The sequence below is a fragment of the Eptatretus burgeri genome, chromosome 11, assembly GCF_056783735.1.
Source record: "Eptatretus burgeri isolate ZD-2024b chromosome 11, Ebu_testis_v1, whole genome shotgun sequence".
Taxonomy (NCBI): Eukaryota; Metazoa; Chordata; class Myxini; order Myxiniformes; family Myxinidae; genus Eptatretus; species Eptatretus burgeri.
In genome coordinates this window covers 71,625,196-71,697,284 of record NC_140971.1, presented here as the reverse complement: position 1 = coordinate 71,697,284, position 72,089 = coordinate 71,625,196, and the positions used below count along the sequence as shown (strand labels likewise).

Sequence of the window (72,089 nt, the reverse complement as noted above, 5' to 3'; positions counted from 1 at the left end):
CTTCCTGAAGTTTTTAAGCTTTTGTCTCACACTTTGCGAGCAGTACAGTAGTGCACTCCCTCTATTGCGACCAAGGAAGTAATTAAGTCGACCTATGACTCTTCCTAGGATGAATTATAGCTGCTTATTTACTGCTCCAACTGACTATCACTTTGACGATCATGGAGCGGCTTGTGTGCCCCAATGACCCAATGAGCTATAATGGAGAGGTCTTACCAACCCAGGCAGGTCTGATGGTAGGGGACAGATGAAGTGTAGTCAAAATCTTGAGGAGTAATCCTCAATTCATGATAATGAAAAATAATATCTTTCAACCATACTGCATCGGTCATGGCGCAGGTGAAAAAGAGCCGTGTCCCCCAGATAGTGACCAGGCTGGGATCAAAAAGTTAGATACTGATCAACCGCCACAACAACAACACCAACAACAGCAGCAGCAGCAGCAGCATCTTCTAAAATGCAAACATCCAAGTTTAGTAGCAACATTCAACGCACGAACACTTATCTCAGCGGAAGAGATCAATGAAACTGTTGCACACAAGGAAAAGTATAAATTATATTTTTTTTAATTGTCCGATTATGATCGACATGATGATGATTAATCGTGGGACTAAATGTTAAGTTCAAAGCTCAAATATATCGCCTTTGTTCAAAGAAAAAGTAATTTGCTGGAACTTCTTTTAACCACCAAGTTCCAACTCGTCTCAAGTGTAGAACAATACCATCATATTGTGTCTTATCCACAACCCACAGGAAATGGATATGCAAAGAAACAGTCATTCTGTAGATTATTTCTTCTCTACTCACTCACAACAAACACAAGGACTGAGCAGTTAACGAGCTCATTAATTCCTTGATTGGCAGCCAAGTCTCGGTAATGAGTTGATGTTAATTACCTCCGGCAGGAGTGTCACTCAAAGAATAATTGTCTTCTTGGATATCAATCTGAATTTAGATGTGACTTGACAGTGCCATGGACAGTAAGACAGAGAAGGAGTTACTGGGAAGGTCCTTATTTGCTCCCATCATGTAGCTGCAACCAACCGTTTGTACATTATTTTGCAGAACAATGGCATGTTTAAAAGCGTACAAGTACGAGAAAAAATACACTGTTTTGTGCTCCTTTGTGGAAGTGGGAAATGCGGTGGGTAAGTGGGGTGAGGAGTGGGGGAGTGGTGAAACATATTGCACTGATTTATGGTTGAAGCAATGCTCACTCACAGCCTGCTGGGTCAAGTCTGACGGTGACCCTTTCATCTCACCCTGAGTTTAATTGCCTTCCCACAGTGCCAGGAAAAGGATTTACAGGAGGGGGCGTGATACCAAGTATTAACCCTTGCTTCGCCTTCACTCTGACTTGGGGTGGGGTAGGAAGAGTCAAGGGTCTTAAACTCTGAAATTCCTTCAAATTACCATGAAACGAGCACCAGCTGACAAGAATCTCAGCACAGCGAGAGGTTTCTTTTAGCTTTACACAAGGCAGTGTTGAATATCATCTCATGACCGCCAAGGTAACTCATTCAACTGGAATGGAAACTCTCGAGCTATTCTGTCTTCTTGATAATAATATTTTTTTCGATTATCGAGCTATGCAATTGACTCAATGAAACGCATTACTGCTATAAATGCGAGTTTATTTAGAGACCAGTCGTTCATCATGGAAAGATACATCCACACTCCCCTTTAGATTGTCTATTATGAGTTTGACCCTTGGCCCAGCTTTCAACTGGTGAATTAGTGCTTTGGAGATGGGGCACTGTCACAGACAACACAAAACGCACCATCTTTCAGATGTACACTAAGCATGGGTACTCGTCAGCAAGTATTTTTTCTGATGGGCATTAAAGATCCCAAAGTATATAATTCTACAAAAAAAATGGTTGAGTTTATCACCAGCACCTTGAGCCAAAACTCCAAATTCCTGCCTTAATAAGTTCCAGTAGAATGTTAGGCCTGGCCACTCAGTTCAGGAAATACTTGAACCAATAATGTATTCTCTATCTGTCAACACCCCCACAATGTGCGATAAGGAGTAAGAAGAGGTTCATTGTGGAAAGAAGGATTTTAGTAATAATCCAATTGGCATGCTTTTAGGAGGATGAGTACATAAGCTCTGAAGTTAAAAAAAAATTTGAGCAGATGCAAGCTTATAGTTCCGTGTTATTTCAACGGCCCATAACCCTGGGCACTGAGTGCTGCTTGCCAAAGCTCTACACAAGATGGTCAACAAAAAATAGGCAACAAAGAACATTTATGACATCATTTCAAAAAAAGGCAATCTTGTCTGACAGGATGGTACATAAGTATGCCCTGTCAGAATTCAATTAAAGACCTGGATTGTAAACGAACTATATTTTACTTCCACCACCGAAGGAGGATGGCGGTTATGTTTTCACTCCGGCTTGTCTGTCTGTCTGTCTGTCTGTCTGTCTGTCTGTCTGTGAACAGGATATCTAAAAAAGTTGTGGATGGATTTGGACGAAACTTGCTGGATGAGTTGAGTCGATGACAAGAATAAGCTGATTAGATTTTGATTGAGATCCAGATGCAGATCTGGCCTATCAGTGGGATACAAAACGTAAACTGTTCAGCTTGGCGGAGGTACTCGCTCTACCGAGTGTAGTTCTAGTTTAATGTTCTGTGATACAAGTAGCATGTCCTTTTTCCATCATAGTGCTTGAAAGCCTGAAGGCATCGAATCAATGATATCCTGGACGACAGCCCGATGCAGATTTTGCCAAATGTGCAGTAGATTTGTTGCAACTCTTAGGGATTTACTTGGCAGATTTCAGCTTTTCCACAACTCTCTTTCCATATATATTCACAAATGTTTTCACTGACATTCATGTCAGGACTTTTAGGCCATAACCTAGAATCTGACCAAAGGCTAGAAAATGACTTTCATTGCACCCACCTGGCCTCCAAGTGAAAGTGGACATTTCCTGGGGGCTTAAGATTTGCTGATTACGAATCTGCAGTTTCACGCTCAATACTCCATTTCAAAGGGGGTCAAAACTACCTTGAACTTCTGATAAGGCTCAAAGGGTTCACAGCAGTCGGAGCTATTTTACATGCCATCGACCCGGAATGTCCACATAGTGTGGTATCGTTGGGTGGGATTGGCAGTTTCCCGTGCACCACTGGGGATCTTACTCTAATAGGGTTCGGGGGAGGGGCATGGCTCTCGGGGTCACACCACTCAGAAGGTAAACCTGTGCGTCACGCATCCTTAACCTACAAATGTGTGGTATCGTTGGCAAGTGGAAACGATTTTCTGTTCAGTGGTACCAATGGTGGGACCATTGCGATTTGGGGATGCAGTGTAGACCGATTGGGAAATTCTGTGATGGTACTTGGACCAAGAGCAAAGTGAAAGAGACTTGATTTATACATGTGCAATACAAAATGTATTGGGATATGTCATGATAACTACATAGCCTCAAATCCAGTGAGAAAAACACTGATCAAAGCACTGTGCAACCAGGATGTGGTATGTAGAATGAAAGAAGGACCTGTCACCCAAGGAAGGGATTTTAGAGCATGGAATGATGAGAGCAGGAAGGGTAGCCAATTAAGGTGATGTATTGGAGCAGTCACAGATGAGCATTTAGAGGATCGCGTTACAAGGAGGGTAGCAGTGCTTCGTACTTTCTGTAAAGTGAGGATAAACGATTTGGGGAGACCCTGGAGGAGGGCATTACAAAAGTCAAGTCATGTGGTCAGTCAGAGCTTGGACGTACTGTGCAGTCGAGGGGCATCATTGGTGAAAATTTTTCGAATTATGCCCATTGCAGATGTGATCATTTTCTGATGTAACAAAGGAGGATATATGTTCTTGAAAGGTGAATTCAGAATCAAAGATCACGCCAAGATTACAGGCAGGATTAGTTAGAGAGACATTCACATCTATAATGCGTACATCAGGTACCATTATGAAAGTTGATTTCACAATTGCTCCAGGTGAGTGTCGCTCTCCTCGTTGTGTACCGCGTTATATATATACAGTGCATGTTAAAACACCCGGTATACTCACACAGCTCAGTGTATAAGGCATTGCTCACATGACATGAGCATCGCTTTGACGAGCAATGGCTTTTTTTACATTTGAAATGGACCAAATTCAGGAGTTTGTCAGGTGCTGACTCCCTGGTCATCCACCTCATGCTAAGGGTGTTGCATTCCACCGTTCACCCACAATTATCTGGACTCGCACCCTGAACGTACTGATCGAGTTCCCGTTGATGGATGGCAGCCTGATAATTTGCCCACAGGGAATGCTGACTTGTAGGTGGCAAAGAGTGGTCATCGTTTGAGCCGAGACAGAACAACCGATAGCGGACTTCATTGACAAACACACACTTCTGACCGTGTAGCTCCACAACAAAGTCCTCAAGCAATAATCACAAATGCCGGGGGTGGGGGGGGATTAAAATGTCCACCGAGTTGCTTTAAAGTGCCACAGTGGTTTGGGCAAGCAAGGACTAAATCTACAGGCTTTTTATTCCCTTTGCCCTGGAAGCATTTCATAGAGTCACATCCAGTGAATGCATGGAAACCAAAAAGGGATTTACAAAGATTTTCCCCAAGACATTGAAGCATCCTTTCAAATTTATTGTCCTGGCAGTACCCTTGAAACCAGGATGGAAATGCACCTCACCTGGAATTTAGTCCAACTGAAACAGCAATATCAGAGCAAAGTTCGTATCTGGAATCCGTACCTCAATGATTGCACTCAGCATATCAACGGCTGCATGCTTCAGATGAAGGGCCAACCTTGTGTTGGCCTCTTCATGGTCACAGCAAAATTCTCTGATATCAAAAAAAATGATATCCACACCCTGTTTGGATAGTTTGTGGCACTGCTCCTTGTATACAACACACAGCGAGTGATCACAAAGTTTGGTGATATCTTCACTCCAAACTGTAAACAGAAATTTGCTCAATACCTCCTTGTTCATGCCATCCCTCAAAATTCTTTTGCCACTGCTGAGGGATTTTCTGGTTTCTGCCAAATATCTCCATGCGTTGTTAAGAAGAGCCAGAGTGTCTACTCTGCGGTTATCATATCATCCAGTGAGACTCAGAATCTGTGATAAAATAGTGTCCGCAAGCCCACCCAACGTCTGGAAGGCGAGACATGGCATGAATGACAGCTTATACCTTCAATCAGGATGGCTGTGTACTTAACCGATTCAACGAGATGGCCATCGCACTTCGACTCGAGATGTCACAGAAAGGCACTTTTATCCGTCTTACCAAAACTGCCGTCCGCAGATACTCATGGGTAAGACACAGGCCCCAAGGAATATGTCAATACATTTTTAGGTCAACTTTCCTCTGCTGCCTGACGGCCAGTAGTCAGGTAAACAGCTGTCAGCACGAACTCACGAACGGACCTTACCACCTTCATAACTGTGTGATCGTCGAAAGTTTTCGATTTTAGCTGTTTCATCGAAACAGTGGACATAAAGATAAGTGTGTTGAATATTGAACATTTTTAGATGCTCGTGGAGGATCACTATGTCTTACTCACGTTGTTGTTCTTCATCTCCTTCTTGTGGACTTTTTTGTTTCACAGCCTACAGTTTTCATCGAAACTTCCTGAAACTTGACATATATATGTAAAAATACCCTGCACAGACAGTAACTATCTCCGATTTTGAAAATTCCTCCGAGAAAAAAAGTTATGACGTCAAAATATCTCCGCTACTGGAAATCGCCTAAAAATTTATCTCCGAAACTAGGCAAGCTTTTTGAATTCTGTTTACGGGAATCGAACAGGGCATGAGCAGAGATGAATTACCGCACATATCATACATCACTATGACGTCATATCAATTTTTATGACGTCATTCCTATTTTTTGACATTTTTTGTTTCACAACCCAGAGTTTTCATCGGATCTTCGTGAAACTTGCCATGTATATGCAGAAAGCCCACGCGCAGGCAGTAACCATCTCCGATTTTGGAAATTTTTCCTAGAAAAAAAGTTGACATCATAATATCGCTGCTAATGGAAATCACCGATACCATTATCTCCAAAACTAGGCAAGCTGTTTGAATTTTGTTTGTGGGAATCAAGCCAGGCATTAGCACAGATAATTTATCGCAAACCTGATACATCAAAATGACGTCATATTCGTTTTTTTGACGTCATCATTAAGAGGACGAGGATCTTAGCTCATTTGAGCCTGTTTGAATTGTCCTTAAAACCTGTAACGTACAGGAAACTTGCAAAATGTATTTCTTGTGAAATGTAAAATATCTTGAGTGTAAATCTGAGCTTTACATTATGAAGAAGAATAAACACTGGATCTCAGAAATTAAATGTTTCAAAAGAATTATTCAAAAGGTCATTTTTAGAGTAAAGTAAATTAATATTCATTATTACGACGAGAAACACTAGCTCGCTTTGGGAGCAGCCTGGGAGGGGGGATTGTCGGGGAGGTGGGGCAAATATATTTTGTGGTGTCGCTAATAATCTGCCTTGTCTGCAGCTGGAGTCAGTAAACCACTTGCACTGTGGCACATGTACAGGCGAAAATCGTAAGCCATCTCCCCTCCTCACTCCCCCACTTGCAGGGGAGAGGGTGGTTGTGCTCATGACCCGATGTCGAGTGCTACCAACACGTATGCTGAATTTGGTGGAGATTGGCACAGCTTTGGTTTTGTTTTGTCTTTCTACGATTTTCACACACACACACACACACACACACACACACACACACACACACACACACACACACACACACACACACACACACACACCATTAATATAGTGGGATCCCATGGTGTATTTCATAAGAGAGTGGGCAATTATGTGCCAGTACGTTGACCAAATTTCGAGCTACTACCTTTATCTGGCTGGAGAAGGAGCTCGGTGTTGTTTCAGCGGCATAGCAGCACACCCACAAAAAGATCCAACCAGCAGCTAATTGCTGCATTTGCATGAATTAATGAGCCAAATATACCACTTTGATGGTGTCGCTTTCTTTTGCATAAATATGGTATTGTTTTCAACTTATGAGAGAGTAAGATACTACAGTTTAAATGTATCAATCCAATGGAGGTGTGTGGGGGAAAAGGGGTAGCTGGTGTAAAGATAATGCCATTCTCTTTTCATTTAACACAATAAAGGCAGTGTTTCACTGGAAAGCAGGAAGAAAAAAAACAGCCAAAGTGTTACTCGGGATTGCAAATATGTATTCCTGGTGGATGAATGTAAATGAAACACCAGTCAAGCATGAAAAGTGATGAATTGCCAGCAATGCAGCACATCAACATCATCCAGACAACAGAAACCATATTATGTTTTGTTTTTCTCATCAGCACATATAGCAATGGCTTGTAAAGTATATGCAACGCAACAAAATGCTTTTCTCTTTCGACACAAAGGCATAAAATGAGCAGACATTCGATCAGTTCCAATTGCGTACGTATGAAGCATTTTTACACTTTCCTGAGCACATGAGCGTTCATACAATATGGGAAACTGCGGGACAAATGTTCCCATCTAGTGACATTGCACTTAACAGTCGCCTTGGACGGTCAGGACGGACTGTTTTATTATATTGTTTTGTGAGTAATTTGGTTCACATCAACAACTGCCTTTATCAAAACTCATAATGGACACATGTGCATCGGACATGTTCTGCATTCGTGGGAATGAGGGGATATCATCACAGTGGAAAAAGGGAAAAAAAAACTTTACAAAAAAACAAAATGTCGGTATTGGCACAACCAGGATATCCAATGGTCAAAAATGTTGCCCTCAACAAATGTTGTAAGAAAACAATGTTGCAGAACTTTCATCACCTAACGGTCGATTTAGATATATCACACTGCTCCTTAGAGAACCAGATAATCCCCATGTTCCTTTTTGTATGGGAAATAAAATAATAATTTAATAGCAGCCATACCTTTCAGCGGTTTTATAAAGGTGCCTTGAAGCTTTTAATTATTATATTTTATTGATGTCATCAACGTATGCTGATGCCAAGAATGATGCCATGATCGCTGAAACAGCCGTAACTTCAAACCGGTGTATACAGTACAAACTTCAACATCTATACTATAAAAGGAGCTGTGTGTGTCCGTGTGTCATGTGTCTGTGTGTGCAAGTTCCACCCATTGGTTAGACAGTGTGCCTGACTCCACAATTTCTTCAACACCACCACCATATTTCTAAACTTGTATCAGTCTGAGGTTGCATGAGCCTATTTTGTAAGGCTCGTGCTTTCTGACTCTCTCACAGCTTTATTTTAATTAACTCAAATTCGATGTCTATTTTCATTTTTCATCGTGGTTTAGATGGTTTAAGACTCGGTTGCAAAAAAACTGGAAGAAAATCGTATGGATATTGATATTTTGAATGGAAAAAAGTCGTTTCTGTTTGGGTGCGATATTGGGAGGAGACAGGAGAGAGGAGGGGGAGGGAGAGGGGGAGAGAATGGGATGGGGGGGAGAGAGAGGTGAGTGGGGGACAGAGTGTGGGGGGTACAGAATGAGGAGGAAGGAGGGAGGACAGAGTGAGGAGGAGTGAGTGTGGAATGAGTAAGGGGAGGGAGGGAGGCCAGAGTGAGGGGTGGGAGAGGAGAGAGGGGTGGAAGGCGGAGAGGAGAGAGTGGGGGTGCTTGGGGTGAGAAAAGGGGAGGAAGCGAGAGTGGGTGTCAGGAAAGAGGGTGAGTGGAGAGAGGAGAGAGTTGAGGTCCTGAAGTCACATTTTACATTGCATGGAATTTCCATGGGTCCCTGCTCCTGTCCCATTTTCTAAACTCTAAAGGATATAGCCTACTTTTCCTTATCTATTCTTCATTGCAATCTGCGACATCTACAATAACAAATGTCAATGTGTGTCAATCAGTGTGTTTCCTCCATAACTCCAAAGCCATGAAACCTGGTGGCCCTGAACTTTGCAGGCATACTAAGGGAACTACAAGGGAGTGCATGAATGAAAACTGGGTATTTGGGTAAATTTAAACACCCCTTTTGAAGATGATTAATGGCTTACCTTCATGATAGGCTGGTCAGCCCAACTTCACTGTGCAAGAGTCTTTGCTGCCATTTTGATTCAGCCGACTAAAAATGCCTTCCCTTGGAAGCACAATCTACTCTCAAGGCTAATTAAAGTATATAATCGAAATTTGATCTGATCTGTAAATAATCGGATATAATTGGATTTGAGGATCCGATCTGGTGCACTAAATAAGTGTCGAAATCTGGAGTGAAATCTAAAAAAATATTAAGAAATGAGCGATTCTTATAACTAAGCGTATCCTGTATCTTACAAGCTTTAAGCAAGGCTGTGCACCCTTCTTCTCCATATTTACATAAGAAAATGTGAAATTGCCAAAGCATTAAACTTCACTTTCTCAACTGTTCTGTTTTCTACTTTTTATCCCCCCCCCCCCCCCGCGTGGCGGAAGGGGGATATTGTTATCACCCGGGTCGGCTGTCCATCCGTCCGGCCGGCTGGCTGGCATGGCGTCAACATTTATAGCTGTGAGTGCGATAACTCATAAACTGTTCGCCATATCGATTTGAAATTTGGGTCACACATGTACCACCCGAAAAGGAAGAACCCTATTGATTTTGGGCGGAGTCGGATCCAAGATGGCCGACTGGGGCAGCCATCTTGAAAAAAATGTTTTTTCACCATATCGATTTGAAATTTGGGTCACACGTGTACCACCTGAAAAGGAAGAACCCTATTGATTTTTGGCGTGGCCGGATCCAAGATGGCCGACTGGGGCGGCCATCTTGAAAAAATGTTTTTTGTAATAAATGGAAAACCTCTTATTTGATTTCAATTATTTTTCAATGGCGGGGGATTCCCCATCTCTGATGGTATATTTTCCAAAGTGTAACTTCATTGATTGCAATGGAAATAATTAAGCAGGCCAAGGCTTCCACGGCATGAGCAGTGGGTTTGGCGAGTGTGGCTCGGTTCTCTGTTGATATCCCCAGAGTTCGGAAGGCAAAATAAATTAGAGGATTAGAATGAGTAAAGCAATGTGACAAGTGAACTATGAGTTCAAGAGAGAATTGAAAAATGTTTTCAGTGGTTACAAAGCAATAAATCCCCATACCACAGGAGGAATGCCGAGAGGTACGTACACTCGCTCTAAGCTGTCCAGCCTGGGTTGAAATTGTTTCACGTTTTTGTGCGATTTGCATAATTTCGGATGTTATATAATTTCATTAGGAGCTTATAGCGATATATATATATATATATATATATATATATATATATATATATATATATATATATATATATATATATATATACATATATATGAGCCTGGTGTTGGCACAGTGGTTAGGGCAGCGGCTTGGGATCCAAAAGGTCCTGAGTTCAAGTCCCGTTGGGCCACTGAATTAATACACCAGGGGGTTGACTCAGCCTGTCATCCTTCCGAGGTCGGCGAAATGAGAACCAGTGTACTGGGCCGGTGTATACCCCGGTTAAAATAGGTGTACCATATCCCTGTGTCGTAAGAGGCGACCAGGGTTGCGTCAGGAAGGGCATCCGGCGTAAAACATGTGCCAAATCACTATGCGGATCATACGGATGATCCGCTGTGGCGACCCCTAAAGGGAGCAGCCGGAAGAAGAAGAAGATATATATATATATATATATATATATATATATATATATATATATATATATATATATATATATATATATATATATAATTCCAGGTGTGTGTGTGTGTGTGTGTGTGTGTGTGTGTGTGTGTGTGTGTGTGTGTGTGTGTGTGTGTGTGTGTGTGTGTGTGTGTGTGTGTGTGTGTGTGTGTGTGTGTGTGTGTGTGAGTGATCGCTGTTTCTCGACAACCACTGGTCTGATCTAATTTAAACTTGCCAGGTATATTACTGGGGCCCTATGGATCTGCCTTTTCAAGGTTTGATATTAATTGGACAACTGCTTTCAAAGTTTTGGCCATTTATTTGCCAACCAATGACAGGACACGTTGCTGGGTGGACGTGGCCGATGGGGAAGAGAACCTCAGCCGCGTTCCCCATTACGGGTTACAACGTACGGGCTTCCGGATAGTGATGACTTAGTGGATTCTAATATGGAATAGGCAAAGCCTAGAAGTGAACGTAGAATTCTTCTTACATTCGCTTCTTAAATATATCAAATTAAACGGTCTTTTTCTATGAAAAAATAAATATTACCTTAACATTACCTTCATAACAACAACTACACCGCCTAGAACAGGATCTCATCTGCAAAAATAAATATTACCTCAACATTACCTTCACAACAACAACTACACCGCTGAGAACAGGATCTCATCTGAAAAAAAAAATCCTCAACATTACCTTCACAATGACAACTACACTGCCTAGAACAGGATCTCATCTAAAAAAATAAATATTACCTCAACATTATACCTCCACATTACCTTAACAACAACTACACCACCTAGAACAGGATCTCATCTGAAAAAAAATTCCTCAACATTACCTTCACAACGACAACTACACCGCCTAGAACAGGATCTCATCTAAAAAATAAATACTAGAAGCAAGCGTAGTATTCTTCTTACATTCGCTTCTGACTTTACCTATAACTTGTTCACAACTGTATACGCAATTTCTGGTTACTTTGGCCTGGATTCGGGATCAGCGATCAAATAATGTAAATCACGATTCAAAATTATTTTTTCATGATGCGGGAGATATCTTTATTCAAATCAGTGGAGGAAATATAGACCATGTCTGATATTATTTGGGTATTTCATGTCTCCGTCAATGCCTTTATCTCCCGGCATGCATCATTCCCCATGACAAAAACCGGAAACAAAAAAAAAAACCAGAAACAAAACAAAAACGGAAGCAAAAGGGTCATAGCCAACGACACTGATTCACAATTGGCAGGGTATTGTGTTGTTTTTGTTGTTTCCATTCTCTCATGTGCACACGTTAAGTAATATTCACAAGATAGAAATAAAACCCAATCGTGTTTATGCACCACACAGCGTTTAAAAACAACCGGAAGGAAAAGGTCATAGCAAACGACACGGATTCCAAATAGCCAGGGATAATGTGTTGTTGTTGTTGTTGTTGTTGTTGTTGTTGTTGTTGTTGTTGTTGTTGTTGTTTCCTATTCTCTCACGTGCACGCGTTAAGTATGAAGCTCACTGCGTTCGCTAATAATTTCTCGATTTCTTATGCGCATTTATAGATAAACACAATGCCCCAATCCAGTCGTCGTTTACGAGAGCGAAGGAACAGACTGTGTAGTTGTTTGAAAGTTTGTTTTTTTTGCACGGACTCTTTTTTTTTTTTTCTCTCTTCTCTTCTCTTTGTGTTTTTCCTTGTGATGACATTGCGAAAAGGCAAAATACGTTGGCGCTAATTGAATAATTGGCCATTAAAACTAAATTGCGAATAATTGTGACTGCGATATGCGAACTTCCGGATAGTGAGGCCTTAACTTCGCGTAGGCCGGTGCGCGGCCGGCCGACGATGACGTCACGTGCCGTGCCGGTTACGATGTGGATAGATCGGTGCCTTAGTTCCCGTGGCGTAGGAGTGGCAATGGTCAATGGCAGCGAATGACATGTCAAGCAAAGACAGGGAGGTAAACTTGATTTTAATTTGGATTTTAATTAACTCTGTGTGTGTAAGTATCACAGCAGTTGTTAGTTCAATGCAAGCGATAATATAATTCGTGGAATGCATGTGAACATTCTGTACGGACACACACTACTTCCGGATGGTGATGACTTAATGTATTCTAATAATTTCTCGATTTCTTGTACGCATTTATAGATAAACACAATGCCACAATCCAGTCGTCGTTTACGAGAGCGAAGGAACGGCCTGTGTGGTTGTTTCTGGTTCACGGTTTGAATTTTTTTTTTTTTGGTTTGCACGTACGGCCACGCACGTACGGCACGCGAGAACGAAGGAAAGGCCTGTGTGGTTGTTGTTTCTGGCTTGAAAGTTTTTTATTTTTTTGCACGTATGGGCACGCACATACGGGCACGTACTAGTATCTATAATTCCAGCAATGTGTGTGTGTGTGTGTGTGCGTGTGTACCTGTGTGTGCGTGTGTGTGTGTGTGTGTGTGTGTGTGTGTGTGTGTGTGTGTGTGTGTGTGTGTGTGTGTGTGTGTGTGTGTGTGTGTGTGTGTGTGTGTGTGTGTGTGTGTGTGTGTGTGAGACCACTGTTTCTCGACAACCACTGGTCCGATCTAATTGAAACTTGCCAGGTATATTGCTGGGGCCCTGAGTATGTGCCTTTTCAAGGTTTGATATTAATCGGACAAGTGGTTCCCAAGTTATGGCCATTTATTAACCAACCAATGACAAGACACGTTGTTGCGTAGGTGTGGCTGATGGGGAAGACAACCTCAGCTGCGTTCCCCATTACAGGTTACAATGTACTGACTTCCGGATAGTGATGACTTCCTGTATTCTAATAATTTCTCGATTTCTTATGCGCATTTATAGATGAACACAATGCCCCAATCCAGTCGTCTTTTACGAGAGCGAAGGAACGGCCTGTGATTTTGTTTGAAAGTTTGTATTTTTTATTTCGTTGTTTTTATTTATTTATTCATTTTTGCACGTACATTTTTTTATCTTTTTTTTTTCTCTCTTCTCTTCTCTTTTTGTTTTTCCTTGCGGTGACATTGCGAAAAGGTAAAATATCCTCTTCTTCTTCTTTCGGCTGCTGCCGTTCGGGGTCGCCACAGCAGATCATCCGTATGATCCGCATAGTGATTTGGCACATGTTTTACGCCAGATGCCCTTCCTGACGCAACCCTGGTCGCCTCTTACAACACAGGGATATGGTACACCTATTTTAACCGGGGTATACACCGGCCCAGTATACTGGTACTCATTTCGCCGACCTCGGAAGGATGACAGGCTGAGTCAACCCCCTGGTGTATTAATTCAGTGGCCCAACGGGGCTTGAACTCAGGACCTTTTGGATCCCAAGCCGCTGCCCTAACCACTGCGCCAACACCAGGCTCACGAAAAGGTAAAATATGTTGGCGCTAATTGAATAATTGGCCATTAAAACTAAATTGTGAATAATCGTAACTGTGATATGCGAACTTCCGGGCCACGCACATACAGGCACGCGAGAGCGAAGGAACCGCCTGTGTGGCTGTTGTTTCTGGCTCGCAGTTTGAATTTTTTTTGTTTGTTTTTTTTGCACGTACGGCCACGCACGTACGGGCACGTACTAGTATATATAATTGGCCTGTCTGTTTGTCTGTCTGTCATGTTATAACTTGAGAACGGATTAACGGATGTAAATAAATCCAACTACGGTGGATTCAGGCAACTCCCTGATTGTGAAATTGCTCAAGGTTTGTGACGAAAAAAAATATTTTTTTTTATGGGTACATGGGCACACATGGCGAAACTGCAAACACCAACGTGCGCCGCTGGTTCTCCCCGCACTCCCAGGAATCCTTCTTCTTCTTGCCCTCTTGATTAGCCATCACAGCAAAGTGACGGGTCTTATATTCCAGTCTTCTATATGAAAGCGAAGGAGACGTTTGATGTATGCTTGTGACACTAATCCTCTGAGCTCCCAAGGTTAATTGCCACAAAACTTTATAGAATCACGTTTTTTATGATGATATACCTTACTTGCAATTTAAAACAGTCATTTTCTCACAGTTCATAACTTATAAACACATGAGCCCCCACCTGTAGTGGGGGAGGGGTGGGACTTTGGAGGGAGGGGGTGGAGTGGGAGTCTGAAGGGGGTGGGAGGAAAAAGGAGGGAAGGGGTAGGTGGGTGTCCAGAGGGAGGGTTGGGTGGGTGGAGGCAGGGGATAGGGTGGGATGAAGGAGGAGGTGGGGAAGGAGTTTGGAGGGAGGGGAAGGGGGGGTAGGGAAGGGGTGGGGTGGGAGTCTGGAGGAAGGGGTGGGAGGAGGACCCGGTGTTGCCCTACAATGCTGGGTACCTTTGCTCGTTTTAAATAAATCACAGATCTACACTTTAAACAGCAGGAGATATACTTTGTAAAATACAAGTGCAGCAAACATTCATATTGTCTTAATTGTGCCACACTACACATTCCTCACTGTGTGTGTACTACAGTAATGTGTTCAGAACTGCTTTTCACTTTGATATATTGACCACACACCAAAAGGAAGATTAAAAGCTTATTTCGCTTTAGTAAAGGGCTAAAGAAATACTTAATATTGATGTTGATTGCCTATAAAACCTCCTATAAGGTAAAATGTGTTTGTTGCATGCTACATGTGCCCATTTGCAACAAAGTGATGTACATGTAGTTTGTAAAATAGTGAACATTCACAGGCACACTAAGTCATGGTAAACTTAAAAAGAGACCACTTTCTATGTGTACTACATTTCTGGAGGTCTAATCCAAAAGTCATATTTGATACTTTTGTGTTTGAATTGCTTTCTGCTTTGATTCATCGACCACATATCAGAAGTGAGATTAACAGCGTTTCTTTTGGCCTCAAAACAGCACTGAAATAAATAAATATTGTTGCCTGTAAATGTAATAACGCTAATAAAGTAGAATGTGTGTTCGATCAATGGTCTTATTGCATACATGTACAATCATCAATATTTGTTCTGATCAATATGTAATGGCTATAATATACAATACATGTGCTTCATTATATGATGACTATCAAGGGAGAAGGAATAAGTGGTGGTGCTATTTTTTCAAATATAAGAAATGTATGTGTACGTTTACTCACAGCCAAAATTTAACTGGCCGTGTGTGTGTGTGTGTGTGTGTGTGTGTGTGTGTGTGTGTGTGTGTGTGTGTGTGTGTGTGTGTGTGTGTGTGTGTGTGTGTGTGTGTGTGTGTCACTATCGGAAGTGATGCAATCACACCCTAAGGGTAATGTACAAATCACTGTCATTCTCAAAGCAAGTACAAGTTCAAAAATAAATAAGTTAATTTTTTTTTGTTTGTTTTTTTCTTTTGGTGTGACAAAGATATTACAAAAATATGTACGCAGGTCTCAAATGTAATTATTTATCAAATGCTAAACCATCCACGATTCAAAGATAATCCATTAATGATGAATGAGATGATTCCCACCTACCCCCTGCCCCCCTTTCCTTTTGCTGGTCAACAAGAAACATTGAGACATGCTTTGTCAAACTTTTCTGTTTGCTTCATATTCCAGCTCTGCCAAGATGTGCACACAGACATACAGACAAACATGCAGATAAACTAACAGACAGATGCACATACAATCAGATAGACACACTTGCAGACAGAACTAGAACAGCCCTCTGTAGAGGACATACCTCCACCAAGCTGAACAGTTTGCGTTTTGTATCCTACTGATAGGACAAATCTACATCCTCCACTATTCTAGGTCAGACCTGCACCCAACTCCTCCACTAAGTTTTTTTGTCATAGTATGTCCACAACTTTTTGAAATATCATGCTATATATAATTTTATCCCCAATCGCTCAATGGTGAAGAATTACTTTTAAAAGTTACAAAATTCTCGTATTCGGATCTGGATCCAGATTTTCATCAGAATCAAATCAATTCGTCCTTGTCACACACCCAACCTGTAACCTGTCCACCAAGTTTTGGCCGAATCCGTTCATAACTTTTTGAGATATCCTGCTCACAGACAGACAGGCATGAAAACATAACCTCCGTCCACCTTCGGTGGTGGAGGTAATAACAGACACACACACACACACACACACACACACACACACACACACACACACACACACACACACACACACACACACACACACCTACAGACAGACACGTAAACAAAGAAACATTCCACTCAACAGCACTTTGACCTCTGGACTGTATTCACATCCTCCGGACTTTAACCTCATGACTCTTCCAAACCATTGATGATAAAATAAGCAGTTAAAATGCAGAATACGAGACTTCATCACGGTCAGCGTGAGTCTGTCAGCAGACAATTCAATTGATAAGTTTTATCAGTTGAGAGTCAATGAAAGTTATGCCAAAAGCCATGGGGGAGCAAAGTGAAGCTAACGTTTCAGGCATTCGTCCTTCATCTTTCTCAGCTTTACCTTGCTTCCCACAGTGGCAATCGACAGACCTTCGTCATGTCTGCTCTTGGTAAACCCTATTGTCGACCTGCACATTTTGTGCATTGTGATAATTAATTTCACAATCGCTTGAGGATGTACAAGGATACACAAGGAAGCGGCGACATAGAATCAGAAAGCACAACTTACATCGCTCGTTTGTCACCCAATGTGCTAAAAGCGTTTGACAACCATCGTTACATTTGTCATGACCATAATCATAAATATGAATGAATGAAAAAAAAGGTATGTACCTAACCGTGCAATTATAATTTGTTGGAATTTTGAATTTAATCCACACATGTGGAATCTCTCAGCCTATATGTATTGCTGTGGTCTATCAAAAAATTGCCAGCTACATGTATCATTCACTGTGGTGGCATCCATATTTTCCCCCCAAAAAACCCCATGATAAGTACCCAAAATCGATTCAAATTGAAAAGTCACATGTTGGGAAAGTACAGACTGGATTAATGTCGTGGCTGTATCTTGCTTTTTCACTGGACAAGCATCATGTCGAAAGTGTTTGCCCTTGCTGTGCCATTTAGGAGTCAACGTTAAACTCCTCAAGCAGTGCTGCAGTTTGATTCAATGGAGTCTTCCCTCAGGTAATGGTGTTTCTCTGAGCTCTGTTCGGCCCAATTCTTCTTCTTCACTATAAATACCTTGTACTTCCTCCTAGTATGTAAGGGAAAGACAACATCAACAAATATTAAATAGTTTAAGTGTAAACATTGGTAGAAAACATAATTAACCCCATTTGTGTTGAAAATGAAAAAGCTTATAATTTTCTTTAAACAAAGACCAAGAGAAGCTTGTTTCAGGTTCACCATCCTTTGTACGAAAGTAAAACAATTTGGGGTGGAATTTTGCTGCAGATGTGCAGGGAATAAACTTTTGTTTTCAACTCACAGAAAGAAGAATATTCCTAGAAGTATCAGACAGAGCAGCAATGTTCCGATCACAATAGCAACCGTCTTCACATAAGTCAAGCCATCTGTGAAGAATAACAGACAATATTAAACCAAAGTAATAAATTTAATGGGCTGTCCTCGGAAAGCTATTTAAGTGACTAAATCAATAGGAATATAATGACATCAACAAATGGTTAACATTGGCGGTACAACAAATCTGAACTCACGACTAACATGATTGGCACATGGAGCTGGTGTCGGAGACTCCCTGAGGAGTTGTTTTTCTTGAGAGGTTTCGTGGCCACCAGTCTTCCATTCCCGGTGTTTCCTCAAACTTCGCCCAGTGGCCATAGTAATTCCCAATGACCTTTAAAAAAGTGCATGGAACTGTTTCTGAGAATTATATGAAATCCTCCAAAACAAGCATGCAGATAAAATATGGAAAGTTTCGGGATTTGAGGTCCACTCCCATAATCCAATCGCATAGGATAGGATAGAATGTTATGTCAATCATTTGTTTTCACCATTGTACTTTCATTAAAAACTCTTCCAAGATCCTTAAATCTCTGTAAACTTAATTTCTTCGTCAAGCTTCCTATCAATCTTACAGCCAATGAGATAAACTTGAGAAATGTTAATTTTCATGTTATTTTCAACTCCCCTCCCAAATTGTATGATTCCTCACGTGGAGATTGGCATTGCCTGTAGTTATGCAAGCAGAGTTCAGCCTGTTTTTTAGAACCATTCATATCAGTTGCATTAGTTAGGTGAACAAATCACCCACCTGACTGCTCTCGCTGTCAGGTGAGGCGATTTATTTATTAAGCCTCCTATAGGATCGGGGGGGGGGGGGGGGAGGCTTTTCCGATTGTAGAGTTTGTTTCAACAATTAGTGTGCCCAATTGTTAATTGTACCTCAGAGTTTCTTAGACCCCCCCCAGGAGTACTAAGCCACCATTTAGGGTTTTCTCCATTGTCTTTCTGCCAATGTCCAAGCTGCATCTCAGAACTAGCTGGGACTTTGCAAAATAAATTTTGCATCATTAATGGAACTAAAAATATGCGGGGTTGACATTTTTTTGACCTTGACAACTTTTAAAGTCATAACCTAATCATAGAATTTTTTTATATTTTTTTAATCATAACTAGACGAAGCTTTATCTAATCAGAATGAAATTGCCCTCTCTAGATAGTCTAGACTCCTAGAGCAATGCACATTTACACTTAATTTACATCATACCCCTCAAGGTTAAAGGTCAAGGTATTACACCCCTAAGAGTATTGTCGCGTCTGAGTACCCGTTAACAGAGGATTCCTCAGAGTCGGAATCTTTCGGCCCAAGAGATGGCCCAAACGGTCTTGTATGGCACTGTGTTCAATTATAATTACTTGACTTTACTCTTCCCCAAGGTCACCCAAATGAGCCAAAATCGACGGCACAAACACAAAAAGCAGATATCTCAAACATGTTTTCTTACCTTTTAAAGGGTTTATTTTGTCGAGCAAAGTACAAGGATGAAGGTAGACAAGATGTGATCATAAACGGAATGAACCAAGCGAGTCAAAATACACAACGAGGAGAATGGGAATATGTAAAGCTATATACAATGGTGAGAAATAAAACACAAAGCCTAACCCACTGGGTGCCACAGATCACACCCATACAAGAAGACAAGAATGCAGGAGGGATTTTCCTTTGTCTACGGTGCGCAGGGTGGATGCAGGACTCCATGCAGTCCACTTTAAGAAACCAGGAGAGATGAGAGCCAGTGACGATGGTGTCCAAAGGCGAAGTAAAACAGCTATAAGCAGGGCTGGTGAGGAGTAGGCCTTCAACCAGGCCATGTGGTCCTCTTTGTCCTTTTCCCCGATGAGGCCTCCTGGTCGGTACTTCTTCTTCCTTCTCAAAGTACTTATTTGCACTCCGTGCACGTGGACCTGTCTTGTCTGAGGTCTTTCTTCTCCTCTCTAAAGGCAGGGTGATACCAGCTTGGGTCTATCCCAAAACTTCTTCAGAGCGAAACAATAATCTTCTTCTTCTTCTTCTTTCGGCTGCTCCCATTAGGGGTCGCCACAGCGGATCATCCGTATGATCCGCATAGTGATTTGGCACATGTTTTACACCGGATGCCCTTCCTGACGCAACCCTGGTCGCCTCTTATGACAGGGATATGGTACACCTATTTTAACCGAGGTATACACCGGCCCAGTACACTGGTACTCACTTCGCCGACCTCAGAAGGATGACAGGCTGAATCAACCCCCTGGTGTATTAATTCAGTGGCCCAACGGGGCTTGAACTCAGGACCTTTTGGATCCCAAGCCGCTGCCCTAACCACTGCAACAACACCAGGCTGTAGCGAAACAATAATCTCTGCTTCTCAAACTCGTCCATGAACCAGTTGTTCATCCTCCTTCCACATGAGGCCTCTCTTGGTTCACGTCATCTCATTTCAGTTCTCCTCTTCCTCCTCCTTCCTCTTCTCCTCTGAGTTGCTGCCCACAAGGAATGGCCCCAATAATAATAAATGTACATTGCCACTTCCAGCTCCACAGCACACTGCACCACCATAGATGGCACACACTGGACAGAGAGATTGCAATGGACCGAGTTGCATACCTGACACATGTGCCTGTGATGGGAAGTCCTTACCTAGGCCCGTACACAAAAAAGAGGTATTTACACATACATAATTCATCTGTCTGCACTGTCGATGAATTACATAAACTGCCTCCTCAGCATCACTTGTAACAAATGACTTACTCTGACAGATCCCTGTTACATGACAATCTAACCTACTTAAAACACATGGACCATGCTACAGTTACCATAGCCTTGGTATGGATCCCCCACCCCTTTCCACATCACAGTATTTAACCAACATTTATGGTTTTCTCCCTCTTTTTTTGCCAATGTCTAAGGACTTTTGGAATCAAATTTTGCCCCAATAATGGTAATTCAAAGTATGTAGGATTGACATAATTTTGTTTGACCTTGACCTAATTTTAACATCACGGCATAATATGTAGATGGTTCATAATGAACAAGATAAAAAGGCACTTGTTGAACATGTTTGAATTTCATCTGCATCTGTGTGCTGTAAATTCATGATTTCATGGCCCAATTTTGCCAATGCGGAATCTCAAAGACTGCTTGGCCTTCCAAGATCTTCTTGGATCATAATAGTGTACCTGCACTGCAGTTGTGCACCTGATATTTGTTTTGTGGCCTTGACCTACTTTTTCAGATTGTGACCTAATTAACAAAAAACACCTTTTTGATCAGAACTTGAATGATTTTCCTCAGATTTTCATGATGTCGAGTTTTATGGATAGATTGTGGATGTGGACACATTTTCTCAATTTACACTCTATCCCTAAATGTTGAAGGTCAAGGTCATGGGGCAGTCAGAAAAATATATAGCCATGATTGGATCGCAGGTGCTGGGGGATAGCTTTGTGATCGCAGATATCTTTTATTTTTTCTTGCCATTATAATTTTTTCCTATAGATTGTGTTTGCCAGACCAGAGAGAGAGAGAGAAATAGAAAGATAGAGATATAGAGAGATATAAAAAAAATGTGGTTCATGTTTTTCAGCCCAGCACTTGATGCATCTTGGAAGTTCCATATTATTTATGTGAAAAATTTTTTGGAATGGTTTTTGGAAAGATCAATTCAGATGTAAATCATAATGAATGGAGTTCTTTGTGTACAGCAGTAGCTTGTATTTATCATTATACTATGGTCTATTGGTCTTAATGAAGAAATAGACATTTCAGGTTCAGAGATAAATTGAATGTCCACAAAAGGATGAATGTAATTAATACATCTGGAACTTGTCATTTTTACGTACCTTTTGAGTACCTCTCTCGGTGTCTGTCAAAGCAATGACGGAGTAATCACCCTCGCTATCTCCATTGGCATCTATAATCACTGTGCCTGCGATACCTGTGACACAAGTATATCTAACGTGCCTATCTGTGCTTATTCATCATAAACTAATTGATAAAAAGCAAAATGAGAAAATGGAGGGTGGAACAGTTATGGGCAGTCGTGGGAGTTGGGGGAAAAGGGGGAAGAAAAGTTAGGAAAGCAGGAAAAGGATATACAGTATTGCATTCCATTTTTGAAACATTTCATTTTTGAAGCAGAATATGTAAATAGTTCATAATATAATGAACAAGATAAAAAGGCATTGTTGAACATGTTTGAATTTCATCTGCATCTGTGTGCTGTAAATTCATGCTTTCAATCCATGGAAGCTGGATTGTTTTCTTCCTTTACTAGTTGTGCAATCCCAGTCACCAGTGACAGGCGTTGATGAACGTTTGTGTCAGAAATAACAATCCTGCCTGATGTTGTGCTTGATATGGCCTATTTAAATCAGACACCTACTTTGTGCAAGATTGCTGTCAACTTGTTGGGTCTGAGCTGGGAAATTTTTTTCTTTGCTGTTTGCACAAAAGCAAAAGCAACGCAAAATATGCAAGGTGTGGGGATTGCAAGAAGAGGTGCACGACATGCATCATTAGCCTACCAGCAATGGTGCAGTTCCACATGTGTCGCATAATTTCATCACCACTGGGCATGTGATCCTCATGCAGCATTGCTTCATGTAGTGCTTGCGCGTACAGTAATAGTGCATTGTAGAATCCCTCCACAAACATGTTCACCTGCACATAGAAATATCACATTTATGACCAAAAGACTTCTGATGTGACTTGTACTTACATAGCTGCTGAGGTTTATTATTTTCAACCCATCGCCCGCGCAGTGGCAGACAGGGTTTTGCAATCACGTCTGTGTGTCTGTCTGTCGGCTGTAACTTTTTTACCATTTGAGCTTTTGACAACAAATTTTCAACAAAGCTTTATTATGAGAATATGGTGAAGAAAAGTTAAGAATTTGGTCAAGAGGTCAAATGTGGCATTTAGCAGACAGAAGAAGAAGAAGAAGAAGAAGAAGAGAAAGAAGTCCAAATACAAAGCGACAGGCTTTGCATTTTCAGATGCTTTCAAGTTAGCCCGCCCCCTGTGCAGTGGGAGACGGTGTTTTGCAATCGTGTGTGTGTGTGTGTGTGTGTGTGTGTGTGCCATAACTTTTTACCATGGAGGAGAAGAAGAAGAAGAAGGTCTGAATTCAAAGCAGACGACCTTTGCATTTTCAGATGCTTTCTAGTTTCATTTCTCATTGTTTTGGAGGCTAACAGGATAGCCTAGCGGTACGCTCACTCACCTTTGGACAGTCTAGCCTGGGTTAGAATCTCACCCTCACTATAAAGTATCACTTCCACAGGCAGTACAATTCATTAATGTGTGTGCCGTTCCTTGGATGGTTGTTAAACCGGGGGTCCCGTCTGCTAGCATGAGTTCCTGGATGTTAAAGATCCCACGGTGTCCTTCGAAAAGAGTGGACAGCTATTGCCGGCACATTGAACACATTGCCTCAGTCATGTCCTGCATCAGAGTGGCAACCCATCCAGGATTGTAGCCCTTGCCAAAGAAACTTTCAGTCAAACCAATGCTCCATTCCGAGCATGGGAGTGAATGAATCTATCCATGTTGGACCAGGAGTCATGAACAAGTTTGGTCCAGAGGAGTGCACCATTCTCTAACGGTTGCAGTTCTGCTACTGATGCAGTGCCCCCATAAAGGTTCGGCTCGGAATTTGGATTGTTTTCTGTGGGTCATGAAAGAGCATCAGGACAGGGGATAGCTTTGGCACACACAAGGAACTATGGTGCAGGAGGAAGCCATTAGGCCCATCATGACTGCACTGCACCAACCCCAGAAATCATCACTCATCCACACACAAGCTACCTTCAAGTCCTGCCAATATCCCCACACCCCTCCATCTACAATGCATCTAGGCACCTACAGTGCCAAAAGAAAATGTACACCCCCTATCAAAATTTTTCACCTTTTGTTGCCTTATTCCATTAAATCAGCCTGGAATTCAATTCCATTAAATGAGACTTTTTCCACCTTTATTTAAACATCGTAACCCACAACTTCCAAGTGAAAAGCAAATTCTACAAATTTCAGAAAATTAATTAAAAATATAAAACTAGAATATCTTGGATGGATAGGTGTCCAACCCCTGAGTTAATACTTGGTGGAAGCACCTTTGACAGCAATTACAGCTCTGAGGTCAGGTTAGATCTGTGACCTGCTACAGGTACCATGTAAACCTGTACTAACCTGTTCCATGGTCGGGTTGTCGGCGACTAAACCATCTCCCCCACCAGGTTTTCTGGTGAGGAGGGTGTTTGGATATGGACACCCAGCAGGATTAAAAACAAAACCTGTCAAAGGGCGGAGGAGCTCCTTGTGAGCCAACGGCCATCCATATCTAGCGCCCAACTGTGTCTGCGGATGTCCTCCTGCAGTTGGGTTACTTTTTTATTAGGAGGTTGGTGGCAGGATTTGCACTGCGGCCACCGTAAAACCCTTCATTCCGCAAAACACAAAAACGCAAAAAAGTCTGAAAACCCTTCGCAGGGCAGCTCACCGGATAACGGGATTGGGGCAAAGCCTTCGGGACCCCCAATCTTTGATGATAGGAGGGAAACCATGGGGTAACATCCCTGGGTCAGATTGCAGGAAAGTGTGTCGGAGTGGTGCTGAGGTGTCGTCCACCAGACGGCGGTCTCCTTGTGTTAACCTGAGGTGGTCCCTTCGGGTGGGTGCCTGGAATGTCCTATCACTAAGAGAGGATGATCACCTGTCTGTGTTATCATCTGAGCTCAAGCGTTTGGACATCGGGATTGCAGCTCTCTCTGAGGTTCGGAGACTAGATTACGGCGAGATAATGGTGGGTGGTTACACCTACTATTGGTCTGGTCGCTCTGATGGTTACCATACCCAAGGAGTTGCTGTAGCTGTGTCCAATAAGCTGACCCCAATGATAATTCAGGTAACACTGGTCAACAAGCGTATTATGAGATTAAGGATTCGTCACTCCTTAGGTGTCATTTCCCTGGTCTCTGTTTATGCTCCGACTGAGGCGAGTGATCTCACCGTGAAAGATGCATTCTACGCCACGCTCGAGTATGTGGTTGATCAGTGCCCCAGATGAGATACACTTCTAGTCTTGGGGGATTTCATTGCATCGACTGGAACTGATAGGGATGGTTATGAGGTGTGTGTTGGTCCCCATGGGTCAGGAACTATGAACCAGAATAGCACTAAGTTCCTTGACTTTGCAAGAAGTCATGGACGTGGGTGGCTGGTTCATGGTTTCAGCGCCCACAAGCTCATCGCTGGACTTGGTATTCCAACGCTGGCGGTGTGGCAAAGGAGATTGACCATGTCCTCATTGACGGTCGTTGGAGGATGATCCAGAACTGCAGGGTCTACCGGAGTGCTCAGTCCCTCAATACTGACCACAGGCTTGTTGTAGCAACTCTAAAGCTGCACCTTAAATCCTGGAGAATGGTACCATCCCAGCCTCGGCTGGATGTTGGCAAGCTCAGGGATGAGAGAGTAGCTGAGGAGTTTGCGAACAGGCTGAGTGGACATTTGGGGGTCTGGGTGCTTTGGGGGGTCCTGAAGAGTTGTGGAGTGCCTTCAAGACCACCGTCCTTGATGTTGCCGGTGGATGTCTTGGAACTCACCGCAGGGCAAAGAAGAATTTTTTCTCTCAAGGGACACTAGATACCATTGACCAGAGTCGCAGGGCCAGGCTGAATGGCAGAGCTGAGCTGTTCAGGGAGCTGAGGCGTAAAACTGTACGTGCACTGAGGGTGGACAAGGAGGCCTATGTGCGAGGAATCTGTGAGGGGGTAGAGCATCACCTGTGGACATGTGATTCTCGTCCCGCTTACAGGGGAATTCGCGCATTACGTTCATCCAAGCCCATCCCTCGGAGCACTGCAGTTAGAGCAGAGAGTGGTAAGCTCTTGACAGAGGAGTCTGAAGTGAAGGCCCGCTGGGCCGGTTACTTTGAGCGGTTGTACCAGGCTGATCCCCCAGCTGTCGAGTTGGATGTCAAGGGTGTTACAATCCCTGTTGCTGACCCTCGAATCAACTGTGGTCCACCTTCGCTTGTGGAAACACGGGCTGCGGTGAACCAGTTGAAACGGGGCAAAGCTCCAGGGATCTGTGGCATCCATGCTGAACTTCTCAAGGCTGGTGGAAATGCTGCACTCGTGTCGTTGCATGCAGTTTTGTGCTCTGCCTGGAACACAGGCATCATCCCAACTGATTGGAAGAGGGGCCTTGTTGTTCCTCTCTGGAAAGGGAAGGGTGATCGCCAAGACTGCAACAACTACCGAGGGGTGACGCTGCTCTCAGTGCCGGGCAAGGTCTTTGCTAGGATAATTCTTCATAGGGTTCGCCACCATCTGCTTGAGCACCAGCCTCCAGAGCAGTCAGGCTTTACACCAAAGAGGTCAACGATTGACCGTATCCTTGCTCTTCGTGTCCCCACCGAAAGCAGACGAGAGTTTTGGCAGGGGCTGCTTGCAGCCTATGTTGATCTCTGTAAAGCGTTCGATTCAGTGAATCGGGATGTCCTCTGGAGGATTTTTGGTCTTCGTGGGGTGCCACCAAAACTGATCGATCTGATGTCTGAACTCTACTCTGGTACTGAGAGTGTTGTGAAGTGTGGTGGTACCATCTCTGACTTTTTTCCAGTTGTTACTGGAGTTCGTCAGGGGTGTGTACTGGCCCCCACACTTTTCAGCACTTGTATGGACTGGATTTTAGGGAGGATGTCAGAGAAATCAAGCTGCAGTGCATCGTTTGGGAATGTCAAGATCTCGGATCTTGATTTTGCAGATGATGCAGTCATCTTTGCGGAGACTTTAGATATCCTTTTGGGGGCCCTCGATGTGCTGAATGAGGAGTCGGAGCCACTGGGATTACGGGTTTCTTGGGTCAAAACTAAGATCCAGGCTTTCGGTGACATATTGGATGCTGCTGTCCTGTATGTGTCTGTTTGTGGTGAGGATGTTGAGGTCGTGGAGAGATTCACTTACCTTGGCAGTGATATTCATGTCTCTGCTGGCTGTGAGTCAGAGGTCAACAGACGTCTGGGTCGGGCCTGGGGAGTCATGGATTCACTGGATCATGGGGTGTGGCGCTGCCGGTATCTGTGCGGGAGGATGAAAGTCCGAGTCTTCAGGTCCTTGGTACTTCCAGTCTTGCTCTATGGATGCGAGACTTGGACTCTGACCAAAGATCTGAGATGGAGACTTAATTCCTTTGGTACCAGGTCTCTTCGGAGAATCCTTGGCTATCACTGGTCGGATTTCATGTCCAACGAGCGGTTGCTTAGAGAGACTCGGATGAGATTTGTTACCTGCATGGTCCGTGAGCGTCAGTTGTGGCTGTATGGACATGTGGCTCGTTTTCCTGACACTGATCCTGCTCACCAGATTCTCTGAGTGGAGGAGGCCAGTGGGCCGAACACGTGCCTCGTGGTTGCAGCAGGTTGACCATCATCTCAAGGAGATGGGGATGGGCCTGGCATCTGCCTGGGGGATGGCCAGACGGAGGCCCCTGGAGTACCGGCGGAAAGTGGACGCAGCGACGCGCTGTTCTGGCACATGCTCCCATACCTGACCTGACAGCTGTGAATCTGTTGGGATAGGCCTCTACCAACTTTGCACACCTTGATTGGGCAATATTTTCGAATTCTTCTGCACAAAACTGTTTAAGTTCAGTCAAGTTGTGTGGGGAGCATTGATGGACAGCAATATTCAAGTTATGCCACAGATTTTCAATTGGATTTCAGTCGGGGCTCTGACTGGGCCACTCAAGGATCTTTACCTTTTTGTTCCTTAGCCACTCCAGTGTAACTTTGGCTTTATACTTCAGGTCATTGTCATGCTGAAAGGTAAACTTCTGTCCCAATTTCAGCTTTTTTTCCAGAGGGCAGCAGGTTTTCCTCTTGGGTTTTTCTGTATTTTGCTAGTTCCATTTTCTCATCTCTCCTGACAAGTGCCCCAGTCTCTGCTGATGGAAAACGTACCCATAACATGATGCTGCCACCACCATGCTTCACAGTAGGGATAGTGTTCTTTGGGAAATGTGCTGTGTTGGATTTGCACCAAATGTAACATTTTGCATTTGGGCCCAAAAGTTCCATCTTGGTTTCGTCAGATCACAAATCCTTTTGCCGCATGGCTTCAGAATCTCCTGAGTGGTTTTTTTGCATACCTCAAAAGGGACTCAAGGTGGGATTTTTTGAGTAATGGCTTCCTTCTTGCCACCCCACCGTACAGGCCAAACTTGTGGAGTGCTTGGGATATTGGTGTCACATGCACACAGTGACCAGATTTGGCATAAAGCCATGTATCTCTTTCAAAGTTGCTATTGGCTTCTTGGTGGCCTCTCTGATCAGTCTCCTCCTTGTTTGGTCATCCAGTTTGGAGGGACGGCATGATGTAGGCAGGTTCTTGGTGGTACCATACCCCTTCCACTTCTTAATGATTGTCCTGACTGCTCCAAGGGATATTCAAGGCCTTGGAAAGATTTTAATACCCATACCCTGATCTGTCAGGTCAGGCCAGATTAGATCTGTGACTTGCTACAGGTACCATGTAAACCTGTACTAATCTGTTTCATGGTCAGGTGGTCAGCGACTAAACTGTCTCCCCCAGCAGGTTTCCTGGTGAGGAGGGTGTATGGATATGGACACCCAGCAGCATTAAATACAAAACATGTCAGAGGGTGGAGGAGCTCCTTGTGAGCCAACGGCTATCCATACCTCGTGCCCAATTGTTTCTGCGGACGTCCTCCTGCAGTTGGGTTACTTTTTTTTGGAGGTTTGTGGCAGAATTTGCACTCTGGCCTCCATTAAAAAAACTTCATTCTGCAAAACCCACAAATGCAAAGAAAACTGAAAACCCACTCTGTGGGAGTCTCCTGTGATTTTGCTCTTTGCAGGGCAGCTCACCGGATGATGGGATTGGGGCAAAGCCTTCAGGATTTACCTTTGCAGGAGGAGAAAGTCTTCAGGTCCTTGGTGCTTACAGTCTTACTCTACGGATGTGAGACTTTGACTCTGACCAGGGATCTGAGACTTCATTCAATTGGTACCAGGTCTCTTCGAAGAATCCTTGGCTATCGCTGGTCTGACTTTGTGTCCGAGTGGTTGCTGCGAGAGACTCAAATGAGATTTGTTACCTGCATAGAGCGTCAGCTGCGGCTGTACGGACATGTGGCTCGTTTTCCTGATGCTGATCCTGCTCACCAGATTCTCTCAGCGAGGGAGCCTCATGAGTGGAGGAGGCCAATGGGCCGACCACATGCCTCGTGGCTGCAGCAGGTTGATCGGTATCTCAAGGAGATGGGGATGGGCCAGGCATCTGGAGTATTGGCAGAAAGTGGACGCAGCGTCATGCTGCTCCAGCACATGCTCCCATACCTGACCTGACCTGACATGATCTGTGCCTTTCCACAACTTTATCCTGGAGGTCTTTTGAAAGCTCGTTGGTGCTCATGATTGAGTCTTTGATGTGGAATGCACTACCCAGCAGAGAAAATCCACAGCAACAGTTTATTTTATTCTCAAATAATCATCAGTAAAATTTAACACAGGTGGAGGCCAATTAACTTGATGTGTGATTTTGAAGGTGATTGGTTACACCAGAGCTAATTTACAATTTCTATTATAAGGGGGGTGGACACTTATCCAACCAAGATATTCTACTTTTGTATTTTAAATTATTTTTCTGAAATTTGTTGAATTTGTTTTTCACTTGGAAGTTGTGGGTTATGATGTGTAAATAAAGGTGTAAAAGTCTGAATTGATGCAATTTAATTCCAGGATATAAGATAACAAAAGGTGAAAAATTTGAAAGGGGGTGTAGACTTTCTATAGGCACAGTATCTAATTCACATTTAAATCTATCCACCCCCTCCACTGCCACTACCTTTTTAGGAAGACAATTCCATGCATTAACCATTCTCTGACTGAAAAACTTCTGCTTTAACACTGTCCTAACTCTCATCTTCTTTACCCTCAAGCTATTGCCCACATATCTAACACTGTCCACTGCTGAAAACTCCACTGCTCCTGTCTTGTCCACACCCTTCATTAGTTGAAACATCTCTTTCAAATCCCCTTGTAATCCCTTCTTTTGAAAAAAAAATTGTACACAGTCAAGGCTCATTGAAGAGCTTTAAAACAGAACTGATCAGGATGCAACAGAACAAAAAGAACAGCAGAACGAAGGGGGGAGGGGATACCGACGGCAGGGTTGAAGGACAAAATAGAGTGAGACTTGGACAAATAAGGGATGTGTGAAGGAATGAAGGAAAGGGAAGGATGCATGGGTTGGATGAGGTGGATACAGAAGGAAAGCCTCAGGAGATGTGTTTGGAGTAGGGAGGAGGGGGGGTAAGGGGAGGTGTGGCAGGGGTTGAAAAGATCATGGCTTGGGATTGGGGATGATCTGAAATTGTGGTGAACAACTGTCTTGTAGACCTGGAGGGAGGAATGAGATTGAAGAGAATGTGGAAGTTTGTAGACCAGATAGAAATCATTGCTTTGTGTGTGACTTGGAATGCAGGAGGGACCTTGGTGGATTGTTTGTGTAATTTGGAGTAGGTTTATGTTTGAGGTTGCAGACCATAGTGGTCCTGTTCACACTCAAACGTCAAATGTGATCACTCGTACTCTAGTGGAGATTGTTTGAAGATTTCTCAATTGTCCCCCATACAGTCGAGAGATTTGCCACCTTGTGATTTTAATCTATGGACCATTTATTGAACATTGAGAGGCATTAAGTTTGTGAACAATGAAGGCGTCGAAACAGGTCCTGAAATTGCTGCGTAACAGTCACAAATATGAATATCTAGATAACATAAAGGCCTTTCCAACTTGATGGCACAAGTGTCTGTGTGTGGCAGCAGAATAACTGAGAAGTTGTTGATGTTTCATCAACTTCTTTGTCCTTTCATATTCTCTCAAATAAAAGTCTACATCATCCTCAAACTGCCTTTGTATGTCCAAGCTTAGTTATCAACAAAAGTCAATGACAAATTTGAAGTCTCTTCCAAGTATTTGTCAATTTAGTTTTTTGTAATTTCACTTCATGTACATTTCTCGCAATTGTTAAAATTTATTCTTACGTTATCATCCCCGTAGCTGAAATTGAACATCTCCAGCGATCGCTGCTTCATCTCGATGGTAAACCTGTCAAACTCGGGGCTGTTGTAACGCAGCAGGGTGATAGTTCGAAGTGCCCTGTGAGCAAGCCTGGCCTCTGCATCAAAGCTGTTCCACCTGCCATCACCTGTATGCCCACATACTCGGTCACTGATCATGAAAAGTGAACTTCAAAATATTTCATTTTACCTTCTGAATGTCACACAGTAGTTACAAATCTAGTTCATTTTAAAACCACAATTTCTTGCAACGATTTTTTAACAACTACGTTTTAACTTTTTGTATATTCTACAATTTGATTCGATCTCCCATTCGAAGGCTCATCAATTACGGCACCTCATGGTACCGCCACAGTGGTTTTAATGTGAGGAAGGTCCAAATCAGAGAAGGGGGTAATCCGTTCTCCTTTGTCTGTGATATTTTTGTGTTCCCCCATACAGCAGCATTTTTTTTAAGGATAAGGGGATGAATGAAGTAGCACAACAGAACAAGCTTTGTCTGACTTCCTAACAAATGCAAAGGGCCCATGTGCTCACGTTGCTCATGAAGTGGGAAAGTTTTTTTTTTTCAAAAGCTATCTGAGAATACAGCTCTCAAGCTCAATGCCTTGAGTATTTGTAGTTGTGTGAAAGTAATGTAACACTAACCATGAGCACCATGTCAGTGTGATCACGCTATATTCATGCAGATACTATGAATAAAACTTTGATTAATTTCAATAGTAAGGTGTCAACTCCAAATCGTTGGTGCATTTATTTATATTTTAGTGATTTAAACGTGAAGATCGACAATAAACTGTTGGAGAAATTAATTCCACAGAGCGCAGGAAAGGCCATCATCCTTTATCACACAAGTTCCAAAAAAAATCCCCCAAAAACATGCCCCCTTACCCCCCAAATTCCCCAAACCATAAAAATCTGTGCTTCTCTTATGAAACTCACCCATTGGCAATCCCAGACATTGACTTTCTTTGTCCATTCTAGAGTACGCCATGTAAGCTTTTAGCTTCTGGGAATTACAGGCCGTACTAGCTACTAATGATAAAACTCTTTCTCACACAGTTTTATACAGTATCTCATCTTGTCCCCACACATTGAAAAGTAAACTTTATTTATTGCATGAAAGTGAAAACATTAAACGTATCTTTTTTTTAACATCCTAAAATACAATGTCATTTGTCAGTTTTGAGGTAGCTCCAACAGATGCATCAGATTAATCTGCATGTCAAAGCACCTGTTCTTTTATTTGTGGGGTATCAGCCCCACAAGGAAAATCCACCTACTGACATTGTATAAGATTCTCAGTGGCTCATTGGGTGGCTTTTGCTTGTGGGAGGATTTAACGAGTGTGGAATATCAGACGTTAAGCCTCCTGTTTGGAGAAGGAATATATATCAACTCCCTGGAAAATGACAATCAAGTGGTGGGATGTGGTTTGGAGGAACCTTTGGCCACAGGTTGAGCAGTTTCAAGCAATAGTTTTATTTTTGTATACAGTGTCGAGGCTCATGGAGGAGCTAGAACACAGAATAGACCAGGACATAGCGGAACAAAAAAAACAGGAGAGAGAGACACAGAGACAGAGAGAGAGAGAGAGAGAGACAGAGACAGACAGAGAGAGACAGAGAGACAGAGGGAAAGAGAGAAAGAGAGAAAGAGAAAACGAACGAACGAATGAACGACAACATACCAACAACATACCAACAGCAGCGTACAGGGACGAAGAGGAATATTCGGAGAAATAAGAATGTGGGGAAGAATTAGAGCAAGGGGAGGATACAGGGTGTAAACGAGATGGATACAGCCACAAACTCTCAATAATCGAAATGGAAGGAAACGCTTAAAAACTGGGAAAAGGTGGGCTTGGGGAGGGTCGATGGGGGTCAAAAAGATCATGGTTGTGGGTGGGAGATGACCTGAGATGGTGGTGAACAGCTGTCCTGAAACCCTGGAGGGGAAATTGAGATTGAAGAGATTGAGGAAGTTGGCTCCACATGTGAGGGGAAAAAGAGAGGCATGAATGAGTGGAGGTGAGCAGTGAGTCTGGATTTTGGGAGTTTCACCAGGAGGGCCATTCCATACAAAGAACACATCAGGCTCATTTTTCTTAAAACAAATTGGAGACTCGAAATGCACAGTTTTTAAAAAGTGTTATCGAAAGTTTATAAACATGTAAAATATTGGGAGATCTGACCCCCAATAACGAAGATTCTCTGCCCTGAAGGTTGGGATCATAGTTATGCTGAATTATTCAGCTAAAACATTTTTTACAGTGGAATTTTCCATCACCAGCAAAACCTTGGTCAGTGTTAAAGTGTTGCTGTAATCAGAGATTTGATCAGTCCTGTAGCTTTTTGTCAGGTCAGGCCAGATCAGATCTGTGACTTGTGGCAGGTTCCATGTAAACCTGTACTAACCTGTTTCATGGTAAGGCTGTTGGCGGCTTAGTCTCCCTAAAAGGTTTATTGGTGAGGAGGGTGTATGGATATGGACACCCAGCAGGATTTTTTTTTAAGACACCTGTCAAAGGGTGGAAGAGCTTATTGTGAGCTAACGGCCATCCATATTTGGTGCCCAACTGTGTCTGCAGACGTCCTTCTGCAGTTGGGTTACCTCTTTTTAGGAGCTTGCTTGGTAGCTGGATTTGTACTCTGGCCACGTAAAACACTTCATACTGCAACATACACAAAACAAATGACACTGAAAACCCACTCCGTGGGAGTACCTCCTGTGCAGCTGCCCTTCACAGGGCAGCTCACCGGATGATGGGATTGGGGTAAAGCCTTCAGGACCCCCATTCCTTGATGTTCTGAGGAGAACCATGGAGAAATCTTGCCGAGTCGGGTTGTGGTGGTGTGTGTTGGGTGGTGCTAAGGTGTTGTCCACCAGATGACAGTCTCCTCGGGTTAACCTGAGGCGGTCCCTTCGGGTGGGTGCCTGGAATGTCCTCACTCTAAGAGAGGATGATCACGTGTCTCTGCTGTCTTCTGAGCTCCAGTGTTTGAATATCAGTATTGCAGTAATTTCTAAGGTTCGGAGACCAGATAGTGGTGAGATTATGGCGGTTGGATGCACCTACTACTGGTCTGGTCGCTCTGATGGATTCCATGCCCAAGAAGTTGCTGTATTCCCATGATAATCGAGATAAAAGGAAGTGATGTAACTACTTGAGTACATTTCTCAGTCGGCCTGCCATCTGATGCATCCAAGTTGATCTCTTGCAATCCTTGTTACGCTAACGAAATCATTGCTTGTGAGTAGAAAAATACTGTTGCAGCCATGGGTACCGAGACACCAGCTTGTCACTCAGGGGGATTAATCGCCGGTTGTCCTCAGAAGAGCCAGACCTGGGGCCACCGCTCACAATTAACGTTGTGGCATAGTGGGTTGTTTTAGAACCACGAACGCCACCCAGTCAACCACGAGTTCCAGTGTCCACCGTCTAATTATGCCGTTTAACTAGAGGTCACGTGGTTACCTGAGTGGGGAGCGTGCCCTCGGCAAAGTACCAATGTTATCTCGATTGATTTTAATTAGGGTGGCCGAGCGTTTTAACCGCTGGTGTGTGCTGACTATTTTTGGTCAAATCTGTGGTAATTACCTCCCAGTCTATCGAGGTTTGGACAATGCTAGGCCAATGGAAGGAAAGGACAAACACAGACAGGTTGGAAGTCAACAAATGATTTATTAATAATAAAATAAATTTAAAAAATTTTTTTATCTCCTGAGGTAAATAAATGAATAAATTCCAAAGCAATCGAAATGAATAATTAATCAAGCAAAATCAATCAAAATGACATTAAAGAGACAAAGAGCAGATGCTTATCGGGGGTTGACTTACTTGCAGCTAAAAACAGACAAGGGTACCCAGCAGATCATTGGGGGGGGGAGTGGGGGGGGGCGGGGAGAAGAGTCATCTCTTTCACCAGAGAGTAGTCGTCCATGAAGTGAAAACGTTCTGAAATGTGTGCGTGCATGTCTTGTCCGTCGCCAGCACCCAGCCTTGCCGTACACCCACTCGCGAACAGATCGTCTGCCGCTGGTTTAGACCCTGGTGCTGAGACACGAGTATCTCCTCACACTTCATGAAACTGGTGACGTCCAGTGACCCACACGGTCTGTCGGTGACTGACCCGTGCCTCACTCGTTGGTGACCGGCCCGTGCCTCACTCGTTGTCGGCGCTGCTCACACCCACACGCCACCACATGCTCGCTTGCTCAAGCACTGGGAAGGACGAATTGTCTCGTTGTTGGCGCTGGTCAGACACCCACATGCACGCTTCCTCGCTTGCACGCTTCCTCGCTTGCACGCTCCCTCGCTTGCACGCTTCCTTACTTGTGCGCTTCCTCTCTGGCTTGCTTCTTCCCTCGCGCGCTTCAGATCTCGCTTTCTATTTGACTCGCTTGCCCACTTCTTGCTCGCTTCTCTTCTCACGCGCTTCCTCTCTCGCTTTCTTCTCCCCCTGTACGGACCTCCAATTCTTTTATATATGTGGCCCGTCTCGGCGGCCGCAGAGTCCCCCCAAGCTCACCCTGCCCCACTTGCGCACTGTTACCATGACGACCCGTGCGCTCAAAAAAAAGGCGGGCGTCAGTGCTCGCGAAAAATATGTGCATAAACGTTGCTGAGGAAAAATAAGGTGGGCGCCGGCGCTCGTGAAAGAAATGTGTGTAAACGTGTCTGTCGTAAAGAAAAAAAGCTTCCCATAAGAGAGGGGATATATTCTTCACCCTTCTCAATGCATCACATTTAAAATCCCATTAGACATGGGGATGGGGCTAATCTGAACATGCATTTAAGGAAATAACTGTCTGAGGATGTGTGGATGCATTCATCAGACCGGATTCTGAAATCCTTAACAATATCAATGAACAGTTCATCTTGTTATATCGATAAGTATTTTGCACATGTTGTAGTTGAAATATTGTTTTTATGTATGCTGAATTTACATTATCAGTTCAGTCAGGCTTGCCTACTATCCAGTGTCACCAGTTGCTCGCTGGCATTGTTTGTTATCTAACATATAAAGCTCATTCTCACCACTGACTCGCTGAATGACTGACTCACTGACTGATATTAAAGATCGGTATGTTCCAGGTAACGCAGAGAGCTTAAATTTTGCATGCCAATAGACATCGAAGCCAATATACTGGAAAAAACAAACAAACAGAACTATAGGAAAACATCCGGAAAGGAAATGAAACAAAACGATAAATATCCTTGAGTGGCCCACTCAGAGTCCTGGCCTAAATCCAATCGACAATCTGTGACATGATTTGAAGTTTGCTGTCCATCAACGCTCCCCATGCAACTTGACTGAGCTTGAACAGTTTTGTGCTGAAGAATGGGCAAATATTGCCCAATGAAGGTGTGCAAAGTTGGTTGAGACCTATCCTAACAGACTCACAGTGATAATTGCTGCCAAACATGCTTCCACCAAGTATGACCTCAGGGTGGTGGGCACTTATCCAACCAAGATATTCTAGTTTTGTGTTTTCAATTAATTTTCCGAAATTTGTAGAATTTGTTTTTCACTTGGAAATTGTAATTTACGATGTGTAAATACAGGTGGGAAAAGTCTGTTTTAATGCAATTTAATTTCAGGCTATAAGGCAACAAAAGGTGAAAATTTTGAAAGGGGATGTAGACTTACTATCGGCACCGTACATATAGTGCCACCAGAATTTCATCACGGCCCTTGGTACTATTCATCAATACATTCCAGAAATACTCCCTCACTTAAAAAATTCCCATCATCTTGTTTGGTGTCTGCCGATGAAGCAAAATGCTACTTTGCTGAAAGCAATAATTATATCTGTGGATTTAACCAGACCGATACCCCTCCCAATGACAACCAATTAAAACAAACAAGTTCAAAGTGGATGCAATGACAAGAAGTCAGTGGCAGATTTATCAAATGTGAGCAGACTGGCACAGTAGAAGAACTTTATGACTGCATGTGTTCTTGCTCCCAAATTCCTCAGGCACTGTTTTGTGAAGCGAAAACAGGCTGAGAGATATGAAGGAGACGAGGCTGAAGCATTGAAAGCTGATTATACCATGGCTGTCCTACAAATGGATTCTGCAGAAAACTTCACCTGTATTTCCCAAGATGAGGTGCAATCAGCTTACCGAAATCAGACACAAGTTACACTATCCACATCTGTAACTTGGTTCAGAGGGAACGTGTCCCCTCATGTGGTTATCCAAGCATCATGAGAAAACATCAGCTGAAGCATTTATGGATGAGATATTGCCTGGGATGCCTGAAGGTGTTACTGAAGTTAGAGTCTGGCCAGATGGACCTGCAAGCCAATTCTAGAGCAAGTATGTGATGTCTGCCATCCAGCCTCTGTCAGAAAAACAAGGTAAAAAGCATGGTTGGAACTTTAGTGCAACAAGCCATGGTAAAGGACCGGTAGATGGAGTTAGTTGCAACCCTTAAAGGGATTGCTGCAGATAGAGTGAAAATGAGAAAATGTATCAGCAGTGCCCAAGATTTCTATGAAACAGTAAAGCAATAATCAATTAAAGCTACTTTGGTCACAGCTGATTCCTTTGGTGAACATGCAGCTTTGCTGAACTTGGAACAAGTATTCAAAGGAGTACACCAAATCGGTGGCATTTCACAGTACCACTTTATTGAACCGAGTGGGGCAGGATTTGTCACCTAAGGGTACATAGCTAAGTGTGTGCTACAACCAGAGATTCCAGTCATGTTGAAGCAGATAAAAAAAATGGAATCGGCCTCCTGGATGCATATTGTTGCAGTTATGGAAAAGACCCCCGTGCATTCAGACATGTAGGATTTTCCCCAGAGAGATATTTCTTAAGTATATACTTAGATAGATTCCCTATGCATTGTTGAGAGGGAGATGCATTGTGAGTTTAATGTGTTCATTTCTGGAGTAATGTCCCCCAACTTTCCAACTTTTAGTCCAACAATCCACCCATTCGTTCCTCCATCTCAAACCGCTCCCATCATCCTTTGGCATCCCAACCTCCTCCCACCCCCACCCACTTCACAACTATCCCCCCTTTCACGGGAGTTCGCACGTCATGAATTTCCTATTCGTTCAATACAATGGACCCGATTTACCTGTTAACTCATAAAAAGGATCCTTAATCATGTGCAAACGCCATGCAATTAAATATACTTGTTATTTTCCTGCAAAACCCCCCATTTGGACACATTGGAGACAATCAATAGTGCTGCAGTGGTATTATTCTTTCTTTTCTTGCTTGCAAAACTCCCATTTAAAACACAATAAATGCTATCATTAGATCTGCACGATCATTAGCGTTGCAGCTATCGTCGTTATGCGTTCAACGGAGACAACAACCACACCCCCTATCAGCAGTTGTAAAAGGCAGGTTGGCTTAACCTCCATGGAGAGGGCCTCGAAGGTGGATAAAAGTTCAGGAGTGTCAAGGAAGACTTTGCACGACTGAGGGTACCCAGTCAATGACTGGCTTTGGAAGCCAACTTTTTTTAAATTATACAAATAAGCACTGACACCAAATATCAGTGCCCACTTATACCATGAAAATGGTACAAAAGAGGTGTTGGGAAATAATTGGATTGCAGTGTCATCCACTGGACGAGGAACATGCCTTCTACGGCTTCAGCAACACTATACCCACCCTCTTCCCAACGGGTGTAGTTTTGTGTTTGCCACTGGCTAAATACTAGTTCATCCAACTTTTTACCACTCAGCCTGAATTGGGCTAAGGGGTATTGTCGTCACAGGCGTTGTCCGGCGGGCCTCCATCCGGGCGTCTGTCAACTTTTGGTTTCCGTCAATTTCGAGGAGAACGCCTTGTCCGATTAAATCCATTTTTGCTGGGTGTGTTGGGGTTGAGTTGAGGAAGGTTCCTTTCGAAAATGAGCATGCTGCCATTTTCAATATGGCCACCATCTTGAAATTAGTTTGCGTCAAGGGGCTGAGGGGTTACGCCCGCTTTGCAGTGCTATTTTTATCGTTGCCATTGGCTAAAACTAGCTCATCCGCCTCACATTAAGGGTTCCACGATCCCTCTCGGCTACCCTAGCTCCCACAAACTGGTCCAATCTGGATGGGTGTTTTTAGGAGACACCATCTTCTTACTCGATGGCCATTGACTCCCGAATGGAGCTCATTCACCCTTTGTGTAGTGTTGTTTTTATTCCTGGAAGGGAGTCACATTCACCCTCCCCACGAGGAAAGCCATTGAAGAGTGCTGGTTTAGTCACTGACAACCCAATCATGCTGCAGGTAGCACTGGGTTACATGCTACCAGTGGCAGTCCCAAACAACTGACCTGGCATCACTTGAATAAGTGGTTTGCAGAGCCATCTTGACGCATAGGCACGCAGGGCAGTTGCCCAGGTCCCCATGATTTTAGGGGCCCCATGAATAGAGCGCGCCACTACTAAATTATAAAATATATATAAACATGCATATACTTTTTTAAAGAAGAAGAAGGAACTTCCAACCAAAAGTAAAAAACTATATCGACTCCGCTAATTTCAGCAAAAAAGCGAGAGCAGACCTGGTCTCAGGCAACATTTCGCTGGCTTTGCAGCCGGTGAAACATTGTGCCTGATGAAGACATTGATTACGGTGAACTTCTAAATGAATGCAAGCAGCTCAAGCACTACATGGTCCACGATGAAGAATGTGACTCTCCCTGCGGTGTACAGCAAACTCATTTCAGATAACTTGAAATCTGTGTTTACCAATGTTGAAATCGCATTCAGAGTGTTCATGTGCATGATGGTGACCAACTGTATGGGGGAACGCTCATTTTCAAGATTGAAACTAACAAAGAATCATCTTCGCAGCACAATAGGACAGCAGCGTATGAACTGGCGTTCACTCATGTGCATGGAAAATCACATCCTGAAGAACATTGACTTCCAACCAATTATAAAACAATTCTCTGCAAAGAAATGTTGCAAATATTTGTGTTGATTAATTCTTGCTCGACCAATTAATTATATGTTTAATTTTACTGAAAGCTTTCGTTTTCATTTCAGTGGGTGGGTGGGTAGGGGCCCCAAGTACATTGCTTTGCCCAAGGCCTACAATGCTATTAAAATGGCCCTGGTGGTTTGTCCAAGAAAGATCATAATGGCCGACAGTAAGGCTCAAAAGTTTGAGTGACTGAACTTGAAAAGGATTGTTGAGGAAGTAGGATTCCTCAGATGGTCTTTTCAGAGAGACAGAATGAGAGTGTGAGACCTGCAGCAAATAACACATGAGGTCATGGTCACCGTTCCAGGAAAGAGGTACGATTGGATATACAACAGAGTTCACAATGTCAGTTTTTGTTAGCAAGTTCACAATGTTAGTTTTTGACAACTGTGTAAACTTGAAATTCGTGAACTTCATTTTTTTTTTTTTAATATTCAGGAATGACAAAGTTAGCGAAGAAGTCTAGAAAAATGACATATCGATAACCTGAGGTTGGTGGTGGTCGGGCTTCTGGGAGACATTTATTCTTAAATAAGGAAGTCTGCTTTGTTTGTGTGAAACCTTGCTTCCACTGGGCATCTTAAATAAACTGCTATGATATATTTTAGAAAAAGACCACTACGTGGTATGTCCAATAAAATTAATGGCTGATAGTGAGGCCCAAAAGTTTGAGTGACTGAACTTCTTCAAGAGGTTTGTTAAGGAACCTCTGGATGACAGCTGCCACATGGACACTGAAGTTGTCGATGACTTGGCTGAGAACTGGAGCTGATATGCATCTGATTTTCCTTCTGTTATTTTTCAACTCTTGCAGTGTGTGAGGGTTGTTTTCATAGACTTTGAGTTTCCCCCATAGATAGTAGGTGGGAGGAAACCGATCCATGGAGTAGGGAGGCCATGGGCTGTCCATATGTCTTGTTTCTTTCTCCCCTCTTATTTATTTTGGTCGAGTGCTGCAGTAACTGTATCTTGTACAGATAGTTTCACATTGTCGTTTATGATTCTGCCAACAGTCATGTGAGAGATAGTCCCACCAGCTGTGTAAATCGGTGTATTGACTTTTTCTGAGAAGCATGCAAAGCTTCTCTTGCAGCTCTTATATTGTCGGGTATTCTGAACGAAGGTTTTCGACCACTGTGTCCTTTAATTTGGTCTTTCACACCTCCAGTGTCTCTAAACTCTTCAACACTATTTGATGGATTTGTATTATTGATTCCTTACATTTGGATAGACCCTTAAAAATTGCCTTTGTGTAGAAACATTTGACTTTGTCACAAAAAAAGTCTCTGAAATGAGTGTCCATATGGCACAGATAAATTGTTCTTCATTATTTTTAACTCGCTGAAGGGCCCGTCTACGACGGGCACTTGAGTACTATTCTTTTCGAACAACTTGTATAACATGTTCTGTGATTGTTGCATTATTTAACTAGAACTGCACTCAGTAGAGTGCATACCTCCGCCAGGCTGAACAGTTTATGTTTTGTATTCCAACGATAGGCCGGATCTACATCCAGAACTCAACCAAAATCTAATCAACTTGTTTTTGTCATCTACCCAACTCATCCACCAAGTTTTGTAAAAATCCATCCACAACTTTTCGAAATGTCTTGTTCTTTATCGTTTTTGGCCCCATTTTTCAATGGTGAAGAATCACTTTAAAATCCTCATATCCGGATCTGGATCTTCACGAAAATCTAAGCAATTCGCCCATGCCACATACCCAATCTGAACACCACATTTAGTCCAAATCAGTGCACAACTTTTTGAGATATCCTGCTCACAGACAAACAAACAGACAGGGGTGAAAACATAACCCCTGTCCATTTTTGGTGGTGGAGGTAATTAAAGAATCAATAAGAATGAATTCTTATCCTCAATATTATGACAAATTCGTGTTTGAATTTGTGATTTAAGAAAGCTTGGCATTGATTTAAGTAGACTCGTACTTTTGCATGTATGTGTTTACAATTGAATTCTCGCTTCAGCATCCCATGCACTTCTGGACTAGCACACAACCCACCATTGGATGCGATTTTGGCTACATGTATACATACATACATATATACATATGTACATACATACGTGATAACTGCATTATAGTAAGCTGAAACCCAGATGTTATTTAAGTGATCAGAGGAGATAAAAATCACAAGATGAGAAGTTTGAATTTAATAGGGGATAATATATAATTTCCCAACCTGTCACTGCTGAAGTCGTAGTGGTCACATTTGCCGTATGAGCGTGAGCATTATTGTACAGTTGAGTTGCACCTTGAGACAGCACACCAGACACTATATGTGTACTCTAATTGCTTGTCTCACTTTATTGTAGAAGTCGTCACTGTCCTACACATTCGTGGTTTTCCCATGTTCAACAAATTGCACACATTCACTTGTTAAGGATTCAAGACATTTGCCAAAAGTTTTTGAGGATGATGGCTGAACCTTGAATTACTTTGGTGGCGGGGATCAACAATGCATCCACTACATGCCGGCTTACTTTGACTCGAGCAAAAAAATATGGACCCAGGTCTCAGCACATTTAAAAACACACCTAATCTTCAGGAAATATTCTCTGTTGATCTGGTAGCATTTCAGGAGCTCTTTTGCATTGGCCACATGAGTTGTCTTTCAATAAAACCTGAGGTCCTTTGGTAACCACCTTGCATTCACCTTGAAATCCGAGTGAGAATATACAGTAGATTGATGGCTCACTTCCAACACTTTACCCTTCCTCCTGCCCATGGTTCACTGAGGCTTGTGGCGAGGCAGTTGTCCTGAAACAACTTGCCTTTGCCTCATGGAAAGCAAACCCAACTGACGGTAATCTCAGTTCCTTCCATAAAACTCGGACAAGTGTGCATCTACCCTCAGGAGAGCCAGAAAACAACATCTTTCTAGGCTCAAGTCTGAACTCTCAAACCTCTCTCCCTCCTCAAAATCCTGGAGGTGTCTAATCAAATCTGTTTCTGGTGTATGTTCCCCCTCCATCCCCTCCCTTCCCTCAAATGTCCGCACTGCTGATACCGCACGTGAAAAAGCTGAATGCCTAAACTCGGTGTTTGCATCGAAATATTGTGTCCAAAACCCATCGCTTTCTGTACCCATCTTACCCAGTCGCACCCAACTGTCGCTGGACTCCGTTTCCTTTTCTTCTGACAAGGTGAAAAGCTTGCTGTCAAACCTCGACTCCGATTCTGCAACCGGTCCAGACGACATCAGCCCACGTGTCCTAAAAACCTGCTCTTGCTCACCCTGTCTCTGTTCTATTCACCCTCTCATTTGCTCAAGGTCATCTGCCATCTGTTTGGAAATCAGCAAACATAACTGCCCGACATAAAAAAGGTGCAAAAACAGATCCCTGCAACGACAGACCAATCAGCCTTCTCCCAATCATCAGCAAGGTTATGGAATCCATCATCGCTTCAGACATTAAATCCTTCCTCTTCTCCAAAGGCCTGATTTCCGATCATCAATTTCGTTTCAGACCAGGTCACTCTACCCTGGATATGCTGCTTCTGCTCTCCCAACAATGGATGGATGTCCTCAATGCCGTACATGAAATCAGAGCCATATCCCGAGACATATTGTGTGCTTTTGACACAGTCTGGCACCCTGCCCCTACTCACCAAACTCTCTTCCTATGGTATCCAAGGCCATCTCCACTCATGGCTCACAGACTTCCTCTCCTGTCACAGTCAACGTGTGGCCCTAAATGGAGTTCTTTCATCCCATCTTTCTGTCCAGGCTGGAGTTCCTCAAGGTAGCGTTCTGGGCCCTGTTCTTTTTCTGGTTTTCATCAATGATCTCTCCGATTCTCTGGAAATCCTCTTCATCTCTTTTCTGATGACTCCACCCTCTGCCGTACCATCTTTCATCCCTTAGACTGGCAAGCAGCAGCTTCTTCGCTAACTGCAGATCTGGATAAAATCACAAACTGGTCCAACACATGGAACATGTCTTTCAATCCGGACAAATCTCACACTCTCACTATGTCTCTCCGAAAGGACCGTTTGGAAAACACCCCCATCCACTTTCTCAACAATCCTCTGGAAGAAGTCCTTTCTTTCAAGCTTCTGGGTCTCGCTATCTGCCATGATCTTTCCTGGGAAAGCCACATTTCAAACCTCGCCTCCAAAGCCAGTTGCCGACTGGGAATCGTCCGTCGTACAAAGTCCTTCCTCGGCCCACCTGAGCTCCTGACCACATACAAAGCTTTAGTCTGCAGCCTGATGGAGTACTGCTCTCCCCTCTGCACTGGTGCTCCTGCCTCACCTTTCTCGGCTTCACGCTGTGGAAACCAAGGCATTTCGGATCATTGGCATCTCCCGCAATGAGGCTGAGTCTTTGGACCTCTCACTCTCTCACCGCAGGCAGGTCCGTGGTCTTTCTGTCTTCTACCATCTCTTCTCCGGTCTCGCCCCCCTGCTGTGTCTGCGATTTGGCCCCACCATATTTCCGCAGGGTGCTAAAGGTCAGCCAACAACCCCCTTCTGGTAAAACTACCAAAATCACGAATCACTGCTCACCTTCACTCTTTCATTCTTCTTTTTCCCCACCTTTGGAATAAACTCCCTCACTCTGTTCAATCCCATTCTTCCCTCCAGGCCTTCAAAACCGCTGTTCACCACCACCTCTTATCGTCCCCCACCAAATCCTTGATCTTTTCTACCCCCGTTAATCCACCCCAAACCCACCTTCTTCAAATTCCCTGCTTTCCTTCCTGAAAGTCCCTGTGGTGTCCATCTTGTATACCCTGTGTTCCCCACCCCATCCCTCTCTCTTCCACATATCTAATGTCTCTGTTTCCCACTGTTTTGTCCTTCCCACTCCCACCCCTCTTGTCTCATGCCCCCCTTGCTCTGTGTTGTGTGTTGGCTCTCATACGAGCCTCGATAAGGCATACAAAAAAAAAGATCCATTTATTCTGCAATTTCGCAAATTTCAATCAAATGATTCTTCAAGTTTGCTATTTTACATTTATATTGCTTGCTTGAATGACAGCAGTTCGCTCGTGCATACGAAGATACTGAGGATCACTCACAAATTCACAGCCATTTTAAAATTTGCTGCACCATGGAAACACACAACTCGGTGAAAGATATGTATCACCAAATTTTACAGATGGTTTCCCTGTGAATCTCAACTGCTTTGCTAGTTTTCACAAATAACTTATTTATAAATCTCTACACTACAGTGCATGTGAGCCACAATCTTGGTAATATGCAGAATGCTTTCGGCAGTGGCGATCACACTTGCTGTTTAATTTCCAATATCATTGAAATCCACATACATATGAAGTTATTGTAAATTGAAGAAACATTCAGCATTCAACTGATATTTTTGCTTGATCTAAAAGAAAATGTCCATGTCAATCCTGAAGCACCCTTGTATATATTAGCTGATGTATCTTAAACAGAATTGAAAATAGAAATGGTTGTCGAACTTTGTTTGCATAACTACCAATGGGAAAATGACCTCTCCTCGACTTTTTGAATTCAAACATCATTTTCAAATCGACAAAAGATCATGTAAAGTGTGATTTTAAGTTATTACTCATTTTACACAGTTATTGTTAAAAAAAAAATAGTAATAATAATTAACAGAACAAGGGATGCTGTATGGTCAAACACCAGTCATGAGACGTGATAACGAAAAGGTGAAGAGCGGTGAGACCAAATAAATGGCAACTATAAGTAGTTTCCAGGCAAGGATAACTGCAAACATTATCAGTTTCCTTTCAGAGAAGCAGTTCAATCACAGGTCTAAGATCAGAAAGTAAAGAAGATGGTTTAAAAAAAATATCTTCATTTAGTGCAATAACTAAGTTGAATTTCACTGAGATGGGTGGACTAACTAATACCATTTATCTCCTTTTGGCAGTCTGCTTCTTTGAAAGTCATTTAACTCCAATGAATTTACTCATATAATTTATTAAGGTTCTCTGTTTTCGCTTATAGCAGCTTGGCTGCCAGGTAGCTATCATTTCGTGGAGCATGACTGTGCCACTGATGCTGCGCCCCTATACGAGTATACCGGTACTCATTTCGCCGACTTCAGGAGGATGACAGGCTGAGTCGACCCCACCTGGTGTTTATTCAGTAACCAACGGGGCTCAAACTCAGGACCCTAGGATTCCAAGCCAGCCATCCTTACCACGAAACCAACACCAGACTTATTTATTAAAGTTAAATGGTACTACCGAGTGAAAGTAGCTTTGGCCTTGTCCATACCATACAAAGTACTGTTGAAGAGTTCGATGTTGAAGAAGATGTAGTCTCCGTTGGTCATGCCACTGCGGTGTGCAGCGAGCATGATTTTGTGTACGGCAGTTGCTTCAAAGCACAGCACAGCAACTGCAAAAGCACAGCATATTCAATAAGTCAAAACCCTCTGAACACCGATTGACTACTACTACTACTCAGCAGACACATCCGAGAAAGAGTTCACAATGCCGCGCCATGAGTCTTTGTCCATCATCAGTGTCTGCATGTCTGCTGTGTCATGCTGGATATCCCTTGCTACGCAGTCGATTTACACTGATTGAAACAGGCATGGAATGGTGTCAATAATGACTGGAGCCCTTCAGCAGTTTTGTTCCCCACTGTGTTGGGCTTCCCTCTTTCTTGTGCTCCCTTTGCTACATGTTCTGTGTGTTAGCTCTTATACGAGCCTCAACAATGTATACAAAAAAAAAAAATCCCCCACGTGCCATTTTCCTTAGAAGGGAATTTATCATGTCTGCTTGAAAAATTTTCTCGAGGATGTCATGGAGAACCTTTCCACCTCTACTCCTTCTTAGTTCCCATCGTGTGCTGCCTTTTTGGCTGTTAGTTGCATCACCGGGGTAGTTAGTTATCATTTCTTGGAAGCGCGACTGTGTCGCTGATGCAGTGCTCCTATTACCAGTATACTGCTACTCATTTCACCGTCCTCAGAAGGCTGACAGGCTGAGTCAACCCCCTGGTGTCAATTCAGTAGCCAACGGGACTCGAACTCAGGACCATAGGATCCCAAGCCACCGCCATAACCACAAAGACAACATCAGGCTACTCCTTCTCACTTAATGCATGCAATCACCCCTTGCCTCCAATTCTGTCTTGCACACTTCCTTTGAGTCAGAATTTCATTTTATGCTTAAAAGCGCACATCACCAATGATGTGTTGTTATGCATTTGAGGCACCCTGCCTCACTTTGCTTCTGGTACCGTGTAATTCATGTGGTATAAAACAGCACAATACAACTATAATGGCACTAGGTAGAGCGCATACCTCCACCGAGCTGAACAGTTTATGTTTTGTATCCCACCGATAGGTCGGATCTGCATCCGGACCTGAACTAAAATCGAATCAGCTTGTTCCTGTCACCTACCAACAGGGCCGGGTTGAGGCATGGGCAATCTGGGCAGTTGCCCAAGGGCCTCCACATATTTCATGGAAAAAAAATTTGAAGGAAAAATGTATTTGTGAGTGCCTGAATGGTAGTTGGTAGTTAGTGGAACAGATATAAGATATTCATCTTATCTCATTCTCTATTTTATATGGAAGTTCAGATTCTTTCTTCTTGAAAAATATACTTTATGGATGACTAAATATGTCTTGTCACCTTTTTAGTATTCTAAGGTAGGGTGGGCCTCCACTACTGAAGGCTGTCCAGGAGCCACCACGTGTCTAAATCCGGCCCTGCCTACCAAAAGTAAACGGTTCAGCTTGGTGGGGTACTTGATCTACCGAGCGTCGTTCTCATTGCAGATGCATTGGGTGTAAGAGGATGAGTGGGTGCGGCGTGCAGGTGTCTCTAATGTATAAAAATGGGTCACATGTAATAAGGACAGCCCCAAGAAGAAGGAGTTGTGGATATTTGTTCAAAGAACCTTTTCTTCCAGTTTATAGTCGGGTTGGGAATCAAACCCAGCTGGACTACAGACGGCTCACTCAAACGTAAGTGGGTGACATTCGCACCATCCGTCGGACTCCGCAGTGTATACTTGTCCAAAAGGCAGGAGAAAAGTAATAAACACATGCAAGGGCACTTTGCATCGCAGAACGCGGATTAACAAGAAGACATCACAGGAATAAATAAAGAAAATGATGCATTTCCTTTGTGCCTCCAATCGCAGTGGATGTTGAATGATTTATGGATGCTCATGCTCCCATCACTGCAGCGCTGCAGTCAAATAAACCAGTGAATGATTATAAATAATACCACGATCCCGATCCCGTGAGGACTTATTCGGGATATATTGCAGCGAGAGGTGAACATATGTATGCCATTATCAATGAGCTTGTGGAGCGCTCAACAAGCGGCTTAATCATTCCAATGAAACGCTTGATAAGGAACGGCTGGCTTGGAAAGCGATAACCAGCTGATTCTTAACGGAACACCCCCCCCCCCCCCCAAGAGGTACAAACGAGCAACTTTTATTTTATTTCAATTAAATACACTGACAATTCCCCCTTAAAACACTGCACAGTCTTCATCTTCTTCCTGCACTTGTTTCGTGTGCAGCACAAGGCGATGCGCACCATGATTTGCTGGGGATGCAACTGTGCACTGATAAAGTGTCCCCTGCACGTTGGAGCAGGAATTTGTGCTTTGTTCAGGGTGCCGACGATAGCTCCTACTCTTCGTGGACATTGTGGGGTCTTTAACATCCACCAACGAGGACTCGCCCTTGTGGTATACCGAGCGCACACTCATTGATGCCTGATCGCACAGTCCGCAAAACAAGGGGATGACTGTTTTATAGCTGGGCTTCCACATTGTGGACACGCACCAACAAACAGAACAGAAATATTCACGTGTCTAAAATGAGAACAGTCCACGGGTCTAAGGTGAGTATCGTGAACGGGTCTAACATGAGTATAGTTGACTGGTCAAAGTTGAGTCCAGTTCACTGGTCTCAGATGAGTATAGTTCACTGGTCTAACATGAGTATAGTTGACTGGTCTAACATGAGCATAGTTGACTGGTCTAACATGAGCATAGTTGACTGGTCTAACATGAGTATAGTTGACTGGTCTAACATGAGCATAGTTGACTGGTCTAACATGAGTATAGTTGACTGGTCTAACATGAGCATAGTTGACTGGTCTAACATGAGTATAGTTGACTGGTCTAACATGAGTATAGTTCACTGGTCCAACATGAGTATAGTTCACTGGTCCAACATGAGTATAGTTGACTGGTCTAACATGAGTCTTCTTGACTGGTCTAACATGAGCATAGTTGACTGGTCTAGCCTGAGTATTGTTGACTGGTCTAACATGAGCAGAGTTGACTGGTATAAGATGAGTACACATCACTGGTTGAAAACGAGTATTGTTCACTGGTTGAAGATGAGTATAGTTCACTGGTCTAAGATGAGTATTGTTCACTGGTCTAAGATGAGTATTGTTCACTGGTCTAAGATGAGTATTGTTCACTGGTCTAAGATGAGTATTGTTCACTGGTCTAATATGAGTATTGTTCACTGGCCTAAGATGAGTATTGTTCACTGGCCTAAGATGAGTATTGTTCACTGGCCTAAGATGAGTATTGTTCACTGGTCTAAGATGAGTATTGTTCACTGGTCTAAGATGAGTATTGTTCACTGGCCTAAGATGAGTATTGTTCACTGGTCTAAGATGAGTACACATCACTGGTCTCAGATGAGTATAGTTCACTGGTCTAAGATGAGTATAGTTCACTGGTCTCAGATGAGTATTGCTCACTGGTCAAAGATGAGTATAATTCATGGGTCTAAGATGAGCATAGTTCACTGGTCTAAGGTGAGCATAGTTCACTGGTCTAAGATGAGTATTGTTCACTGGTCTAAGATGAGTATAATTCATGGGTCTAAGATGAGCATAGTTCACTGGTCAAAGATGAGTATAGTTTACTGGTCTAAGATGAGTATAATTCATGGGTCTAAGATGAGCATAGTTCACTGGTCTAAGATGAGTATCGTTCACTGGTCTAAGATTAGTATAATTAATGGGGCAAAGATGAGCATAGTTCACTGGTCTAAGATGAGTATTGTTCACTGGTCTAAGATTAGTATAATTAATGGGGCAAAGATGAGCATAGTTCACTGGTCTAAGATGAGTATTGTTCACTGATCTAAGATGAGTATTGTTCACTGGTCTAAGATGAGTATTGTTCACTGGTCTAAGATGAGTATAGTTCACTGGTCTAAGATGAGTATAGTTCACTCGTCTCAGATGAGTATTGCTCACTGGTCAAAGATGAGTATAATTCATGGGTCTAAGATGAGTATAGTTCACTGGTCTAAGATGAGTATAGTTCACTCGTCTCAGATGAGTATTGCTCACTGGTCAAAGATGAGTATAATTCATGGGTCTAAGATGAGTATAGTTCACTGGTCTAAGATGAGTATAATTCATGGGTCTAAGATGAGCATAGTTCACTGGTCTAAGATGAACATAGTTCACTGGTCTAAGATGAGTATAGTTCACTGGTCTAAGATGAGTATATAATTCATGGGTCTAAGATGAGCATAGTTCACTGGTCTAAGATGAGTATCATTCACTGGTCTAAGATGAGTATAGTTCACTGGTCTAACATGAGTATAGTTCACTGGTCTAACATGAGTATAGTTCACTGGTCTAACATGAGTATAGTTCACTGGTCTAACATGAGTATAGTTCACTGGTCTAACATGAGTATAGTTCACTGGTCTAACATGAGTATAGTTCACTGGTCTAACATGAGTATAGTTCACTGGTCTAACATGAGTATAGTTCACTGGTCTAAGATGAGTATTGTTCACTGGTATAAGATGAGTATTGTTCACTGGTATAGGATGAGTATTGTTCACTGGTCTAAGATGAGTATAGTTCACTGGTCTCAGATGAGTATTGCTCACTGGTCAAAGATGAGTATAATTGATGGGTCTAAGATGAGAATAGTTCACTGGTCAAAGATGAGTATAGTTCACTGGTCTAAGATGAGTATTGTTCACTGGTCTAAGATGAGTATTGTTCACTGATCTAAGATGAGTATTGTTCACTGGTATAAGATGAGTATAATTCATGGGTCTAAGATGAGCATAGTTCACTGGTCTAAGATGAGTTTAGTTCACTGGTCTAAGATGAGTATAATTCATGGGTCTAAGATCAGTATAGTTCACTGGTCTCAGATGAGTATTGCTCACTGGTCAAAGATGAGTATAATTGATGGGTCTAAGATGAGAATAGTTCACTGGTCAAAGATGAGTATAGTTCACTGGTCTAAGATGAGTATAATTCATGGGTCTAAGATGAGCATAGTTCACTGGTCAAAGATGAGTATAGTTGACTGGTCTAAGATGAGTATAATTCATGGGTCTAAGATGAGCATAGTTCACTGGTTAAAGATGAGTATAGTTCACTGGTCTAAGATGAGTATAATTCATGGGTCTAAGATGAGCATAGTTCACTGGTCAAAGATGAGTATAGTTGACTGGTCTAAGATGAGTATAATTCATGGGTCTAAGATGAGCATAGTTCACTGGTTAAAGGTGAGTATAGTTCACTGGTCTAAGATGAGTATAATTCATGGGTCTAAGATGAGCATCGTTCACTGGTCTAAGATGAGTATCGTTCACTGGTCTAAGATTAGTATAATTCATGGGGCTAAGATGAGCATAGTTCACTGGTTTAAGATGAGCATAGTTCACTGGTCTAAGATGAGTATCATTCTCGGGTCTAAGATGGGTATATTTCACCGATCAAAGATCAGTATAGTTGACAGGTCAAAGATCAATATAGTTCACGGGTCTAAGATCAGTATACTGTCGTTCACAGGTCAAAGATCAATATAGTTCACGGATCTAAGATCCCCGGAATTGTGAACTTTGTGCGAGGCGTTTAATTCCTTGTCTCGTTCGTTCGAATGTTGATGGCTTTGCACTCGCAAGCTCCACGGGTATTGCAAAGAGCGAGACCGCCCAACGTGCGTTGACCTTACCCGTGGAGTGTATCCGGACGTGCTCGACAACCTCGCGAGAGAAGTTATGTTGAGGCGTCACGAAGATGTCGGTCACGTAAATATCGACCTCGTTACGCATGGCTGCGAAAATGCCCTCGATGGTGAAGTAGCATTCGCGCTCCATCCGGTCATCGTGGTAGAGCAAAACCGCGCTCTTCCAGCTGAAGTGGCGGAACATGGCCAGGAAAAGACCTCCGAGCTTGGAGTATGGGGGGGAGACCCGCGTGAGATATTCGTACTCTCCGCCTCTCTTATCGGCAAACCCGTGAGCCAACGCTCCGGCCGTGAGCATCGGGACTTCCCAGTGCTTTGCCAGCCGTGCCACCGGAGCGGCAGCGTACACACACACTGGACCCACGATCACATCCGGCCGGCCATGCTGCTTCTCGAAGTCCAGAGTCTTGAAAAGCGCTTTGTTCCCGCAATCCGAGTCGGCAAACGTCACGTTGAGAGAGTGAGCACCCAGCAACGACGGGTTCCTCTGCACGGTCTCAACGGCAAGCTCCAAGGCGGGTCGCACCACGGACAGCGAGAAGAGGTAAGAATCGTTGGTGGGAAGCAGCGCCAGGGCCTTTATCTGCCTGCAGCGACTCGGTGTGATGAGCAAGGCCAATAAGAGCGGCACGCACGGACAGAGCTGCATGGTCGTCGTTGGCACAGTCCGTGGGACTTGCGCGCGCGCCTCGTGTCTCCACGTGCGGCCCCCGCTCCTCGTGTCTCCACGTGCGGCCCCCGCGCCTCGTGTCTCCACGTGCGGCCCCCGCGCCTCGTGTCTCCACGTGCGGCCCCCGCGCCTCGTGTCACACCCACCGTGTGGGATAACGAGTGCACGTCAGTGTACCCGAGCGAGCTGTGGGAGGATTAACGAATCGCCTTGGGGTCCCTCGATTCAAATGGCCACTAGTGGACTGCGATGAAGACGGTGGGTTGGGCCAATGAAAACGGCCAACGCTTAAAAAAAACGTGCGGATCCCACAAGTAAAAGGGACGGTGCACAAGTCCCAGGTACAAAAACCCAGCTTGATGTATGGCGGACAGGATGACTCCGCTTCTGGGTTGGACAAGAAGCCGTATCTAATGCTGCTGAAATTGCCGCTTGACACAGTCCCAAGAGAAGGAATTGCTTCGTGAAGCACGGCTTCCTTCCGAGGGGATGCGAAGCGTTGCCGTCCTGCCAGCACATTAGATCGTTGAGAAGACCATTTTGGCAGTACGACAAATTATCTGTACGAATGAAGCGCAGGATCCACCACATTTCCTCACCGGCAGCACTTTCTGATCTGTAACCGACGTACTGGTCTCATGAGCCTCCAGCTTGAGATTAATGACCAGAAGACCTTTCGGCGGAAACATATTGATCGTCATCTTGATTAGAGAATTATGAATTTGACCAGTGCAGAAATATTTCATGCCTGAACTAAACGCCATCTTTCCAATTCGAACAAGGCAGGGCATTTAACAATGCAGATAATTATTGATGGGGTGCAGAGATTATAGTACGTCTGAGAACCAAGGTGGACTCACTCACTCACTCACTCACTCACTCACTCACTCACTGACCCACAGCACCGTCACAATGGCTTTTCGTGCTCCTTCGACATTGCGCAAGGCTATTAAAATAAACCGCCCAATATATCAACACATCATGTAAAATAAGTCAGTAATGGTTCATATGTCGTACAAGTGAACCTGTCTAAGCATCATTAATTAATTTATTTTGTGAACTAGTAAGGATACCACTACACAAAAACACACCTCCACTTATAAGGTGTGGAGGTAAAAGTGAGGTCCTTGACAACGATACACAGAAGCACAGACTGACATGGGGTGAAGAAACTAAACAAATAATAACACACAGAATTAGTAAGTGGTCTCCACCTTGGACACAAAGGACATTGAATGTTTAACATCAACTTTAAGGTTAAATGCAACTTTAAAATCATCATCATCACCATTTTAAAGCCTTTTCCCTGAGCAGGGGTCAGCTTTTTGCGGGCTGAGCGGGCTCCAATCATGGTACCCTTACTTGTGGCAATGTTTTTACGGCCGGATGCCCTTCCTGACTCCAACCCTTGAGTCGCCTTCGACCCTGCAGGGATAATTACCAGTATACTGGTGCTCATTTTACCGACCTTCGGAAGGATGACAGGCTGAGTCAACCCCCCGATTCTAACTCAGCGTCCAGCAGGACTCGAACTCAGGACGCCGAGGATCTCAAGCCACCGCCTTAACCACTGAGTCACACCAGGATCGAGCGGGACTCGAACTCAGGACCCCGAGGATCTCAAGCCACCGCCTTAACCACTGAGTCACACCAGGATCGAGCGGGACTCGAACTCAGGACCCCGAGGATCTCAAGCCACCGCCTTAACCACTGAGTCACACCACGGTCATAAATAAAAGTTTAAAATGTCATTGTTAAATGATAGAACCTTGTGTAACCATGCTTGTTAGGGCATGCTGATCGAGTCTGTACGCCTTGCGGCATACATACCCCCAAATGGGTTGTGCGGCAAACACGCACCGTGTGTGTGTGTGTGTGTGTGCGTGCGTGCGTGCGTGCGTGCGTGCGTGTGTTTGTGAGTGTTCTCAGCACTGACACTGGTATTCTGTGAGACATGGTTGGAACATCAACTGTGACAATGTTGGAGTACTTACAGTTTGATTCAATGTTAAAATTAATGATTTTGTTTGGAGCCTGTGTTTGCCTTCGACATTTCAGAACAAAACACGAGTCTCATGTAAATGTCTATATATATATATATATATATATATATATATATATATATATATATATATATATATATATATATATATATATATATATATATATATATATATATATTTATATATTTTTTTTTTTTTTTTTTTTTTTCAGGTTGTCCCTAAAAAAAATGAACATTTCGTAGTCGAATAACATAACTAATTCTCGCTTAAATGATCTCAAATTTTAACAAAATGTGTAAAAACTAACTAAGTTGAATGTTTAATTCTTATCTCAAATAGAATCTACCAGGAAGATGGATTGGGCGTGCCAGTGATAATGACAATGTGCTGTTGAAATGGCCACCACGTTCACCTGACTTGACACCTTGTGATTTCTTTTCTATGTGGCTATGTGAAAGGACTGGTCTATATCCCCCTCTTCCTACAAGCCTAGAGGAACTTAAGCAGAGAATCACTGAGGCGCTGGAGAATGTTACGCAAGACATGCTACAGTGTGTTTGGCAGGAGCTGGACCACCGACTTGACGTGTGTCGCATCACAGGCAGTGCGCAGATTGATCACTTGTGAAGTTTTGAGAAAACGGTTATAAAATCTACATCCCTCTGAATCTCTTGTTCGAATTTTGATAAATAAATCTTTTATTGTTCAACATGAAGCCTATTTACTTTAATTTGCCTGGGACATGTAGTTACTTAGATATTCAAGTTTCAAATGATGTCATTTTTTTAGGGACACCCTGTATATACAGTATATATATATATATATATATATATATATATATATATATATATATATATATATATATATATATATATATATGACGACATTAGAGGAGAGGGGCTTTAATCCCCAAGCCCAGGAGGAAAGAGAGGGATTGAACAACCTCAGAAAAGCAGTTCCTTGAATGGGGAAAAAAAAGAGGAATACAGAAGAGGAGATGTGCATAAAGCTTGGATTTGGGGAATTTAACCAGGAGGAGCTTGACCGGAGGAGAGGTGGTTTAAACAAAAAACACAGAGAAGCCACCAACTTGTCAGCGATGTAACAGCGATTGTCCTTCTGCCTTTTCACAGAGGATTCCAATAATGTTGAGAGCTTTAGATTGCACAGAATCCATGAGAGACAGATGTGATGCTGGGGTGCCAGCCCATAGTGGACAGCAGTATTTTATTGAGCTACAGGCAAAGACCTTGTGGGCAGTTCTGATTTGGGTCAGATTCAGCTTGTGTTTGACATCATCACGAGCTTCAGTGGTTTAATGGTTGGAGCATCTGCTCTGAGCCTGGCAGATTGGTGGCTCAAACCCCTGCTGAGTCATACCAAAGACTAAAAATGGTATGTGCTGCTTCATTGCTTGATACTCAGCATTTTTTTAAAAGGATACAGTGTGGATAAACAACCATAGGTTGGTAATAATAGTGCAGGCTTTGATGGGCCAAGATGGTCTCCTCCTGTGTTGAAGTTACTTGTCAGGGAACTTGCATTATTATTATTGTTAACTCACCTGGACTTTAGTCAGGTGAGGTTATGGGATCGGCAGTATCCATAGGTGAGCGAGTCAGTCAGTCAGTCTGTAAACATTTCAGTCATTATCGCTTGAACCAAACACGATTTTGATGAAACTTGGCTACAAGCTTCATATCTGATGCCTAACAAAGGTTTATTGACCTCATCAAAATCTGCGCTCATTTATGGGGTTTACGGGGGGGGGCGGGTTTGACCCTCCCCCATAGGTATTTGCTCTTCTCAAAGACTACACACGATTTCGATGAAACTTGACCACAACCTTCATCACCCGTAATGTACCAAAGTGTGTCGACCACATCAAAATCTGCACTCATTAAGTGGTCTATGGGGGCAGGGGGGTTTAACCCCCTAAAATAGGTATCTGCTCTCCACTCCGAAACTACGCACACGATTTTGATGAAACTTGACCACAACCTTCGTCACCCATGATGTACCAAAGTGTGTTGCGTGCATCAAAATTTGCACTCATCAAGGGAGTCAACACAGGGGGTTTCTGACCCCCCCCCCCCAAGATAGGTATTTACTTTGTTCTCCAAATTTCACACACAGTTTCAATGAAACTTGACCCCAACCTTCATCACCCTTGATGTACTAAAGTTTGATCACGGCAAGAAAAAAAATCAGGGTCAAAAGCGGTCTGCAAGGGGTTTGGTGGTCGTATGGCAGCTTAGCTGCTGGGGGAGCTATCATTTCTTGAAGCGCGACTGTGTCGCTGATGCAGTGCCCCTCTACCAGTACACACACTGGAACTGGTACTCATTTCGCCGACCTCGGAAGGATGACGGGCTGAGTCAACGCCCTGGTGTGTTATTTCAGCGGCCGACGGGGCTTGAACTCAGGACCCTAGGATCCCAAGCCACCACCCCAACCACTGAGCCAACATCAGGCTTTGCAAGGGGTTTGAGTGACTGTTGCTCCTGATCCAGGTGAGCTGTAGGACAGGTGGTCCTATTTTTTTCAAGATGCAAGAGAAATTTGGCATGAACTATTACTGCATATATTACAATTACTGTCGGCCCCTTGTCAGGCTTCGAGAGAGAACATTGTTTTTGTTTGATTGAAAGTTCAGCCTTCATCGACTTGAGGAACGGGAGGGAGGGGGAGCTGGGACAGTTGGTCGAACAAATTGTGCACCTGGTAGACATATTATTATTGGACGAACGTGACATCATCAACCACAAAGGCCTTACTAATGAACTCGCATTAAGCCGGCTGTCTCTTGTACTTAAACCCGCTTGTTAATGGTTCATGTGAAGCAAGTTCCACGAGAGACAGACCTTTGGGCCGATCACAGAGCTTACAAATTATAAAATCCAGCATACAGTTCTGCACCTTGTATCGATCAAAGCCACGGTCTCATTCCACCAGGTTTGACAATCCTTGAAATGACATCAGAACGACCAGTGGAGGTGGGAGAGTAAACGTGACGCAAGATAGTGATGGAATCATTTCCTCCCCCCCCCCCCTTTGCAACTCCCATGCACACCTTCATTTTATCTCAAGGGAGATGGATAATAATTATTACTGCTGCTCAAGCTGTCCAAACTGTTGGCCAGAAATGAGTGTGAAAATGCCAAGGAGAATCTGAACGAGTGATCCGTCGCCTCCGCAGGGACTGTGCTGATATAATTGAACATCATGGTTCTGCTGGGAAAGGTTCATATAGCTTTGAAATCGCTCCAGCGCCTTGGCAAACTCTCCCCGACTCCCCCACCTCCTCTCCCCTGCTCTAGTTTCTCTTTCTCAACTTCTTATTGTCACAACATTTTGCACAACACATGCAACACGTTCACTATATTCGTTATTATCAATGTGGATTACTTACATAGGTGTGAAAGTTTCATTGCTAACTCCTGCCATTGTGTGCACTGTCATTGAGCTGTCGAGCTTGGGTTCGATTCCCAACCTCATTATAAACTCAGATTGGTGAGCTTCATACTCATAGGCAGGGTGCATGACAGAGTGCACCGTCCTTCTGGTGCATGTCAAGCCTGTTGTCCCTCCCCCCCCCCCCCTGATAACGGTTGATGTTGATAAATTATTTTAAAAGATCCCATGGTGTCTTTCACGAAGAGTCGGTAAATTATCGCCGGCATCCTGAATAAATCACAAATTCCGGCCACTTTTGGTCGAACGTCACACCTGGCCAGCCGATTCGTGAAATACATACTTCCCCTGCAGCGTCGATCATCCCAAAATGGTGCCATTAATTAAGGTCATTCGTCTGCTCTTTTAAATTGAGGCTAAGAAGCTAAAGTGTGTTCTTTCTTGTTTGTTTAAAATTGGTGGAGTCGGGGGGGCAAAAGTGACATTTTTTTGGAAGCGTGGTCGAGCATGAATTGTTGGCTGGCTGTGTCTCTTTTTCTCATACATGGCAAGTGACCCGGATTTTAGGGGTTTGACCCATTTTGTTTCTGAAAACCCGCAGTCCCGTTTTAATGTAGTCAAAACCCATATAGGATGAAAAATGCGATCAATTTTAAAAGCACAATGTTTCACTTCCATGCCACTCATCAGGGTTGATGCACAGACTGATGTCAGGATTTGATTCGATTCGGATTGGTTTCATTCATCCAAGGTGTCCACAAATTACCACATTAAAACTGTAATAAAAAATAATTAAATAGGATATAGGCCGGGGACCAGTGGGACCTACCTTGCACCCCCCCCCCCACCCCCGTGACAATTTTTCACTGATACCATAGTGTTCCTATGTATCCCAAGTATCAGAAAAAAATGTTCCCAGAAAAATAACTCATTTGCACTATACTTTATTAAGCTGTTTCCATTTTTGCATGTAATTAAGGTATCCAATCATTATTCTACATCTCTGACAACAAAGGAAATATGTTCACTATTCCTTGACCCTCCGAACATATGTGTAGATTCCTCATTTACAAATTTCCACGTACCAGAAGTTGAGATATTTACGAAAATGAGAATTTCCATAATGGCGGATCCTAATTAGCATATCAATGCATTTAAAATTATTTCCACTACTTTTACTCAAACAGAAAATAGTTGTTTCCCTTAAACATCAACAGACATCATGTCACAGTTATGTATTATATCAGGCCCAGGTAATTAATTCTATAGATTAATCTGATTTCGCATGATTTTCGAACGATTCATTGTGCTTTGTATTTTATGCTAATTAGCCTACTTTAAAAAATTCAAAAATTTTAATATGTTTTTTGCCAACCTGGCTTGTATCTGGCAACACTTAAGCAATGTTTTTTTGATAAAAAAAAAACTGATGTGTGGTAATTACAAGGAAAGAAAATGGAAATTCTTGCAATTTTATGGGAATGATTGTCTTCAAGTCAAATTTAATTAACATGCAAATGAGATAATTAGCATAAGCAACATACCTTTTAATACGGAAATGTATAAGTTTTAATTTGACACCAATTTTGTGATTTTATGTTTATATTTGACAGAGATATTGACATTTTGCTGATCTTTGTGAGATTCGTCTATTTTTGATTGGTTGCCATGGAAACAGCTTAATAAAGCATAGTGCAATTGAGTTATTTTTTTGGGAACATCTTTTTTCTGATACTTGGGATACATAGGAACACTATGGTATCAGTGAAAAATTGTCACGGGGTGGGGGGGTGCAAGGTAGGTCCCACTGGCCCCCAGCCTAATACATGATACCACCATTTTATGACAAAGACCGACAGAGCTGCAGGTTTGAGTACAGAGCAGTGATCCCATCCTATTTCATTGGCTAGAGAGCGGTGTCCCATTTCATTAATGTTTATTAGTACCGTTTGAATTTGGAATGGTAATTTGTAGCATGATATATCGTTTATGTTGTTGTTTTATATGCAGCCTGTGCCTGCGGATTGCGGATTTTCTTTTTTTGTATACCTTGTGGAGGCTCGTATGAGAGCTAACACAACGCACAGCATTGGGGGGGGGGGCAGGAGACAAGAGGGGCGGGAGTGGGAAGGACAAACCAGTGGGGAACAGAGACATTAGGAGATCTGTGGAAGGGAGAGGGATGGGGTGGGGAACATGGGGAATAGAAGATGGACATTACAGGGACTTTCAGGAAGGAAAGCAAGGAATTTGATTGAAGGAGGTGGGTTTTGGGTGGATTAACAGGGGTAGAAAATATCGAGGATTTGAATGGGGGACGATAAGAGGTGGTGGTGAGCAGCTGTTTTGAAGGCCTGGAGGGAAGAATGGGATTGAACAGGGTGAGGAAGTTTATTCCAAAGGCAGGAAAAAGAGGAATGAAAGAGTGAAGGTGAGCAGTGATTCGTGATTTTGGTACTTTTACCAGAAGGGGGTTGTTGGTGGACCTTGAGCGCCCTGCAGAAATATGGTGGGGACAAGTTGCAGACACAGCAGGGGAGGCGAGATCGGAGAGGAGACGGTAGAAGACAGAAAGACCACCGACCTGCCTGCGGTGAGAGGCCCAAAGACTCAGCCTCATTGCGGGAGATGCCAATGATCTGAAATGCCTTGGTTTCCACAGTGTGAAGCCAAGAAAGGTTGGAGGCAGGAGCACCAGCCCAGAGGGGAGAGCAGTACTCTATCAGGCTGCGGATGAAAGCTTTGTATGTGGTCAGGAGCTCAGGTGGGCCGAGAAAGGACATTGCGCGACGGAGGATTTCCAGTGGACGACTGGCTTTGGAGGCCAGGTTGGAAATGTGGCTTTCCCAGGAAAGATCATTGCAGATAGTGAGACCCAGAAGCTTGAAAGAAAGGACTTCTTCCAGAGGGTTGTTGAGAAAGTGGATGGGGGGTTTGCCAAACAGTCCTTCTGAAGAGACATAGTGAGAGTGTGAGATTTGTTCTGATTGAAAGACATGTTCCACGTGTTGGACCAGTTTGTGATTTTACCCAAATCTGCAGTGAGCGAAGAAGCTGCTGCTTGCCGGTCTGAGGGATGACCAATGGTACGGCAGAGAATGGAGTCATCAGCAAAGAGATAAAGAGGATTTTCCAGTGAGTCAGAGAGATCATTGATGAAAACCAGAAAAAGAACAGGGCCCAGAACGCTACCTTGAGGAACTCAAGCCTGGACAGGAAGAGGAGATGAAAGAATTCCATTTCAGGCCACACTTTGACTGTGACAGGAGAGGAAGTTTGTGAGCCATGAGTGGAGATGGCCTTGGATACCATAGGAGGAGAGTTTGGTGAGCAGAGCAGGGTGCCAGAGCATGTCAAAAGCAAACGATATGTCCAGGGATACGGCTCGGATTTCATGTCTGGCATTGAGGACCTCCATCCATTGTTGGGAGAGCAGAAGCAGCATATCCAGCATAGAGTGACATGGTCTGAAACCAAATTGATGATTGGAAATCAAGCCATTGAAGAAGAGGAAGGATTTAATGTTTGAAGCGATGATGGATTCCATAATCTTGCTGATGATTGCGAGAAGGCTGATTGGTCTGTAGTTGCAGGGATCTGTTTTAGCCCATTTTTTTATGCAGGACAGTGATGTTTGCAGATTTCCAAGCAGATGGCAGATGACCTTGAGCAAATGAGAGGGTGAATAGAACAGAGAGAGGTTGCAGAAGAGCAGGTTTTTAGGACACGTGGGCTGATGCCGTCTGGACCAGTTGCAGAATCTGAGTCGAGGTTTGACAGCAAGCTTTTCACCTTGTCAGAAGAGTCCAGGGACAGTTGGGTGTGACTGGGTAAGGTGGGTACAGAAAGTGATGGGTTTTGGACACAAGATTTCGATGCAAACACCGAGTTTTGGCATTCAGCCTTTTCACGTGCAGTATCAGCAGTGCGGCCATTTGAGGTTAGGGAGGGGATGGAGGGGGAACTTACACCAGAAACAGATTTGATTAGATGCCACCAGGATTTGGAGGAGAGAGAGAGGTTTGAGAGTTCTGACTTCAGCTTAGATAGATGTTGTTTTCTGGCTCTCCTGAGGGTAGATACATACTTGTTCTGAGCTTTATGGAAGGAACTGAGATTGCCCTCAGTTGGGTTTGCTTTCCATGAGACAAAGGCAAGTTGTTTCAGGACAACTGCCTCGCCACAAGCTTCAGTGAACCAAGGGCGGGAGGAAGGGTAGGACAACTGAAGACGAGAGGGGATAAATCTGTGCATGAGGGAGAGCAAGTTTCTTTGAAAGAATTCCCAAGATGAGTTGATGTTGGTGAAAGTAGTGATGGGAGACCAGTCTTGAAGTTTGATGGCTGCTTGGAGACCCTGCCAGTCAGCTTGAGTGAAATGCCAGACTCGACGGCGGTGAGGTGGTTCTCTGATAATAGCCAGAGAGATGTCCACTTTGACAAGCACATGTTCAAAAGAACCAATTGGTGCGGAGGAAGAACAGCAGATATTTTCAGGGGAAATTTGTCAAAATCAGATCCAGAAGAGATGGAGTACCATTGGTTGAGATCCGGGTCGGGAAATTGACCGATTGAGTCAATCCCAATGAGTCGAAGAAAGTTTTTGCTGAAGTGCCATGGCAGGTGAGAGAGGTACCCACACCTAGCCAACTGGCATGATGACAATTGAAGTCACCACATATGAGGAAGAGAGAGTTTGGATGAGAAGATAGAAGGTGGTCCATGTTTTCGGATAGTGAGGTGTAAATGGAGTCATCACTGTTTGGTGGATGGTACAGTACACATATAAACATGAGGTGGGAGTGGAGGGGAAGCCGTAGCCAGAGTTGTTTCTGTGGGTGTGTGGGGGAGTGAGGGCAGTGCATGGAGAGTGAGGGATAGAGTCTTTAATGAAGAGAGCAAAATCTCCACCAGGATGAGGCTCAGGTCTGTCATACCGGAGGAGGGAGTAACCAGGGAGAGATACTTGGGAGTCGGAGACGTCTTGAGGGAGGGAAGTTTCTGTTAGGCAGATTAAGTCTGGTTTGTCAGTGGCAACCTGGATGGAAAGATCTGTAAGGTTTGAACGAAGGCCCCGGATATTTGAGGTCCACACTGTTAATGAAGAGGGAGGGGAGGAGGCTTTGGGTGCAGGGGAGGGGAGGGTAGGGAGAGGGTAGGACAAGGGAGGAGGGGGGAAGGTAAGGAGAGTTATTGAAAGAGTGTGGGGGATTGCAGAATAGCTTGGGGAGGGGGCCGGATGAGGAGGAGAAAAGGCTTTGTGGTACTGGGGGAGAGGGGGAACAAGAGAGGGGTCAAAAGGCAGTTCAGGATTTGAGGAGGTTGAGTGATGAGATGGAGGTGAGAGGGCAGGGGAAGGAGGCAGCAGCATTGTGGATGAGAGCGGGGGCAACTTTAAGAAGGGTGAGTGAGGGGGGTGAATGGTAGGAGAAGGGTGAGTGGGGAGAGTTGAGGGAGAAAGGTGAGGGGGGAGTTTTTGAGAGAGGTGAGAGGGAGGCTTGCAGGCAGAAGAGTGTGATGGTTGCTTTGAGAGTGAGGGGTGAGAGGGGTGAGTTGGCACTGAAGTTGGAAAAAAAGAATGGTTGATGGAAAGTGAACATTCATTGCAAACTGGGTTTTTTTAATTTTTCGGTCAGTTATGCGATTAAAGACAATTCTTGATGGATGCAATAAAGGCGAATTCAGAGAATGGAGAGAAGAAACGCTGTAACAGTTGGATTTTTTTAAGCAAGGTGTGAATGAAAGGTCGAATTGAGAGCAGTCTGTTTAAATAGAAGAAGAGTCATGCATTATGATACAGTAAAGAGAACCACATGTGTGAAAGACGAAGATGAAGCATTATAAAAGATCGTTTTTATTATTATTATTTCATTATTATTATTATTATTATTATTATTATTATTGTTTGAGAGTTTTGACGAGTTCACTTCTCACAAGTTCGCAAGAACAAGATCAATTGCTGAGGGCATTTGTCAAATGAGGTCACCTGCTGTCCTCACATGCAAAAGCAACTCCTCCTGCAAAACCCCGGGTCATAAGTTTCATTCTCCGGGAGATCTCGTCAAAAAGACCAGGAAAGCCTGTGGTGAATACAATGCCGAGCACAGTAACATGAAGTGACTTGTCCGCCAGGTCGTGGCCATGTCAGTTTGATTGATCTATGCTGATTTGGTGCTTCACGATCGTTGAGATGATGGTCTTTACTGAGACTGTCACGGTAAATTAACATTTGAGATGAGTTTTGAACAGCTACAAGACCACCTCATCAATAAACGACTATCTCGGTATTCTGGTGTATTTTGTGTCACTGACAACCTCTCGAAAAGTGTTTTTTCCACGTTTGGTAAAAATAAAATAAATAAATAAATAAAAACCCTCTTTGCATTCCTACCAACCCGCTTTTCATCGCCTCCAACTTGCCATTATGTTTTCTGAACAATATAAATGGTTCACACTAATTAGAGCACTACCCTTTTGTGACGTCACAGAGCGTGGACGGTCTTCAGTACAAAGGAATTCCCAGTTAGGTTAAGTCCTGGAATGCTTTTCGACACCTTTTGAAATTTTACAATGCACTACATCCAGCGGTTTCGGTTGGAAATGAGAGTCTAAAATCCAGCCTGATATTCCTTAGGCGATTTCACTCAGTGTAAAACAATCGTTCCGTTAACATTTGGCAAATATAATCAAACGTTGGTTCTTTTTCAAAACATCATGTCCTCATGTCATGAACGCGAGTGATCGTATACCGAGCGCTTTCTTTTTTTCCCTTTGCAAACTCCGCCGCGGGGATCTGAGCTGGTTCAATACCAGTGTGGTTACTTGCTTTTTCTTGGCTCCCATGGTTATTTAATAAGAGAATATTTGCGGTCTTGCAAGCGGTTGTTAGGGAAGGTTCAGTTCCCAGATTGTTGGCTCTCCCAGCAGGTCTTGACTTTTGAGAAGAACATCACCTCGGGGTTCACCAGTGACGAGATCTCACCCCACCTCTCACCATCAAAAGGCACAAGATGTTGATTCACAGACGTGCGAAAGGAATGCTCAGAGCACTAGAGATATATAAAATATCTAAATTCAATAATATGCGACGTGGATAGATAAATACCGCTTCACTAAATACACAGTGGATAAGGATAAGAATGTTCATGTTAACTTTACAAGGGAAACTAAGTACACAAAAAGACCATTTGTTAAAATAATTGGTTGCAGATACTTTCTGCTCGAAAGACAGTTCCTAGAATGTTCAGTAAGTGTCTTGCTATTATTAAAGCTGCAAAACTTGTGTATTAGCTGCTCTTATTCTTCAAGTATTTGTTTGCCTTCCCAATTCTATACAGTCCAAGAGTTAGGGCACCTTCAATTAAATACCTGAGCCTCAGAGGTTTGAGGGTCATTTCCATAATTATTTTTCTATGCAAGATCTGAAAATCCATTTTGGAATTGCCCCAAATTTACACTTTGGGTGAATATGGTCCTTTTGGTGGTCTTCTGAACCAAATGTTCCAAAAGTGTAAAGCGTAGTTTTTAATTCACAGATTCATTAAATGTGCAGTTATACCCAGCCATGTGGGTTACCAAAATAAAGGTGAATACCTCTCAAACGTATACAAATAAAACAAGAAAAAGAGCAATCAGAGATTGCAGACCCTCACCAGGACTTCTTTTGAGTGGTGTATTTTTATAGGTTTAAGGGTAAATCCAATATGGCTGCCAACCATGTGACCTATGATGTCATATATGTGAACTTTTTGTTCCTCACGGACAGGCGGTCATACATGTAAAGTTTCACCTCGATTTGTTCAGCCACTTCAGAGAATATTTTTGAATGTTTTTTTATTTTTATTTTAAACAATATGGCTACCGAATCACGTGACCAATGACGTAATGAATTTTTTTTCTGTGTACCATTTTATCCCAAGATGACCCTCAAAATTTTTCATACTGATCGGATGTGGCGTTCTACATATGCCATTATGATGTCATAATGAGGGCACTTATGCATCACAAAAATCAAACTCATTCTCCATGAGGAGTACTTGCCGTGTGCCAAGTTTCAGTTTTTTCCTTGGTGCGGTTTCAGAGATGCAGAGGTCCAAAGGAGGAGCTCCTTGTGAGCCAACGGCCATCCATATCTAGTGCCCAACTGTGTCTGCGGACGTCCTCCTGCAGTTGGGTTACTTCTTATTTGGAGGTTGGTGGCAGGATTTGCACTCCAGCCACCGTAAAACGCTTCATTCCGCAAAACGCAAAAACGCAAAAAAATCTGAAAACCCACTCCGTGGGAGTACCTCCTGTGCAGCTTCCCTTCGCAGGGCAGCTCACCGGATGATGGGATTGGGGCAAAGCCTTCGGGACCCCCAGTCTTTGATAGGAGGGAAACCACGGGGAAACATCCCTGGGTCAGATTGCGGGAGAGTGTGTCGGAGTGGTGCTGAGGTGTCGTCCACCAGACGGCGGTCTCCTTGGGTTAACCTGAGGCGGTCCCTTCGGGTGGGTGCCTGGAATGTCCTATCCCTAAGAGAGGATGATCACCTGTCTCTGTTATCATCTGAGCTCAAGCGTTTGGACATCGGCATTGCCGCTCTCTCTGAGGTTCGGAGACCGAATTGCGGCGAGATAATGGTGGGTGGTTACATCTACTATTGGTCTGGTCGCTCTGATGGTTACCATACCCAAGGAGTTGCTGTAGCTGTGTCCAATAAGCTGACCCCAATGATAATTGAGGTAACACCGGTCAACGAGCGTATTATGAGATTAAGGATTCGTCACTCCTTAGGTGTCATTTCCCTGGTCTCTATTTATGCTCCGACTGAGGCGAGTGATCTTACCGTGAAGGATGCATTCTACGCCACACTCGAGTCTGTGGTTGATCAGTGCCCCAGACGAGATACACTTCTAGTCTTGGGGGATTTCAATGCATCGACTGGAACTGATAGGGATGGTTATGAGGTGTGTGTTGGTCCCCATGGGTCAGGAACTATGAACCAGAATAGCACTAAGTTCCTTGACTTTGCAAGAAGTCATGGACTTAGGGTGGCTGGTTCATGGTTTCAGCGCCCGCAAGCTCATCGCTGGACTTGGTATTCCAACGCTGGCGGTGTGGCAAAGGAGATTGACCATGTCCTCATTGACGGTCGTTGGAGGATGATCCAGAACTGCAGGGTCTACCGGAGTGCTCAGTTCCTCAATACTGACCACAGGCTTGTTGTAGCAACTCTAAAGCTGCACCTTAAATCCTGGAGAATGGTACCATCCCAGCCTAGGCTGGATGTTGCCAAGCTCAGGGATGAGAGAGTAGCTGAGGAGTTTGCGAACAGGCTGAGTGGACACTTGGGGGTCTGGGTGCTTTGGGGGTCCTGAAGAGTTGTGGAGCACCTTCAAGACCACCGTCCTTGATGTTGCCGGTGGATGCCTTGGAGTTCACCGCAGGGCAAAGAAGAATTTTGTCTCTCAAGGGACACTGGATACCATTGACCAGAGTCGCAGGGCCAGGCTGAATGGCAGAGCTGAGCTGTTCAGGGAGCTGAGGCGTAAAACTGTACGTGCACTGAGGGTGGACAAGGAGGCCTATGTGCGAGGAATCTGTGAGGAGGTAGAGCATCACCTGTGGACAGGTGATTCTCGTCCCGCTTACAGGGGAATTCGCGCATTACGTTCATCCAAGCCCATCCCTCGGAGCACTGCAGTTCGAGCAGAGAGTGGTAGGCTCTTTGACAGAGGAGTCTGAAGTGAAGGCTCGCTAATGGGCCGGTTACTTTGAGCGGTTGTACCAGGCTGATCCCCCAGCTGTCGAGTTGGACGTCAAGGGTGTTACAATCCCTGTTGCTGACCCTCGATCAACTGTGGTCCACCATCGCTTGTGGAAACACGGGCTGCGGTGAACCAGTTGAAACGGGGCAAAGCTCCAGGGATCTGTGGCATCCATGCTGAACTTCTCAAGGCTGGTGGAAATGCTGCACTCGCCGTTGCATGCAGTTTTGTGCTCTGCCTGGAACACAGGCATCATCCCAACTGACTGGAAGAGGGGCCTTGTTGTCCCTCTCTGGAAAGGGAAGGGTGATCGCCAAGACTGCAACAACTACCGAGGGGTGACGCTGCTCTCAGTGCCGGGCAAGGTCTTTGCTCGGATAATTTTTGATAGGGTTCGCCACCATCTGCTTGAGCACCAGCGTCCAGAGCAGTCAGGCTTTACACCAAAGAGGTCAACGATTGACCGTATCCTTGCTCTTCTCGTGTCCTCACTGAACGCAGACGAGTTTCGGCAGGGGCTGCTTGCAGCCTATGTTGATCTCTGTAAAGCGTTCGATTCAGTGAATAGGGATGTCCTCTGGAGGATTCTTGTTCTTCGTGGGGTGCCACCGAAACTGATCGATCTGATGTCTGAACTCTACTCTGGTACTGAGAGTGCTGTGAAGTGTGGTGGTACCGCCTCTGACTTATTTCCAGTTGTTACTGGAGTTCGTCAGGGATGTGTACTTGCCCCCACACTTTTCAGCACTTGTATGGACTGGATTTTTGGGAGGATGTCGGAGAGATCAAGTTGCGGTGCATCGTTTGGCAATGTCAAGATCTCGGACCTTGATGTTGCAGATGATGCAGTCATCTTTGCGGAGACTTTAGACATCCTCTTGGGGGCCCTCGAGGTGCTGAATGAGGAGTCGGAGCCGTTGGGATTACGGATTTCTTGGGTCAAAACAAAGATCCAGGCTTTCGGTGACATCTTGGATGCTGCTGTCCTGTCTGTGTCTGTTTGTGGTGAGGGTGTTGAGGTCGTGGATAGATTCACTTACCTTGGCAGTGATATTCATGTCTCCGCAGGTTGTGAGCCGGAGGTCAATAGACGTCTGGGTCGGGCCTGGGGAGTCATGGATTCACTGGATCATGGGGTGTGGCGCTGCCGGTACCTGTGCGGGAGGACGAAAGTCCGAGTCTTCAGGTCCTTGGTACTTCCAGTCTTGCTCTATGGGTGCGAGACTTGGACTTTGACCAAGGATCTGAGACGGAGACTTAATTCCTTTGGTACCGGGTCTCTTCGGAGAATCCTTGGCTATTGCTGGTCGGATTTTGTGTCCAACGAGCGGTTGCTGAGAGAGACTCGGATGAGATTTGTTACCTGCATAGTCCGTGAGCGTCAGCTGCGGCTGTATGGACATGTGGCTCGCTTTCCTGACGCTGATCCTGCTCACCAGATTCTCTCAGCGAGGGAGTCTCATGAGTGGAGGAGGCCAGTGGGCCGACCACGTGCCTCATGGTTGCAGCAGGTTGACCATCATCTCAAGGAGATGGGGATGGGCCTGGCATCTGCCTGGGGGATGGCCAGACGGAGGCCCCTGGAGTACCGGCGGAAAGTGGACGCAGCGACGCGCTGTTCTGGCACATGCTCCCATACCTGACCTGAGAGGTCCAAAGTCTTTCCGTTTTACCAATATGGTTGCCACACCATGTGACCAATGACATCATCATAATTATCATTAAAACATTCCACATGAGTAGTCACACCATTGGTGAAATTTTTTATCTCAATCCTACAAGTGGTTGCGGAGAAAAACAAGCAAGTTCTGTGGGGACAGACAGACAGACAGACAAACAAACAGATAAACAAACGGACCCAATTGCAATACCCTCGCTTTTGGCAAGGGTAACAATAAAAAGAGTAATCAGAGATTGCAGACCCTCGCCAGGACTTGTTTTGGGTGGTGTTTGTGTAGTTTTGTGTCGTGTATATTGTGTAGTGTTTGTGTACTGGTGTGTTATATAATTAATAAGAGATATAACTAGAACTACCACTTTATAACTGCTGGCAGTGATGACTGGGTACCAAGACATCCCGCTTTGATCGGATACCTGACCCTGACCCATGATGTCTATTATTATTCAATTTAATTCAGAATGAGATTAAAATAAATTAAATTCAAATCAGATGGAAGACCAAATCGGTACAGTCCTGCAATGGAGTCTTCAGAAGGATCCTGGATAGGATTTGGGTTTCAGCTGCTACTCCTTCACTTTCAAAACAAACCAAGCACAGCCAGATGAGCCTTATTTTAAGAAATAAAAATAAAAACGAACCCAGATTCCAAAAAAAAAATTCTGGCTGCCAGATAAGATTCTGTGCCCAATCAGGTTGAAATTTAAAACATATATTCCCCATCACTACTGGATCATAATTGTGAAGTTTCACGTCGATTGATGAAGCAGTTCAAGAGGAAGAATTAAAAAAATATTTTTGCTCAATCCAATATGGCTGCTATACCATGTGAGATCAATTATTATTTGTGAATACCCTGGTATCCCCAAGGCTTGGGGAACATTTGTGTGAAGTTTCCCATCGATCTGTCCAGCCGTTCTGGAGATTTTTTTAAGGTTTCAGGGTAAATCCAATATGGCTGCCAAACCATGTGATGTATGACGTCATGTGTGAACGTTTTCTTCGTCATGGATAGGCGGTCATATGAGTAAAGTTTCGCCTCAAAGAAGATTTTTGAAAGTTTTTTTTTTTTAATCAACATGGTTGCCGAATCACGTGACCAATGACGTCGTCAATTTTTTTTTTCTGTGGACCAATTTATCCCTAAATGACCCAGAAAAAATGTTCACACTGATCAGATGTAGCATTCTACAAATGCAATTATGAAGTCATAACGAAGGCACCTATAAGTCATAAAAAATCACTGATGTTGGGGGTCGATTTTTGAAATGAGCACCCATTGGTCAGACAGCTGCCGGACCACACCCACATCTGTCGCTTGACTCCACCCACCATGGCACCCAGCCAAATTGATATGGCCGCCATCTTGGTTTTCTGGTGGGGCTAGCACAGAGTAGGCCTGGAGGCCTCTGCTGATTATATCCTGTCTGGGTTTGTTACATCAGATTTCCATTGGCTTTGTTTGGGTCGAGTGTTAATCACGATGACGGACCCTGAAAAATCTAATCATATGTTGAATAAAAATTATGAGTAAGGTTTAATCAAGCTTAATCAAACACACCTCCCTAAAAAATAGCGTTATGTAATTTTTGAATGGCCCCATATTGGGATTAAACATCCATCCCATGACCGTGTGACAAATCAGCTCGTTATATCATTGTGATATAACAGTGTCGGAGGCTGACATGGATGAGAGGTGTCGAGGTAATATGTTAATCGCGCATTAAATGTTTCCCAATCAAGCTTTCATATTTTAAGAGCGCTTTAAATGCACTTTTTCCCAAGCGGCCCGTTACCGGATTTCTAAAGTCAATTCACTCACACTTAATGGCGAGGTGCCGTGCCCCCGAATGAACCCCTCCAGGTTTTTATGAACAAAAGGTTTATAACAACAGAGAGAGCGGAAGGGTGGAAGAGAGAGAAGGACACACACACACACACACACACACACACACACACACACACACACACACACACGAAAAAACAGAGGTAACATATAAAGTAAGTCATCCCCTGTTCAGAATCACTCTGAATGTTGTCTATCTAATTTTATTCATTCACATGGGAACACAGGACAGACACAGAACAAGGTTAACAAGACAGATTAGAGAATGTAATCTGAGACATGGGGAATGATTTTTTTTTTATTCTCAGACCCAGCTTTCACCACATAGACACATGGGAAATGAGCAAGGATGAGGGTGTTGAGTGGACAGAGAAGGCAAAAATACATATATTTTGTGTCGCAGGTTGCGACCACAGTGCACTCATTCTTGTTATTGTCATGATTGAGTCACCTATGTCACCAACTCGAAATCTGGGAATATCTCTGATGTACATATTCCTATAGACTGTTGTCATTGGCATGCAATTGTTATGGAGATATTCCCCGTTATGTAATCTTTACCCCTTATTTCGGCAAAACAGTGAAAAGGTTGAATTTACCAATTTACAAAAGATTGAATTTATAACTAACCCTTGTTAGCAGATGAAGTTGTTGAAATCAATGAGTCATTACCAAGGTTACTGTAAGCGCAATACAAGTAAATAAGTAATCT

The 72,089-nt window shown here is 43.7% G+C and overlaps 1 protein-coding gene across 2 annotated transcripts; it reads right to left on the bottom strand.

Annotated features, from left to right (window-relative positions):
* Positions 1 to 12,251: 12,251 nt before the first annotated feature.
* Positions 12,252 to 52,983, bottom strand: NPR3 (natriuretic peptide receptor 3). 2 transcript variants are annotated; one of them, XR_015049455.1, is made up of 8 exons: positions 52,003 to 52,983; positions 46,286 to 46,408; positions 31,058 to 31,221; positions 22,513 to 22,648; positions 21,829 to 21,923; positions 18,201 to 18,340; positions 17,972 to 18,056; positions 12,252 to 17,737 (listed from the first exon to the last, which is right to left on the bottom strand). XR_015049455.1 is itself a non-coding variant. In XM_085846935.1 (8 exons), exons 1-8 carry the CDS (start codon positions 52,664 to 52,666, stop codon positions 17,626 to 17,628), a joined length of 1,512 nt encoding a protein of 503 aa, XP_085703061.1. In that variant the 5' UTR covers positions 52,667 to 52,981; the 3' UTR covers positions 12,252 to 17,625. The 2 variants fall into 2 exon arrangements, 1 of the variants encoding a protein (XP_085703061.1); XM_085846935.1 differs by having other exon boundaries at positions 18,208 to 18,340; positions 52,003 to 52,981.
* Positions 52,984 to 72,089: the final 19,106 nt, after the last annotated feature.

Coding starts and splice junctions, on each gene's coding strand:
- NPR3 (XM_085846935.1), bottom strand. CDS start 52,666: ATGCAGCTCTGTCCGTGCGTGCCGCTCTTATTGGCCTTGCTCATCACA. Junction 22,649..31,057: donor TCAGCTACGGGGATGATAAC/GTAAGAATAAAT, acceptor TTCTATGTGCAG/GTGAACATGTTTGTGGAGGG. Junction 18,057..18,207: donor CAGCTCCATGTGCCAATCAT/GTTAGTCGTGAG, acceptor TATTCTTCACAG/ATGGCTTGACTTATGTGAAG.